We start from the raw sequence: 70849 nt of genomic DNA, 5'->3' as shown, positions 1-70849 counted from the left end.
AAACCCTCAATAATAAGCTGCCTGGGTGCTCTGGTGGCAGTGGGTTACCAATACTTCATTAGTGTTGCAAAAGTTGTCTAGAAGACCCCAGTGCTAAATTTAAATGGCTTTATGACAAATTTAGAAAAAAATAAAGCTTGAGCTTTTGACTTTGAACCAAGTTGTTAAACAAAAGGTCGAGTTGCTTAGTGTTTGCAAATGATGGACAGCTTCTCTATATATTTACATACGTGCTAGTTAATTTACCATATATGTTTGTACATCGGCAGTGTGGGGTTCCATTTGTTTCTTGGTGAGGGAGACAACTGTTTGGTTTTGGATTTTACACACACACACACACACACACACACACACACACACACACACACACACTGCACATACCACCACCACCAGCAGCAGCAGCACATCACACCATACTACACACAGACATACACGCGCACTCTGGTGTAACAATGGACTTGGCAGGCTCTTTACTGGCAAACACTATATACACATATCTCTCTCCAAACAATACACCTAGCAAGCTCAGAGCCCCCCGCAGCTCCCGCCTGCACCAGGCTACATGCATGGCCACCTCTGATTAGTAATAGAAATTGCCCTGATAACAGTCAGATTTAGACAGTATCTTTTCAAGCACGGTCTCAGCATATCCAGGTATGATAAATATGGCCTGAACTGGGGTGCATGTGCAGTAAGGCAAAGTTGAGTTCTCTTGGAAACCTTTAGGGGTGGTCCCTTAACCTAACCATCTGTATCTATGTACAATTAAATGTGGGCATCAATAAGAGAGGAATCATTACAGGAAGAGACATGTGTAGAGTGTATGACTTAGTCTGTGAATCAAAATAGAGAGCCATCCAACCCACCCCTCAGTAACTAGCCCCTCCTTCCTTTGAACCTGACAGAACGAAGCCCAGAACACTGAGTGGGGCCCACGAGCATCCTCACTCATGTGGTCTGCTGTTCTCTATCATCTGTGCCGTCACTTTGCTCAAATGATGCCACCTTGCTTCTTCTGTAAATTGGTGTGGACTCTTGTTTTCAATTCTTTGGACGAGAAGTCCAAGAACCTGAAAACCAGTGCTAACCCCTGGCCACTGGTAACATTGCCTTCTCTCTGTGTTTCTTCACAAGTTGGGTCAATGTATGCTGTTTCCTTGTAAGTGTGTTACCTGGAGAACATAAAATGCTTGATACTGTTAGAAGAAAAGCACTATAGTTCTAGGGACTGTTTATATAATAAATGCATTTGCAAATTACATTTACTTCCTGGAACTGATACTTTTAAAACCTGCTGTTTTGTACTCAAGATCTTTTACCTGATAATTTTGAAACTGCTCTTGAACTCAACTGGAAGCAAATCTATATTCAGAGTTGTTTGTAACCAGGGATGTTCCCTGTAGGTACTGGGATCTGTCTTCTTGTGTTTGTCCTTCTGAACACCCAGGGGTTTGAGCCTCACTTGGAAGTGGGTGGTTATTTTGCAGAGTGCCAGACGCTTAAAGAAATTTGTAAAGGGGCTGGAGAGATGGCTCAGTGGTTACGAGCACTGACTGGCTCTTCCTGAAGTCCTGAGTTCAATTCCCAGCAATCACATGGTGGCTCACAACCATCTGTAATGGGATCTGACGCCCTCCTCTGGTGTGCCTGAAGACAGCTATAGTGTACTTATACACATTAAACAAATAAACATCAGTAAAGAGAGTCTGTGTTCTAGCCCTCTAATACAGTGGTTGAATATGTTGTTAGCTGGCTATGCCTTCTTCCTTTCCTCACCACTGCCCAGATAGAAAAGAGCATCACCTTCAACGGACATCTTTATTAAGCCACAGCCACCATTACTATCTTTCTCATTCTGGTCTTCTAGAATTTCACAAAGAAAAATCTTACTCTGACTTACATAACCCTCCTGCTCACTGTGCAACAAAGATGCTTTTGTTTGTTGTTAGAAAATTCTAGATACATACTTAACAGTTTCTTAGCTGGCACACTCCTTTATCTGACTTCAGAGCAAACTGGGAAATCCTTCCTCATTTTCCAATGTCTCCAGCTCACCTTTTCCCTCATCGGTGCTGCTCTCCTTTCTGCTGCTTAGACCTCCCTATGCCTTTCCATAGCTCACCACTGGGGAATGGTGGCCACTCACAGATGGAAAAAGAAGGAAGCTCACTATAAAAATAAACTAAATTTCTGTGAAAGTTCTGCAGAACTGGAATCTCTCAGAACATTGTTTAAGTAAAATGGGTTTTTTTTTTAGAAAATTGCTTACAGATATCTTCATTTTTCATTTGCATGGGTTTTTTTGTTTGTTTTTGCTCTTTTGAGACAGGAGCTTGTGTAGCCCAGGCTGGCCTAGAACTTGGAATTTGAGGATGATCTCGTTTCTCATCTTCCTCTCTCTATTCCCTCCCCCTCTCTCTCTGTAGGTTTCAGGGTACTGTGTTTCTTTATTTGTTCTTCAATCTGCCATAGTTTAATGAGTACACAATTCTTTGACTTGGTATTCACTTCTGAGTTGGTTTTGAAACAATTCCTTGATTATTATTATTATTTATTTACATACCTAATGAAAGCTATTTTCACACTTAGGTAGGCAAGAAGGAGCTACTGGCTAGGCTTCAAGAACCGGAAACCAATCAGATGAGTTCTTTAGGTAGGAGAGGGAAGGAGCTGGCTTAAAAGCAGTGGTTCCATAAAGAGGAAAACCCTGAATTTTAAGTTACAGCATCAGACAAAATTGTGAGCGAGGGCTCAAAAGTGAAAAAAATATCATCAAAATAACTGAAAACTGAGTGATGTTTCGCAAGATGGTCCTGTTCTGCACAATATTTGTCTATATGTCTACACTCTGGCACAGTTTGGTTTGTGGGGTAACTGGGGTTTGTTTTGTTAGAAGTAAAAATTCATGCCAGTCTCTCCTCTGAGAATGTAAAGTTTCTCTCAAAAAAAAAAAAAAAAAAGCTAGCTCTTGTCTGTGACTCCGCCATGGTTAGGCCAGTGTGTTATCCGTCTGTGATGGCTAACTTTGGTTCTAACTGGACACACACCTGGGAGATGGAGACATGCTTGAGGAATTGATTCCATCAGAATGGCCTGTGCGCATATGTCTGAGGCATTTTCCCTGATTGCTAATTGATGGTTAATTGATGTGGAAAGAGCATCCCATGCTGCAATGGGTCCCTTTGCAGATGGGCCAGAACTGGATAAGAAAGGAAGCCATGTGGCAGCCAGGGAACAGCCTGTAGGGATCAGTCCCTGTGGCTACTGCCTCAGCTTGTTTGAGTTCCCTCTCTGATTTCCCTTAGTCATGTGACCAGGAAGTTAGGATGAAATTAACCCTTTCCTTCTCAAGTTGCTTTTGGTTATGATGTTCATCCCAGCAACAGAAAGCAAACTCAAAAACCTTCCTACATACATTTTGAATTATTCCAACTGTGAAATGAAATACTTTCTTCATGGAAAGAAATTTCTTCCCATCTTTCTCTGTGCCCGTTTGTCTGCTACACACACACACACACACACACACACACACACACATTTACATACACACAGACATCCCTGTAGCATATGTATGGGGAGCCATGTATTTTGGAAGTCAGTTTTCCATCGTCCTTGTTTTTGAGGCAGTCTCTCCTGCTGTGCGTTCCCAGCTGGCTGGTCTACTACTTTCCAAGCAATTTTCCTATCTCTACACCCCCTATTTTATTGTGTTTGTTTGTTTATGGTCCTGGTGAATGAGCTAGAAACTTCCATGGCAGACTTACTGCCTTTCTTGATCCCTCCTTCTAAAGGCAGCCAGCCATTCTCAGGAACTTGGTGACTTTCCTTCCAATTCATAGTCTTTGTTGCTTTTTATACTTTTATTATTAGAAGTATTCATTAAATGGGCAGTATATGTGCATACAGGTGTTTATTTATATGTGTAATATTAAGTATTTATTACATGTATTTATTTGTGTGCGTTTACCTGTGAGCCCCTATGCAGTATAGTGAGGTTGGAGGTCAGAGAACAACTTGCAGAAGTCAATTGTGTCCTTCTGCAATGTGCATACCCCCACCCCCACCCCCACCCGTCTCCCTGGGATCAAACTCACATTTCCAGGCTTGGCAGGCAAGCACTTTTACCCAGTGTGCCATGCCACCAGCCTCCAGCCTCTATATTTGTAATTTTGTGTGCTTCAACAATAAATATGCTATTTTGTTCTGGGATTTTTGTTTATTTTTTGTTTCTTCTTGTTCTGATTTGGATTGTTGGTAGACTGGCACACAGAGCTTTAGTTAGCTTATATTACTGTATCATATGCCATTCTGTGAGGACCCTGCAGCTTATCTGTGTATGCCTCATTGACGTTCTAATGGTTGGCTTTAGTTCACTCAGTTCAGTTCTGTCTAATGTGTCCTTGAGAATGAACGCACATACACCCCTCCACCCCAGTGACTGCTGCCTACGTCCTAAGTGAACATTAAATGGATATCAGAATCACTATTATTTGGAAAGGAAGGATATGAAGTGCCACCTTGTGGGATATCTTTGATAACCCTGTTTTGTTTTGTTTTGTTTGCGGTAGCCGGTTCAATACACTTCCTGGCACAACAAAGAAGGGCAGATCAGAGTGACAGTCCAGAAGGGAAGCAGTACCTGCCTCACTTTGTTATCATCTAGCGCCAGGATCTCCAGGTTCTTGAGCGCGCAAATCTGCACGGGAAAGTGTTCTATGTGGTTCTGACTGAGGTCCAGGAAGCGCAGGTTGATCAGGCGCTTGAAGGAGTCCCGCAGCCCGTGCAGGCTGGTGTTGCGCAGGTACAGCAGATGCAGCGACACCCAGCTGCAGAGGAGGCGCGGCACCTTCTCCAGCCGGTTCCCGCTCAGCCCTACCTCCGTGAGCTCGGTGAGAAGCTCCAGGGAGGACGGCAGGGAGTGGATAGAGTTGTGGGTCAAATCCAGCACTGACAGCTTGCTGCACTGACTCAGAGACTCCGGTAAACTCATCAGGTGGTTAGACGCCACGTAGAACTTCTGCAGCCTCACCAGGTGCCCGATATCTCCGGGGATGCTCTTCAGCTTGTTTTCGTCCAGGTCGATCACCTCCAGGTTGTAGAGGACACAGAGGTCGCAAGGGAAAACCTCGAAGTGATTCTGCTTCAGGTAGATCTCCCTGAGCTTGGTTTGGTTCACGATTTCCTCGGGCAGCGATTCCAGGAAGTTCTCTGACAGACCGAACAGCTCCAGGTGATGCAGGGATTTGCAAATGCCGGTGGGAATCTCGGTCAGGCCAGTGCGGTAGAGCCGCAGCTCGCGAAGGGTGCGGAGGCGGCTGACGACGTGCAGCGAGGAGATGACCAGCGGGTTGCCGCTCAGGTCCAGCGACTCCAGGCTGCTCAGCGCCCCCAGCTCCGGGCACAGATCTTGCAGGCTGTTGTTATGCAGGTAGAGAACCTTGGTGTTCTGTAACTGCTGAATGCCCTGGGGAATTTCTGCAATCTGGTTATTCTCCAGATGCACTTCTTCTAATTCTTTTAATGCCAAAATCTCTGACGGGATGGTCTTCAACCCCTGGTTGGAACCATCAATGAAAAATGTTCTATCAGTGAGCTGGTGGGGTTCTTTTTTCTGAAGAACCTTGGGTAAATGTTCTTGTCTCAGTAGTTCCTTGGTCAGGGTTTTGAAGGTGTCAATTATGTCAAATCTGAAATACCGTGAAAGGGGGGATTGGGAGGTGGGGGGAGGGGAGCGCAAAGGTTAAATGACTGAAATTATTCTGCAACATAAAATTTAGATTTTTTTTTTTCTAAAAAAAATCATGTCAGGCTGAGAGTTAAAGGGTAAGCAACTCTTTCTAGGAAGTTTGTGCACATGTGTTAACACACAGATGGCCTCATTTCAGCTTCAAAAACTTGCTTGATTAGAGGCTTAAAAATGCCTTTAAAAATACTTTAAAAGCACTTATTGCTCTTGCATAGGAACCCAGTTGGGGACCCCAACACCCAAATCTGGAGGCTCACAACTGCCTGTAACTCTGGCTCCAGGAGGATCCCATGCCTTCACCTGTCCTCGGGAGCTCCTGGACTCCCAGCCAGCTCACCCCCAAAATTGCATAATTGTTTTTTCACAGATGAGCATACATAGTGTTGTACACCTTGTTCCCAACACTGGAGAGGCAAAGACAAGTAGGTCTTTGTGAGTTCGAGACCAACCTGGTCTACACAGTGAGTTCCAGGACAGCCTGAGATACACAGTGAGACCCCCGTCTTATAAACAATAGAAAAACAAAAACAAATAACTTTTTAAGATGCTTATTTTGATTTAGTTTCAGATGAGTTCTAGAAGGTTCCAAAAGGTCATAGCTCTTGCCATCACCCCCAGAAGACATTGAGAAAAATTATATCATACATAATATATATTATATATAAAGTTATCAGAGATGAAAATTAATGATCAGCAACCACTTTTCTCTATGTATATAAAAGACCGGTGGAAGGTCATGTCTGGTGAGGCTGGGTAGGCAGAGAAGCCAGCCTTCCATAGGCAAACAAAAAGCTAACTGAACAAACCAACCATGCCTGGGACAGGAGAACCCAACCAAAGAGAACAATTTTTAATAGTTCCGTGGTTGTCAAGAGGGGCAACTCCTCTAGTCTGGAGTACTCGCAAGTGCAGGGTGAGTTTTCCCACCAGCCAGGGTTCCATTAGATATTTGATCGATAAGAGCCCTTTGGGGATGGTGCAGGTAGGACTAAGAAGAATCCTGGTCTCAGTCAGTTGCTGTACTGCTTGCTCCAGAGGCAGAGCACACCCCACTCCACCCCTCCCCTGCCCCTTCCCCCTCCCCTTTCCCCCTCCCACCCCACTGGTACAGCATCTCCAACCTTTCCTTTCTTCTACCTTCTTAATTCAAAAGAATCTGAGACAGAAAGGGGCAGAGGCTAACTTAGGGACTTTCCTGGAAACTCAAGGGGTAAATGCACATATTTCTGCACTTTAGCATGCTACCTGTGGAGAAAGGACCTTGAAACTCAATTCCTGTACCCACCCAGAACTTCGGCCTTGCCCGGGCTTTCCTGGTAGTAGAGGCAGAGGGATGGAAATTGCCTATGTGGCAAGGACTTACATATTTAGTTATTCACTTTTAACTTATCACCTCTCCTAGATTTCTGTGACTATTTCAGACCCCACTTCCAGACTAGATTCATCATCGGTGGGTCTACAACCGAGCATCCAAGGGTCCCGAACATCCTGCCCCATTCCTTCACAGCCTTACTACAAAGAAGATGCGAAGACTCCACATGGATACGACCTTGCCTGCCTCCATACTCTTGAGTACTGACTGTACCTGTGCATCTGCAGCTTGGCACTGGGATAGGCCATCTCAGATTAGTCTGGAAGTCGCCTTCTCAAGGAAACTCTTCCAGGGGGCTCTACCCCTTCAAAAAAAAAATCCTTTAAACTACTACACACTTGGAGGTTCTACCATTAGATTCCGAGCTTAGCCCTTCGGAAAAGGTGAGACAGGCTGGGTCACCAGGGTTTGTAGTCCTAGTCCCTAGCCCAGCAGATGAGGCTCCTAAACCCTCGAAGCTCCACCATCAGAATGTGTAACCTAGAGCGGATAGGCTTAAAGTGATGATCACTGCCTCCCACTTCAGGCCTCGAGGTTATAGAGTACCCCGCCCTCTTAACGGTGGCCCCGCCTCTTCCCTCTTTCTCCAAAAGGAAGCTTCTGTGGTTGCCATGGGAGCGACTCTGGTTACTGGACTCGTAGTGGGCCGAGCCCTGTGAGGACTGAGCAGGGGCAGACTGTTGAAAAAGCTCAGCCACGGCGGCCTTCCTCTTTAGAGGTCGAGGTCCGCAAAGCGAGCTGGGTAAGGGGCACCGGGCTCTAGGCGAAGGAAAGGGCAGCGGATCCCGCCTGCAGAAGCCCCAGGTATGGAGGCGCCCTTGACCAACGCTGGTCCCCTGTCTTCGTGAGGAGAGTGGCTTTGCTCTGGCCTCCCTCCTGCTTTTTGAGGAGGGTCTGGGGGAGGTATGCCGCGGGGAGGGGAGGCTCTGCGCCCCTGAATTTGTGGAAGTTACGGGAAAATACCTCAGATAAGCAAGAAGCTCCTCAGAGTTTTTCTGAGTTCCCACTTCTAGACTACCCACAGTTTCTTTTAATCACTTTATCTTATTTTTTTTTAAATATCATATAGAAGAAGGGATTTCATTGTGACATTTCCATTCATATATATAATTCCATGTGCACTTTGAGTGCATCCATGAATTTAACGAATTAAACATAAGACTGGGGATATATTCAGGAGTTGTTGGGCAGTTGTGAGAAACCAGAGTTCCTGCCACTACTTTTAGACTATTGTTTTAAAGTGTGTGTTGTGGGGGCCGGAGAGACTGCCCAGAGAGACATTAATAAGGGAAATAAGATGATAAAGGAGGGAACACCGACACTGCTAGTTTGACCTGGAGCCTGATGGAAGAGGAGGACGGGGCTGCGGAAAGACTGTATGCTTTTGTCCTCCACCCATGGGTGTGACTGCTGCCTTCTCAGTCACGGGGCCTCTGAAGAAAACAGCGTGGAGAGACTCAAGTCCTGCCTTTGCTTTTGACCCCTAGAAGGGCAGACACCATTAGTGCTGGTGTTCCACCCCCAAGAAGTTAGTAGCCTGAGGCAGGAAGGGCGCCAGTAGAAAGGCGCCCAGCTCTGGCTTTTGTTTAGAAACCACAGGAGCATCTGTTTCCAGGATGCTAATACTGCACTTAGTTGATGTTCCTTCCCTAAGTGCCACAGACATCTCAGAATGGGGCATTCAGGTCCCATCCCCCCTTCCGAAGCTCAGCAGAACCTAAATATTATAAATATCCTAAGTCCTGGTGTATCTCTCTCACACACATACAAACACAAATAAACTTAAAATAACTATTTTAAAAATTATAAGAAAAGTTCATTTCCTTTCAGCTTAAATATAGCAGATCTTAGGTCTTGGTCTGCAGCTTTGAGTGGTAAACTCTTAGAGTGTAGATGGCCACTCAGCAGTGGATGCTTTTAAAATATAGAAATTTAGAGAAGCAGCTGGCATCTAAGAAGCCAGGCTACTTAAAGTGTGAGGTGGCAGAGTGTATTCTGAAATACATGTACACAGAAAGTAGAATAATCAAGCCAGTAGCATGAGTGTTTTACAAGAGTAAGAACATGGCTTCCATTATGGAGGACCCAGAGTTCACAAGAAATGTCTTTAAAGTAATATTGGAGCCAGGTGTGCTAGCACACACCTGTGATCCCCGATACCTGTGTAGCCGGGGAAGGATGACTGTGAGTTCAAGGCCATTCTGAAGAACACAGCGAGACCCTGTGTTTAGAAGAAGAAAAGAAAGGAAAGGTAACAGTTTAAAGTAGTGGAACTACTAGGAAAGCTGCTGCGTAACAGAGACCTCAGCTCCTATTTGTTTATTTTTATTAAAAGCAAAACATAGGTGGGGGTGGGGTGATGGCTGAACCGGGTGAAGCACAAGTATGGGGGTGTGAGTTTTGATCCCTAGCTCTCATATAACAGCCAGGCTTCAGGAGTGTATGTCTGAAGCCCTAGCGTTTGGGGTTGGAGATGGGTGGCTCTCAAGGGCTCTGGAGCCAGCCAATCTAAGCCTAAACAGTGTCTGTAATAGTGGTTCAGTGACATTTCAAACAATAGGGCAGAGAACAGAGGACAATGACACTTGATAGCAACCTCTGGCTTCCACATGCACAATCCCTGGATTTCCACCACACACAGGAAGTAAAGACTTAGAACGAGGAGATGGAAGAGGGCCTAGGTAGGGGAAATGCTTCTGAGAGCTAGACCTCAATCTGCTGTGAAGATGCTATCAAAGTGGTTTGGTGTCAAGGTATCCAATCCAAGTGGGCTAATTTCTCGGGTCCTTCTGGAGTTAGATTGTTGCCCCGTCTTTGGAACCCAATGGGGCACATGCAGGCTTTAGAGTCAGTTTGATTTTGCCCAGAGTAATTTCTCTGGATATCTTTTTCTCCACTACCAAGCCCAACACATGATAGAGGTTAGTTGTTCTCTTTCAGATAGGATGCTGGTTGGAGTCACAGTCTGCCCACTGTCTCTGGTTATATTTATAGCTGTCCAGCCCCACCCTTAGTTCTCTCTCCTTTCCTTCCTTCCTCTCCCTTGCTACACATACACACGCATGCACACTCGTTTCTTTGAAGGAAGCTTAGTTGTTGCTGAAGCTTTGGGGATCATTTGGTACCTGATGATGAATGATGCATTTATGTTTCCAAAGCTCCAGAGTCGATGGAGAAGCTCCAGGCCCAGTACTGTTACTTATGTTCAGAAAACATACGGAAAACTAATCCTTTCATACTGAATATACTCCAAAAACTGGATGAAGAAATTGAAAAGCGGTAAGGAAGCTAAGTATTCTATTGTATCAAAAGTTTCCACTGATTCTCATTCCTGTGAACCCTGGACCATTCAGCCATTTTATCCCCACTTGAAAATGGCTCGGGAGGCAGAGGCAGGCGGATTTCTGAGTTCGAGGCCAGCCTGGTCTACAAAGTGAGTTCCAGGACAGCCAAGGCTACACAGAGAAACCCTGTCTCGAAAAACCAAAAAAAAAAAAAAAAGCTCAGTAAAATGGACATAGTTAATGGGTAGATCTGTGACACTGTAAGATCTTTGGAGTGGTATCTGACATGGGGACAGCACTAGACCCAGAGCCCTCAAGCCAGGGCCCCTGTACTTACCTTAGTTCCCATGAGCTGGCTAAATATCCCCAAGTCCTTTGTCCTGGTTGTTGCTCTTGTATCTGTTTTGTTTTGTTAACTTGACACATTAGATTTACATGGGCAAAGAGGCCACCATTGAGAAAATACTCCCATCAGATTGCCCGTAGGCAAGTCAGTGGGGACATTTTCTTGATTAATGATGAATATGGAAGAGCCCAGATCACTGTGGGTTGGTGCCAACTCTGGGCATATGGTCCTGGGTATGAGAAAAGAGACAGGAAGCTAAGGGCAGCAAGCCAGGAAGCAGAACTCCTCCATGGCGTCTCCTTCAGTTCCTGCCTCCAGGTCCCTGCCTTGAGTTCCTACTTGATTTCCCTCAATAGTGGAATAACCCTTTCCTACCCAAGTTGATTTGGTCATGGTGTTTCATCACAAAGATAGAAACCTAAGGTGTCCTTGTGTCAAGAGTGGGTTTGATGATTAGCTTTGCCAACCTGATACAGCCTAGCTCCATTTGGGAACAACAAGGACTTTTCTATTTGATGAGGCTGTGTCAGTGTCTGTAGAGGAATTTCTTGAGTAAGTCAATTGGTGGGTAGACTCAGCCCACTGTGGGCAGCACCATTTCTTAGGCAGGGGTCCTGAACTGGAGAAATCACGCTGAATACATGCATCCAAATGAGCATGTATTCATTTCTTTCTGTCTACTCTTAACTGTGAGAATGATGGGAACTAGCTGCTTAAAGCTGCTCCCACTGTGACCTCCCCTCAAGGGACGATCTAACTTGGAATCAAACCTAAAACCAACATGTTCTCCCTTAAATTTCTTTTTCCTTTCTCCTCCTTCCCTTCCCTTCCTTCCCCTCCCCTCCTCTCCCTCTTCCCTTAACCCCCTCTCTCTTTTGTTTTTGTTTGTTTGTTTGAGCCAGGGTTTCTATGTATGACCCTGGCCATCCTGGATCTCACTTTGTAGATCAGGCTAGCCTCAAACTCAGAGAGATCCACTGACCCCTGCCTTTTGAATGCTGGGATTTAAGGTGTACGCCAACAGAGAGCCTAACCCTTAGATTTCTTTTTTTTTTTTCCATATGTTCTGTCACAACATTAAAAAAAAAAAAGGATAGTGGGGTTATGGGAGAGAAATGAAATGATGGGGAAATTAGCTATGTTAACCTGGATTGCAAAGACTCTGGTATTACTACAGATATTAGAAGGGTCTTAAACTTTGTGTCAACATCTTCCTCCTCCTCCTCTTCCTCCTCCTCCTCACTTTTTTCCTTTTTTTTTTTTTATTTTGACAGACCCAAAGAAAAATTTACCGTAAATATTGCTGGTAACAATCGCTTAGACTCCGGACAAAGAATAACAGGGGAAGACTTTTGGCTTCTTTCCAAAACTTTAAGGAACCAGCCATGTATCAGTGGTAAGTTTGCTTGCTGGTAAACACGGCCTGCTTTTCACTTTCCTGATTTCAAGTACTCTTTGTACGGAATATCACTTTCTTTTCACCTCTGTGTTTCAGGTGTGGATGTGAGGTATAACCTCATCGGCGATGTCGGTGCCTTCTATGCTGCGAAACTACTTCAGGTATTACGTTGCTGCCAGCAAGTGTTCGTATCCACCATTCTGCTGAGAGATGGGGCCATGTAGACAAATGGCACATAGCCAAGCACTAAGTATAGAAACCACAGAGGGTCCTAAATCTGCACTATGTGTCTAATGCTTGGAACACATGGGACTGACCCACTTGTATTTGGTCCTAGGAGAGCTGATACCTGGACCTCCTGAGTTGTCTTTTGCAACCCTGTATGCCATGATTAAATATGCAAAGGTGTTCACACATCCAATTGTTGGTAAAATGGAATTGAGTCTTTTCCTTTCAATGACATTACAATTGCAGTGTTTGGAAGAGAAAGGTGACTCTGACTCCCCTTAAACAGAGATTGCCTCTGTTAGAATTCTCTTAGCACGTTTACTTAAATAGTGTGCATAGGTTGCTTGATTCCAGTAAATACAGATGTAATAGCTTCCTTCTCTCCTTATTATAGAAACAACCAAGTATCACTTATTTAAACCTTATGTTTAATGATATTGGACCTGAAGGTGGAGAATTGATTGCTAAAGCACTACATGTAAGTATTTACATATCTCAAAGTAGCATGTCACTGGTGAATTTAACTTCTAGTAGTTTGGAAACAGCATAATCAAAGTTCATATGAGCTTATGTTATTTCAGGTTTTTCCCATTTGTTTATTTATTTATTTATTTATTTACTTACGTTTCATCCCGATTGCAGCCCCTCCCCCATTATTTCAATTTTTTTTGTCTGCCTCCATGCACACACGTGTGTGTGTGTGTGTGTGTGTGTGTGTGTGTGTGTGTGTGTGTGTATGGGTGTTTTGCCTGCATATATGTCTGTAAAACCTGCCTATATGTCTGGTAGCTGCAGAAGCCAGAAGATGGAGTCAGATACTCTGGAGTTACTAAAGTTACACATGGTTGTGAGCTGCCATGTGGGTGCTGGAAGAGCAGTTCTCTTAATTGATGAGCCATCTCTCTAGCCTTGCATTTTTATTTCCTATGAGTGTTTTGCCTGCAGAGGTCAGATGAGGTCATTGTTATGTCCTGGAACTGGGTGACTTTTAACCACCATGGAATGCTGGGAAACAAACCAGGTCTTCTGCAACAGCAATTGCTCTTAACCACTGAGCCGTTTCTCCCCCCTTAAATATATAGTTTTAATGTGTTTCAGTTTATAAAAGCATAGCTACTACTTGAGAACTTTGGACTTGTTGAAAAAAATTACTAACCAGCTTTGCTGGGTTATAGTGGTGCATACGTGTAACCTCAGAACTTGGAAGGAAGAGGCAGGAGGGGAGTTCAAGTCAGGAGGGTAACTGAGCTCAAGTCAAGTCCAAGCAACATATGTGAGACCTTGTCTCGAAAGGATGCCACCATCTCTCTCTCTTTGATACTGTCTATGGTACACTCCAGCCAAGTCACCTTTCACCCCCTCCTGCCACCTGCCACACTATCTCTCTCACGACAGACTGTGTTTCCTGCTCTGTGAACCAAAGACAACCAGGTCCTCCTCTAAGTTGCTTCTTGGCAGGATATTTGGTCACAGCAAAAAGAGATGTAAACAATACAGAAGATGCTACTGAGAGTGTTACTGTAAGAAAAACAACAAAACAAAACAAAACAAAACAAAACAAAACAAAACCAAACCCCTATATAGTCTGTAAGCCTTCCTATGGAAGGAATATAAAAGCATTTGGAACCATGAGCAAGGGGATCCCTAGAATGGTCTGTAAGTGGGGTTTGATGAGCCATTGTGTTAGGAGTTTGGAAGCTCAGGGCGCTAATAGAAATGTGGACATTGAGATGGATCAGTGAGTAAAATACTTGCCATGCAAGCTTGGTGACCAGAGTTTATTCTCTGTACTTCAGGGTAGAAGGCGAGAACCAATTCCCCCAAAGTTGTCCTCTGCCTTCAGCATGTTTGCCATGGCAGGTACACACACCTACTTTCAGGCAAATATTACACACACACACACACACACACACACACGATGATGACAATGATAGAAAAATATGGGTCTGATCCTTCCGTGTTATCCTTGAATTTGTCTCTGTTGGAATGTACTTGGTACCGTTGTATATGGGAAGTGTGTAACTTTTTCTCTCATTTTATGGGGGCTCACAGTTAAAGGTCTCAGAGTCTCAGAGCAAGTTTTTGTAAGGCTGGGACTGCTAAGACTTAGGGGGATCATGAAAATGAGCTCAGCAGTGTTGCTCATGAGAGGACCAACCACGTCACTCTCTTGCTGTGCTAAACTCTATCTCCTGAACTGTGAGCTTGAACATTTTCTTCCTTAAAAACATGAGCAAGATTGATTGCAATATAATTTGCATATGCAAAATATATTCTCCCAAAGTTTTCAGTTCAAAGAAAAATTTTAAAGTGTATTTTAAGAGGCTGGGAGTGGTGGTGTATGCCTTTAATCCCAGTACTTGGGAGGCAGAGGCAGGCAGATCTCTGTGAGTTTGAGGCTGGTATGGTTTACAGAGTTCCAGGCCAGCCAGGGTTACATAGTGAGACCTTGTCTATCAATAAATGTATTTTATTTACAGAATTGTGTGATCATCACTACCACCATTATTTTTAGAATGTTTGTTTGTTTGTTTGTTTGTTTTTGAGACAGGGTTTCTCTGTGTAGCCCTGGCTGTCCTGGAACTCACTCTGTAGACCAGGCTGGCCTCGAACTCAGAAATCCGCCTGCCTCTGCCTCCCTGCTGAGATTAAAGGCGTGCGCCACCACGCCCAGCTAGAATATTTTTATTTGTGTGTTTAGGTATGTATGTGTTGGGGGAGTTACATGTACCCTCAACATCATCGCTGTAAGACAGGGTCTCTTAGTAAGCTGTAGGCCTGCCATTTAGATTAGGCTGGCTAGCCAGTGAACATTCAGGATCTACCCGTCTCTCTGTACTGTTGCTGGAGGAGCTACAGGCATGGGCAGCCATGCTTGGCTTCTTACTGGGTGCTTGGGATTTGAATTCAAATGCTCACGTGTGCAGACCAGTGCTTTTATCTCCCAAGCTATCTCCCACCCCTATTTACAGGACATTCTTATAACCTCCAAAGAAAATCCTTGTACTGGTTAGTGAGGCCTCCTTTCTACTCCTCAGCCTTTGCAGCCACTGATAATATAAGCAGGATCATATGAGGTATGGCTTAATATTTTCAAGGCTCATCAATGTTGTAACATACTTTGAAATTTTATGTGTAGGAGCGTTTTATCTGCATGCATGTCTGTGTACCATATGCTTGCTGGGTACACCAGGAGTGCAGAAGAGGGTGTCAGATTCCCCTCTTGGTATTAGAATTATGGATAGTTGTGAACGACTACTTGGGTAATCAAACTTAGGTCAGTGTCTTCACTGCTGAGTCATCTCTCCAGCCCCATAACAGATTTTCTATTGCTCAATAATATTCCATTCTGTGGATATATCATATCACATTGTGCTCATCCATCAGCTGACAGACACTTGGGATGTTACTTTTAGCTATTATGAATATGCTACTGTGCACCTCCATGTTCCTAGGTGAACAAATATTTTTGATTGGTGGAAGGTATATATGTAGGAGTGGAATTGCTGGGCCTTGTGATAGCTCTGTGAAACAGTTTGAGGAACTACCAAACTGTTCTCCAAAATAGCTTCACCTTCTAGCAATTCTTTCAGTCATGTGAATATTGTAGGTCCTGTCATCCTCTGTAGAACTGTCCCTGCCATCTCGGTCCTTACCATCTGAGCATGTGTGAGGAGGCATCCCTAATCAATAATGGACTTAGCATTGATCCAGGGTTCTTGTTTGTTCTTCCTTTGGAGGAACCTTTGTTCAAATCATCTGCCCCTTTAGAGCCTGGGTTTCATCTGCTTTGAGATGATCTCACTATCCTACTCAGGTTAGCCTTGAACCTCTGAGCTCAAGAGATCCATTGGCTTGAGTTTTCTGAGCATGTGGGGCTATACAGTACACTATGTGCCTGGATGACTGTGTATCAGAGTTTTGAGCATTCTTCATATATTCCAGATACAAGACCCTATCAGACTTAGGAGTTCAAAATATTTTCTCTCACTTTCTTGATGTTCTTTGAAACAAAACTTTTGGATTTTGGCAAAGCTCACATTTAGTTGGTAATTATTCTAAGAGTTTTCCTTTATTCACTCATTATGACATAATTTTTGTATATAGTGAGAAGTATTTTTTTATATGTGGATATCCAGTTATCTCAAGGGTACACACATTCACAAAGGAACTCACACAATATGTACTCACTGATAAGTGGATATTAGCCCAAAACCTAGGATACCCAAGATATAAGATACAATTTCCTAAACACATGAAACTCAAGAAAAATGAAGACTGAAGTGTGGACACTATGCCCCTCCTTAGAAGTGGGAACAAAACACCCATGGAAGGAGTTACAGAGACAAAGTTTGGAGCTGAGATGAAAGGATGGACCATGTAGAGACTGCCATATCCAGGGATCCACCCCATAATCAGCATCCAAACGCTGACACCATTGCATACACTAGCAAGATTTTATAGAAAGGACCCAGATGTAGCTGTCTCTTGTGAGACTTTGCCGGGGCCTAGCAAACACAGAAGTGGATGCTCACAGTCACCTAATGGATGGATCACAGGGCTCCCAATGGAGGAGCTAGAGAAAGTACCCAAGGAGCTAAAGGGATCTGCAACCCTATAGGTGGAACAACATTATGAACTAACCAGTACCCTGGAGCTCTTGTCTCTAGCTGCATATGTATCAAAAGATGGCCTAGTTGGCCATCACTGGAAAGAGAGGCCCATTGAACACACAAACTTTATATGCCCCAGTACAGGGGAATGCCAGGGCCAAAAAGGGGGAGTGGGTGGGTAGGGGAGTGGGGGTGGGTGGGTATGGGGGACTTTTGGTATAGCATTGGAAATGTAAATGAGCTAAATACCTAATAAAAAATGGAAAAAAAAAGAAAGAAACGAATCCTTCCCCCACTCAATTATCTTGGCACCTTTTTCACAGCATCAGTTGGGAAAGAGATCAAAGAGGGGGGTTTATGAGACAGTTCGGAGAGAGATGGCAAAACTCTCACTGTCCTAAACTGGCTCTGTAGATCCAACTGTCCTCAAATTCAGAGATCTATCTGCCTGCCTCTGCCTTCTGAGCGTGTGGTGGGATTAAAGGCGTGTGCCACTTGTGCCCTGCAGAATTACTCTTGTAACATTTCTTTGGGGTACTTCACTTCTAGAATATAAAGAATTGTTAGGTGAAGTTTGAACTCTTCTCCCTTGAACATCTCACTTTGAGCAGCTGTTTGGGGAGTTAACTTCTTGGACTTTCTGTACACAGTACAAGGTCAGGTCAGATGTAACAATTTTACAAAATTGTTTTTCTTTTCCTTTATAGCCTCTTGATTTATTTTTGTGGTTCACATGTGCCTAAGAACATATTAATTTCTTCCAGATTTTCTAATTTGTTGGGATGTTTTCAGAATCAGAATCTTGGATTTCATCTTCTGCTGTAATTAATAGACCTTTCCATCTCCACCTTTGATGAGTGTTCTCTTTCTCTTGGCTGGTTTGGCTAAGGGTTTGTTACTCATGTTCATCTTTTTAAAGAATCAATGTTTTGTTTAACTGAGTCCATGGATTATGTTTCGTGTCCATTTCATCATTTTGGATTTGGGGTGTGTGTATGTGTGTTGTATATGTATGTATGTATGGACATGGATATGAAGTCCAGAGGTTGATTCTGGTAGATGTATCACTTGCCACCTTATTTTTTGAGACAGGGTCTCTGAGCCTGGAGCCCATTTTAGCTAGACTAGCTAGCCAGTGAGTCCCTGGATTCCAGATACACTACTGAGCCTGTGTGACTAGGATTGGAGCTTCCTCCTGCCTGTACAGCAAGCACTTTACCCACTAAGGCATCTCCCAGCACTTTTGTCTAAAATCTCCTGGTACATAATTAGCTGAGTCCTCTGATTGATAAAAACATCAAAGGTTGGATTAGGGTATGTTTCTGTACACATGCATGTGCCAGTGGTGCACGTGGAGGTCTGAAGACAACTTGGAGAGTCTTGTTATACCACATAAGTCCTGGGGGATCTGTCTTAGTGTTCTGCTGTAATAAAACACATGACCAAAATCAGCTTGAGGAGGGAAGACATGAACTCATCTTACAGGGAAGGAACTCAAGGCAGGAGCTGATTCAGAGGCCACTGGCTTACTGGCTTGCTCTGTTTGCTTAAAAATAAATTTTAAAAAAATTGAGATTTGGGAATGTAGCTCAATGACAGGACATTTGCCTGGCACATGCAAGGCCCTGGTTTTGATCCCCACCTCAAGTACACACACACACACACACACACGCACAGGCACACGCACACGCACACGCACACACACACTGGATACAGGACTTTCGGGATGATGGGATGGATTTTGGAACTAGCTGAAGGAAGTAAATGCCATTGAACACTTTAGAATAGTCGCCTCTTGCCATGTGAACTTCACCTCAGTAATAAATTTTTCTTCCTACCGCCCTTCCCCCTTCCCTTCTCCCTCTTGCTCTGGGCCCCACTTACTCCAGCCCATAGGGTTGTTGTTGTTGTTGTTGTTGTTTGTTTCTCATTATGGATGGTTGTGAGCCACCATGTGGTTGCTGGGATTTGAACTCATGACCTCCAGAAAAGCAGTCAGTGCTCTTAACCACTGAGTCATCTCTCCAGCCCTTGACCGTTCTTTCTATTAAAAGATTTAGCTATTATGAGAAATTGGATGTTACATTTACAGAATATATCTTGCTCTCTCTCTATAAAACTGGGTGTGCAAATAGTAATACAACCTTCTGACTCATTTAATTGAGGGAGAATTTCATGGATTGAAGTTTAAGTAATGAAACTTTGCTTGTTTTGATTCTGTTTTCTTTTCCAGAAAAACAAAACTCTTAAGTATTTGAGAATGACGGGAAATAAGATTGAGAACACAGGAGGCATGCTTTTTGCTGCAATGCTGCAGATGAACTCAAGCCTGGAGAAACTGGATCTGGGCGACTGTGACCTGGTAAGGAAGTTGGTTAATAGGAAAGCCACCCGGGCCGCGCAGAGAGCTGCCCAAGATGGCGGGCAGATGATGATGAAGTTTGCTGTTTGCTTTGCAAAAAGCTTCTGGCATGTTGCCCAAGCTAGCTTGAACCTACAATTCTACCTCCATCTCCCAAGTGCTGGGATTGCACACATATGCTGCTACCCTGACAAGACAATTTATTAATGGTTATTCTGTCCCGGTGGGAAATGAGAATTTCTGTTCCCATAATAATATAGACTGTTAAAAAAAATCAAATGACAGGGCCTGTAGAGATGGCTCAGCAGTGAAAAGCATTTCCTGCTCTTACAGAGGACCTGGTTTGGTTACCAGCACCCATGTGGCCGCTCACCACCATCTCATCACTGTAACTCCAGTTCTAGGGCATGTGGCGCCCCCTTCTGGCCTGGTGGGCACTACATAAACATGGTGCACAGACACACATGAAGGCAGGACACTTACACACATAAAAGCAAAATGTTCTCATAGACAATATTAGATAACTAGCACAATAAAGACATTTCTAAACTCTACATGACTCATCTGAACTTGTGTGCGACTTTACAGAAGTTCATGCTTGTTCACATCACACAAACGCCGCCTCATCAGTGCTAACAGAGATACCTCCTGACAGAAAACATTGTCAGTGAGTAGGCTGCACCATGGAAGCTGTGACGATTCTAAAAGCAGCTAGGCGCCTCCATCCACCGGATGAGGAGATCTGCAGCTGTTTCACATGTCTTCAAATTCTAAATCTCACTTTCTTGATCACACTTTCAAGTCTTGAGACCTTTAGATCTGTCGTACAACCTCAGATGAATCAAATACGTAGGACACAAAGTCTGCAATGGCTCGGAAGGACTGGTTAAAAAGGAAGCTGCAGTGGGCCAGCGTGGATCACTTACTGACAGGTGGAGTAACAGTCACAGAAACATTCAGAGTCGAACTAACTGGAGACACCTTTTGGAGGCAGAAAGAGCTCAAACTTGATCAGCTGGATGAGGAGCAACAAGAGAAAGCCATTTACTAGCGTGACAGGCTGTGTGTGTATTCGTTGGTGTCCATCACAAACACGAGGGAGGAAAGGCCCTGCAATCAGATGTCGGGAGAGACCTGAAACAGCTGTGGAAAATATGTTTAATAACCTCAGTAGCATACACTGCTTTTCTCTGAAGGGAAACAGAGGGGTGAACCTGGGGTCGATGGGAGGTGGAGGGAGACTGCAAAGGGTGGAGAGGGGAGCCTGTGGTCAGGATGTATTATATGAGAGAGGAATACAACCAAATCTAAAGGACTGATTGTACAAGGATATAAGTATGTGAGACTTTGCTGGAATCCACGGGTCTGTCTCGTCATTTGGGAAAACCTAAAGGACTCAAGAGCAAGCCCAGAGTCACCCCTAGGAAACCCCCATTGAAATGTTAAGAAACCCCTATGCAGACTCATAGTTAACAGTTCACTTCTAAGAAGAGATGCTTTAACTTTTGTATAATTTTATCAGAACTCAGTTACCTAACTTGAAATTGCAATGTTAAGGTTAATACACTGTCAACTTGCTTAATGGATTTACCTGTTTGTAGGGACTGCAATGTGTGATCGCATTTTCTACGGTACTAACTCAAAACCAAGCAATCAAGGGAATAAACCTGAACCGGCCTATACTGTACGGAGAACAGGTCTGTATTCAATGCCCATGGCACGAAAACTTAGGCCCTATTGGAGTTTATGGTGCAGGGCTACACTGCATTCTTAGAATTATCCTAATTTTAGAAAACTGCAGCTCGTTAAGTGAAAAGTATTAAAGGAAAAGTATAACTATGTCACTTCTTGGTGACTCACATGCATTTAGCTGCTGTTCCTTTAAGCAGCAAGTTTATGAAGCTTGGGTTCTGGGTAAAACCTGTGGAAGACAGACAAAAGAAACTATGTATGCTTAAAGTTTCCTAAGCCATGGTATAAGCCCAATGTCAGCTGTTTTAATCATCTGTTATATTGGTATGGCTGAATCATTACATCTTTGCATGCATACAGTTTGGCAAGTTTGAACTTGATCCCTTCTATAGATTAAGGGTCTTGCTGGAGGCAGATGAAAATGTGGCTGCTTTCTTCACAGTCTTTTGTGGGGGATTCTTCTCTTTAAAAAATAAGAACTTAGAGGTAGGCAGATTTCTGAGTTCGAGGCCAGCCTGGTCTACAAAGTGAGTTCCAGGACAGCCAGGGCTATACAGAGAAACCCTGTCTCAAAAAAGAAACAAAAAAAAACGTAGGTTGGCAAATGGCTCAGTGTTAAGAAAGCTCCTGCTGCCAAGCTCCTGATGACATGAGTTAAATTTCTGGGTCCCCCTGGTGGAGGAATAAACCAATTCCTGAATGCTGTCCTCTGACCGCCATATATGGTGCATTGTGGCATGTGCACACACAAATATCCCTGATTCCCAGTTATATATATACATATATACATATACATATACATACATACATACAACATACATATGAACTCATTCTATTACAGGTCTAAATGAGAGGAGAAAAGGAAAAGGTCCAGGGTATCTAGTTTAAATAATGAACTTACAAGGTCACTGTTTAAATACATTTTGAGCTCTCTTAAAATTCAAAATACTGTCCATAATTTAAAATTATCTGCCCCAGTGGTTTTTCTTCATGTAACTGAGAAGTTACCATATTTTAAAGTGCTATTTTCCATATTTGGAAGTGCAATTTTTTTTGTCTGTATACAACACTTCTTTTAAACTCTACATGTAACCAAAACTTTTGGCATTTTTTGGTCATGTTATTTTATGTATATTAATCTAATACACCCAACAAATTACCCAAGATCCTTAAATAAACATATTTTAAAAACAACATTTAATGGGGCTGGAGAGATGGCTTTGTGGCTAAGATCACTGGCCTCTTGTCCAGAGGACCCAGGTTTAGTTACCCACACCCACCTGGTGGCTCACAGCCATCTGTAACTCCCTTCCCAGAGGATAATATGTATACACATAAGTATATTAAGTCTTTTTTTTAAGCAAGCAAACTATGGTGGTTTGTTCACTGAGAGCTCAAAATATATTTAAACAGTGACCTTGTAAGTTCATTGTTTAAACTAGATACCCTGGACCTTTTCCTTTTCTCCTTTTCTTTTGGCCCACTTATGCTTTGATTTTGATAAAAATGTAGGCCTACATGGATCACAAATTATCCCTGAGGGGAAAATATATGTGTGTGCGCATACCTCTTGCCTAAGGGCAACTGGACTGTGAAATTTAAGGTCAGGAAGCAAAACATAATTCAGGAACTTGAAGTCACTTTAAAAGGGAGGGAGTCTGATAAGGCAGAGCTGTAAGTCTCAGAGCAGACTGAAGAGTGAGAAATGTCTATGTCTTGTCTTAAGCCATCAGAATGATCACTGACAAAGGCACACTGAGGGAATGGAGAAGGTTTAGAGAAATGAGATATAACAAACAACTTCGCTGGTTTTCCTTTTAAAATAACTATTATTGTCATTGTAGACCAAATTATCCATCTTCTTTTCAGAAGTCACTTAGTTACTGAGTTTTACAAGTCCCTGCTGTTTCTAAGGCGTCCATATTTCCTTTGTACACGTCCTACACATGGTGGGTGGTACACTGGCTGAGGAAGGATGTTGAGTTCCAGCCAGCCCAGGCTACATGGGCCAGACTTTGTTACATACATATGCATGTGTGTGTGTGTGTGATATGATTTGAGGCAGTGATAATGGTTTTGTTATTTTTAAAAAAGTATGCAAAATGGTAGACTCTTTTCTGTTGTTTGTGTGTCTGTGCCTATGAGGGTGCATGCAGAGATCAGAGGAGACAGTCAAGGGTCTTAGTAACTCTCTGCCTTCAGACAGGGCCTCTCCCTGAACATAAAGTTCATTGTTTGTATTAAGCTAACTGGACATGAGCTCCCAAGAGCTGCCTGAAGAGCCAACAATGAAGTTCCAGGAATTTGTGGCTGTGCCTAGCTTCTAAATGGACAGTGGGGATTTGAACTCAGGTCCTCACTATCCAGTGAGCCATATTTCCTGCCCTAGACTAAAAGTTTTAACATTAATATTCCTAACAAGCTAATTTAAGGTCAGACGTGCCTCTAACACCTGCCCTCTGGAGTCTGGGGCAAATGAGTCAAGACTGAGGCCAGCCTGAGCTACATAATGAGACACTGTACCAACTTTAAGAAAATGTATGCTTTTAAAATGGACATGTAATACTTCAAAATAAAAAACAAGAATTCTATCTATATTTAGGAAGAGTCTACTGTCCACATTGGCCACATGTTGAAAGAAAATCATGTCCTTGTTGAGCTACATATGTGCAAACATGGCATGAAAAATTATGGTTTACAGCAGTTATGCAATGCACTGTATTTGAACAGTAGCCTACGCTACCTTGATGTCAGCTGGTAAGTGATAATTTACATAATCATGCAGAGATTGTCTTGAGGATAGTATACATAAATATTCACAGTATGTAAGACATGCTTGTTAGATATAATTTTCAGTTCTAACTGGAAATTATAACTGTTGTTGACGAGATTGTATTCTCAGCTGTAGGATTTAATAGGTTAGCTTATACTGTAATATGTCTGTAATAACTTGATTGGCAGCCAGATGGGAGCACTGTTTCATGGGGAATTTTCATCCTTGGAAGTTGAGCAAACTAAAATAGAAAGCTTACTAAATATTTTCAAATACCTTGTGAATGTAAGAATAATATTTTGTGTTTTTAAAATATTGCTAAATTTGCTTCCTCCCCAGCAATAAAATAACTCGTGATGGAATGGTGTTTTTGGCTGATGTCCTAAAAAGCAATACTACTCTGGAAGTACTAGATCTTTCTTTTAACAGAATAGAAACTGCAGGCGCAAAGTACCTCAGTGAAACTCTAACTTCCCACAACAGGAGTCTTAAAGCGTTAGTATAGTTTTTTTTTTTCTTTTTTCATACTCAATCAAAATAACTACAAAATTCTAAGTTGTATCTTTTAAAAATTGGGGTGAATCTAATAGGATATTTTTTTGTATTAGAGTTCATAAAAAAATCTTTATTTCTCTTTTTATTTATGCATATGTGTATTTATTTGCTTGCTTGTACATGTACTGAATTTGTGCACACAGAATCCAGAAGAGGAAATCAGATCTCCTCGAACTGGAGTTAAAGATGGTTGTTAGCTGCCTTAGTGTGTGCTGTGAACAGAACTTGGATCCTCTGTAAGAGCTGCAATTGCTCTTGACTGCTGAGTCATCTCTCCAACACCCAAAACTTATTTATCCCAAACTCTTAACAAGAAGTTCATAAGCGGGCTGGTGAGATGGCTCAGCAGGTAAGAGCACTGACAGCTCTTCTGAAGGTCCTGGATTTAAGTCCTAGAAACCACATGGTGGCTCACAACTACCCATAATGAGATCTGATGCACTCTTCTGGTGTGTCTAAAGATAGCTACAGTGTACTTATAATGTACTTATAATAAATAAATTTTTTAAAAGAAATTCCTAAGCACTTAACACAATACCTATATTTGTAATCTACTCAAACATTTACCAAATAGAAGTTGGAGAGATGGCTCAGTGGTTAAGAGCACTGACTGCTCTTCCAGTGGTCCTGAGTTCAGTTCCCAGCACCCACATGGTGGCTCACAACCATCTGTAATCCAATGCCCTCTTCTGGTGCGTCTCCATACATGCAGACAAAGCACTCAAATACATAACAAACCTTGGGTTTTGTCAGATTTTATTTTTGTTTGTTTAAGACAAGGGTTTCTCTGGGTAACCCCAACTGTCCTAGAAGACACTTTATAGACTAGGCTGTCCTTGCATTGCACTGGGATGAGAGAGAGAGAGAGAGAGAGAGAGAGAGAGAGAGAGAGAGAGAGAGAGAGAGAAGAGAGGAGAAAGGAGAGAGGAGAGAGAGAATGCACTTTTTCTAGGCACATGACACATTCAATAAGAAAACAGGTCCCTTGGATTACAGAATGTACAGAGCCAATGTTTGCATTATTACATTAAAATATGTTAGTAAAATGGATTTAATAAATGTTAATGCTGACTTAATCAGCACTTTGTGGGACTTCAGAACTTTACTACTGTTTTCCTACAGATTGTCTGTAGTCAGCAACAAGATAGAAGGAGAGGGGCTTGTTGCACTTTCCCAGTCAATGAAAACCAACCTCGTACTGTCCAATATCTACATTTGGGGAAACAAATTTGATGAGGATACCTGTGTGGTAAGTGATTTCAGTTCTGGCCTTTGTTGTGCTCCTCTCAGATACCTGTAGGTTAATTTGATAAATTATTTCAAATAATAGAATTACACTATACTCTGGGCAGTTATTAATTTAAACCTATAAGTAGCTACTAGGGAAGATCATTTGTCATACACTGATCACTGAGTCACACAAATGTCCAATTCCTCCAAATGAAAAAAAATACAATTGAGTTGATATAAAGCTCCTAATGCATCAAGTTGAGGAATCAGAGAGACACTGTACTCGCTGTGTAACACTTAAGTGTCTGTGTATGAAAATCCTGAGTCCTCCACACTACTTTATGTATGATGAAACATCCTTGTGACTCTGGGCTGAAGCTGCCTTCATCGTGGTACACGATCCTTTAGATTTGTTCCTGAATTTGGTTTTCGAGTATTTTATTGAGAATTTTTCATGTATGTTGATAAGGGAAAGTGACTTGTAATTCTCTTTGTTATTTAGGTTCTAGAGTAATTGTGTCTTCATAAAAAGAATTAGGTAATGGTCTTATTTTTATGGAATGGTTGGAATATTGGCATTAGTTCTTTGAAGTCTGGTAGAATTCTGTGCTAAGTCCATCTGGCCCTGGGCTTTTTTGGATTGGAAAACATATTTTTAAATTGATTTATTTATGTACTTTCTGTATATGGTTGTTTTGTCTGCATGTATACAGCAGAAGAGGGCATTGGATACTGTGAGACTATAGCTACAGTGTCTGTTGGTCCTCTTTTGTCTCTAATTTTATTAATTTGGATTTTCTCTCCCCACCTTTTAGTTAATTTGGATAAGGGTTTGTCCTCCTTGTCTTCTCGAAGAACCAGCTCTGTCTCGTTGTGCCTCTCTATTGGTTGCTGTCTTTATTTTATTGGTTTCAACCCTGAGTTTGATTGTTTCCTGCTATCTAGTCCTTCTGAATGGTTTTGGTTTTCGTTTGTTTTCTGATCTAGAACTTTAAGGTGTGCCATTAAGTTATAAATAGGAGGTCTCTTCAATTTTTGATGTAGGCATTTAGTGCTATGAACTTGCGTTTTAGAACAGTCTTCATTGTATCATAGAGCACGTTGTGTTTTCAATTTCATTCAGTTCCAAAAAGCTCTTAACTTCCATTTCAATGTCTTGACCTATGTTCTATTTGTAGTAAGTTGTTTAATTTCCAAGAGTTTGCAAACGTTCTGTTGTAACATCTAGCTTTAATCTGTGGTGCTCAGATAGGATGCAAAATGTTACTTCAAACTTTCTTTTATCTGTTGAGACCTGCTTTGTGCCTAAGTATGTGGCCAATTTTGGAGAAAGTTCCATGAGCTGCCAACAATCATACTATAGAGACAGAAAGAAAAGTGACAAAAAGCTTCCATTTGAAAAGAGAGAAGAAAAAAAAAAGGATTGACTAAAAATAAAATATGTACTTCCCTACAAAAGGACCCATAGCTTTCAGAGAAACACCCACACAACACAAGCTGTATACTATGGATTTAAGATATTGGAAAGCTACAACAGAAAATAAGCCAAAACTTGGAAGTCTTTCCACATTGAAATGTCTGCCTTTTTCCCCTCTACAATGGTAACTTTATTAACAAAGCAGCTCACAAGTGTAGAAGACGCCCTAGGCATACACACCAACAAGCCATAGGGATACACAAAGAAAATTCTACAAGTTTTTAAAAAATTGATAAGTCACTGTGGAATTATTTTTTTTAAAGTTTTATTGTATTATGATGAGAAAAGATACATAATTTCAATTTATCTGAACTTGTTAACATTTAAAAACATATTTTGAGTAAATAGACTTAAATCATATTCTCCTTTCCCTTTTGTACACCAACTCCTCCCCGAGAGCCGCTCCCTCAAAACCTGCAATACCTTTCATTTTTTATCATATTCTTTAAAATTTATAAAATGTTGTAACAATAAAAACAAGTATTATAAAAGTTGTTTGATATAAAACAATCAATTGAACAGTCTTATGTACATGTTTGTCTACAGCAATACTAAAAATACATACGTTTTTCTCAATATAAATTTCAGATAACTCCAAATATATTAACTATGATATTTTAAAATAATATATCACTATTAGTTTTTTAAATGAACATAAATAGATAAAGTCTTTTTGTTTGTTTTGGTTTTAGTAGAGCTTAAAAATCTTGGCTTTTACTGTGGTACAAACACAAAATAAGAACAATTTTTGGACATTGGGGTTCACCGTAATAACTTGAATGTCCCTCACATCACCAAAGGATTTTACCTCCATAGTAGATAAGCTAAGACTTGACAATTCAGCTGCACCAAGGAATGAATTGTAGGCATGATTTTTGGATACAGATTTCCAGTGATTGTCATCATTCTCAGCCCACAGGGAACAGGTTACATTCATTTAAGAAATGATGTGTGTATTAAGATGGCCTATCCATGAAGTTATTCATCAACTGTTTCAATGAACAATGGTTCTTCTTGGAGGGTGGCACAGATGTTAGGTGAGGATAAGATTTTGGTTCATTGGCTGTGATGATTTTGAAAAACATTCATCTTAGAATAAGAGTAACTTATAAAGTCCTTTTCTTCAAAATTGATACAATAATTATAAATATCAAGCAAAGCCTTAAGTCTGACTCTTTGCTGTTCTCTTACAAGCCACCTCCCAAATTAACTGTCTACATTTATTTTTGTTGTATAATTTTGAAATATGCAAGCTGTTCTGAAAATATACTATAGTGTAAAAACATCAAATAAACAACCCTACTAATAGAGGCTGAGATAGGAGAAACATGATTTCAAGACCATTATGTGGCACACAGCAAGACCCTGTCATGTACAAACAAGCAGAAAGTATATATGGATTGTACAATATTGGACCTATTTCTCCCATTACCAAATTAGAGAGACCATGGGATGACAGCTGAAAAATTTCTAATTCCTCATAATTTCGAATTTCAATTAGGATGTATTGGTAATATTAATTTTCATATTAAGAGATATTGAGGAAAAGTGACTACTTCCTGTTAATTTTCTTGTTAGAGGTGAAATTATGTTTGTGTGGGTTTGTTGAAAGATTACTTTCTTGCTTCTTCTAGGGTGTAGTTTCACTCCTTGTGTTGGTGTTTTCCATCTATTATCCTTAGTAAGGCTGGATTTGTGGAAAGTTATTGTGTATATTTGGTTTTACCATGGAGTATCTTGTTTTCTCTGTCTATGGTAATTGAGAGTTTTGCCGGGTATAGTAGCCTGGGCTGGCATTTGTGTTCTCTTAGGGTCTGTATGACATCTGCCCAGGATCTTCTGGCTTTCATAGTCTCTGGTGAGAAGTCTGGTGTAATTCTGATAGGTCTGCCTTTATATGTTACTTGACCCTTTTCCCTTACTGCTTTTAATATTCTATCTTTTTTTAGTGCATTTGTTGGTCTGATTATTATGTGTCGGGAGGAATTTCTTTTCTGGTCCAGTCTATTTGGACTTCTGTAGGCTTCTTGTATGGGCATCTCTTTCTTTAGGTTGGAGAAGTTTTCTTCTATAATTTTGTTGAAGATATTTACTGGCCCTTTAAGTTGGGAATCTTTACTCTCTTCTATACCCATTATACTTAGGCTTCATCTTCTCATTGTGTCCTGGATTTCCTGGATGTTTTGGGTTAGGAGCTTTTTGCATTTTGCATTTTCTTTCACTGTTGTGTCAGTGTTTTCTATGGTATCTTCTGCCCCTGAGATTCTCTCTTCTATCTCCTGTATTCTTTTGGTGATGCTTGCATCTGTGACTCCTGATCTCTTTCCTAGGTTTTCTAACTCCAGGGTTGTCTCACTTTGTGATTTCTTTGTTACTAGTTCCATTTTTAGATCCTGGATAGGTTTGTTCCTTTCCTTCACCTATTTGTGTTTTCTTGTAACTCTTTAAGGGATTTTTGTGTTTCCTCTTTAAGGGTTTCTAGCTGTTTACCTGTGCTCTCCTGTATTTCTTTAAGAGAGTTATTTATGTCCTTCTTAATGGTCTTTATCATCATGAGAAGTGATTTTTATGAATCTTGTTTTTCTGGTGTGTTGGGGTGTCCAGGATTTGCTATGGTGGGAGAATTGGGTTCTGATGATGCCAAGTAGCCTTGGTTTCTGTTGCTTACGTTCTTATGCTTGCCTTCTGCCATCTGGCTACCTCTAGTGCTACCTGCCCTGGCTATCTTTGACTGGAGCCTGTCCTTCCTGTGATCCTGGTTGTGTCAGAACTCTTCTGAGTCAAGCTGTCTCTGTGATCCTATGATTCTGGGATCCTGTGATCTTGAGATTCTGTGTGTGACCAAGCTCCTGGGATCCTGTGATCCTCTGATCCTGGGCGTGTTAGAGCGCCTGGGAGTGGAGCTGCCTCTGGGTGTTGTGGGGCTGGCTGTGGAGTTTGCGCCCAAGGTCTGCTCAGGGTGCTGGCCCAGCATAATTCTTTTTTAAAAGTAAATTTCCATATAGACTTCAAGGGATTCATCAACTAATTTCCATATGGAACTGTTGGTTTGTTTTGAGATGTGAGTCCATACTGACCATCAGAGTTGACAGAAGAGGACTACAGCTCAGCTGGTCTTGAGTTCAGTCGTCCTCTTGCCTCAGTTCTGCATGCTTAAAACACAGGCACGCGCCAACACATAAGGTCTCCACTCTTAATACAGGCACGCACCAACACATAAGGTCTCCACTCTTAAAATACAGGCACGCACCAACACATAAGGTCTCCACTCTGCCCAATACTTAAGAGAACTTGAAAAATCTGACCATCAGCCACACCAGGGTATTACTGAGGATTAACGCAGATTCACAAAGGGATTTACATATGAAAAACATACCTTATGTTAGAACTTAAAAATTGGTTTTATAATATTATACTTTCATTATGTATAAATAAATAAATAACAATTTACCTATAATATCTGGAATAATACTAAAACTCAGCAATGTTATTAAGAGTACTTTATTTTAACCTACAAAATAACAGTTAAATTGAATATTTATTTGAACAGTCACTATAAACTGAATAAATTATTCTTAATGACTGTTTTTTTTCTTTTTCTAAAAATCCTAGGCATATTCAGATTTGATAAAGAGTGGCCGACTAAAGCCAGATAATACAGATGTGGAACCGTATATGGTGGACGAACATATTTACCTTTCAGAAGTCTCCAACGGCCTTAAAAGGCATTATTACTGGGCACCGACTTATGGAGAAACTTACATGCCGTCATCTTCCGCAGGCTTTGCTCTTGTTCCTGTGGGCGAACATCTATAAGAAGCTTGAAAACAGTTTTCATACATTCATCTCAACACTTTTGGAGACTAATATTTTGTAGACTATTTTTTTCTTTTGTAAATCAGAACAAATTATTTTTATCAAAGTATAAAATTTTGTGTACTTGTTCTCGAGAAAAAGCTGATTCTTAACATAGAGACTAAAATATCAACCCTGAAACAAGCCACAGAACTATAGTAGTTCTTTTTGTAATGAAAAACGAACACAAAAACCAAAGAAAAGTAAAGTCACTACAGATATCTTAACCAAATGATATGGCAGATTTGCTTTGCAGCTGGCAAGTTTACAGTGGATTTTGAGAGAGATCAAAGTTCAGAAGTCAAAAAGTATTCCACATAGACGTTTAGACATTACAGACAGGTGCTAATAATTTCACAAAAGCAAGAAAATAAAGCTTCCTTGAACAGACAATGACTGTCTTGAGTTTAGATATCCTTTCTTCGTCTGGCTCTTCTTGATCCAATATTGATGGCGTCCCTCATGCTATTCGGTGTAGCTGTAGTCTGCTTCTCACTGCCTTGAGGCAGTGTTCCATCCTATGTTGGGTAAGAGTCTACAGGGTTCTGGAAGGAGATGGACTTTTAGGATTATACATTCAAGTCCCTCAGCAATGCAGTTTGCTTTCTCAGTCTACTCCTGTATGATATAGTAGGGCCCAAATGCTCCTATTTTCTTCCAAGAGGATGTGTAGAAGATGGCTGAAGGACCAGCAGTAAGCCTGTCTGAGCCTGCAGTGGCAGGCATGTGACCAGTCTGTGTGTGCACCTATCCTGGGCTCCTACCACCTGTGTCTCCATGGTAACACATGTCCACACTTAACTGAGGTGAGGCCAGCTTAGCAGACAACTACTGGTTCTGACAATGGTAGGGAAAGTTTGATGATACAATGTGACAGGCCATTATTTACTGCCTCAGAGGCCAGCAGAATGCTTAGATCCATTTATTCTGATGCCATTATATCATATAGTCACAGATCATATTATACTAATAATGCTTCAACTCTGAAAGCAAAATTCAGTGGCACACTTTTAAAACACTTGATGATAAAGATGAAACAGCCATGGCTGAGAAACACTTAACAAAATTCTAAACACCCTTAGTCATCGGGGAGATGCAAATGGAAATGGCTTTGGGGGTTGCATCTTACAGCAAGATCAATAAAACAAACGCAGCTCATCCTGATGAGGATGTGGGATAAGGGGAACAGCACTCCTGGCTGGTGGAAGGGCAACCTTTTCACAATTACTAGGAAATCAGTGTGATGGGACCTCAGGAGGCTGCAGATATAGCTCAAGTCCAAGTAGTAACATTTGGGCATATACCCAAAGGACTCTATATCCTACCATAGAGACATTTACTCCACCACAGACAATGAAAATACTGTATAGCTGTTAAAATTATAAAATTCCCATGAGGTAGGAAAAAAAAAAAAAACCCAAGGGATTTAACTTAGTTTCAAAAGACCAAAGGGGTGCATTTTACCTTACATGTCATGTCTGCTATTCTGGTCAACCTGACTACATCTGAAATTAACTAGAGCTCACACAGGTGGCCACACCCAGGAGGGGGTTTTCTTGACTGGCTCACTGAAGTCAGAAGACCCTCCTTAAATCTGGGCCACACCACCAAGTGGCAGCTCATATATAGGACAAGGAGGAAAGTGATTTTGCTTTGTGCCTGCTTGCCCTCATTCCTGCTGGCAACTTCATTCCTTTACTGGTATTAGAGCCTACTTTTGGGGGGATTTCAAGATAAAAATTATTGATCAAAGCTTATAAGCCACTCAAATAAATCCCCCCCCCTCTCTCTCTTCCTCTCTCTCTCTCTCCTCTCTTTCTCACACACACACACACACACACACACACACACACACACACACACAGAGTCATTCTATCACTTGTTTTTCTGGTGAACCCTGACTGATACTATGTGGATGTCAGCTTTAAAGCCTGTGATATATATGCTACAATCCACAGAACCAGAGGCTCAGTACCTAGTAGGGGACGAGTGGGGGAGGAGAGGATCTAAGGAAGGGGAAGAGAAAACACTATTTTTTTTTTTAAGATTTATTTATTTATTATATGTAAGTACACTGTAGCTGTCTTCAGACACTCCAGAAGAGGGCATCAGATTTCGTTATGGATGGTTGTGAGCCACCATGTGGTTGCTGGGATTTGAACTCGGGACCTTCAGAAGAGCAGTCGGCGCTCTTAACCACTGAGCCATCTCGCCAGCCCCGAGAAAACACTATTAAGAGAAGGAGGCAGAACATGACTGAAGTAGAGAGCTAAACAGGAAGGCGTGAGGAGAGGATCAAGAAGGTAGTATGGTGAGGGACAACCAACATTGGAGGCATTTGGAAACCCACTACTGTAGGAACTTCTAAAATATATTCCTATGTCAAAGAAATCTAAAAGCACTCCCTCAACGTGGGGCAGACAATGCTCCAGCTAGACATTTTCCACCACCAAGTGAAACCTCCAGTGCCAGGATTGGGTCACACCTAATTCAGTGTTGTCCAAAGGGCCCCATGGAGACCCTCAAACAATTCAAGCTATTGCCAAAGACTATTGATTGCTTTCCACAAACGGATGGCAAGACCTTATTGGTGAAGACAACACAGATCTCCTGGAACACAAGCCTAGCTGGTACCTGACTAGAGGTTTTAAGGTACTCTGCACAATACTTGAGGAGAAAGGTGACCAATACAGGCAAAACCTTTGATCTCCAGCAGTAGCCTGCCTGCACAGTATGGTAGTGCAATTGTGGCACAGAGTGAGGAGAAACCAATTACTCTGACTGAATTTAAGACAGTTCTCATCTTGTGAGCTGCAACTTCTTTGGGGTCAAATGACCCTTTCACAGGGGTTGCCTAAGACCATCAAAAACCACAGACTATAATTCATAACAGTAGCAAAATTGAATGAAGTAGCAACAAAATAATTGTATAATTGGGGGTCACTACAACGTGAGGAACTGTACTAAAGGATCATAGCATTGGTAAAGCTGTGAACCACTGAGTTAAGACCCACTTCATAAGATGGAATTCATTCCTGACACAACTTGAGACTAGACAGGCCACGGGCCCAAGGTAAACCCAAATTATATGTTTCTGTTAAAGAAACATAGCAATAAAATGCTTTCTAATAACATTCTACTACCACCCCATATATCAGTGCATCTTATATCACTCAGCCATAATCAGAGAAGCTGCTTCTTGAAGAAGCTGCAAACTAACACAGAGACCCACAACTGGACAATGGGATTTTGGACCACAGTCCTAAATGGGATGTCTTCATCAAGCCCACCTGTTAAGGCTCGGAGAGCCAAGTAGAAGAGGACAGAAAGATTGTAAGAGCCAGAGGGGATGGAGGACTCCAAGGGAATAGTATCCTCCAGACACAATAGGACTGAGGCACATAAGAATTCTAAGGCTGTGGTAGCACACCCAGAGCTTGCATAAGTTAAAGTCAGACAGGGTCCCGGTGGGGACAGAGGGAAAGAGATCTAGACTCCCACCCCTCACCAAGAAGCAATCTGCTATCCACATCTACTTGTGAAGGAAAAAATTAGTTTTTCCAGTGGAGTATAGCTCGATATATTCGCCACACTTCAGGATAGGCCTCGTGCCCTATGGCCAACACAGAAAGAACAGAATCGTTTGTTTGCCTGTTTGTTTTTTAAAGAGAGAAAGGGTCAGAGTTGGCTATGGGTGGGGAGGTGTAGAGGATCTGGGAGGAGCTGGGGGACCGGAAAATCTTGACCAGAATACAATGTATGCAAAGATAGATAAAGCCCTGACAAGGCTGACCTCCACAGGCTCATTTCCATACTATTGTATGAAACTGTGTCCCCTTGTCTTCAAATTTACTGGTCTAAGACGCAATCCTTTCTTAAAACACCAGCTTTCTCCAGTACTCTTGACTTTTCTCACTGACTTTCTGGCCAATTCCGCAGGACCTTTTCATTTACACCTTACTTAACACTGCAGCATTCCACAGCTCAAATTCTTGAGAATATGACCCAGCAGTCTAAGAACTGCTTTTCTGAAGTAAGTCACCTGAGGTCACCTGTATGGAATCACGTTACAAACCTGGGAGTCTAATTTCTGCCTTTCCGCCATCAACTACGGTAGGACGTGACCACACGGGCTATAAATGCGGCCCAGCGAATTCAGGCTGTGCATGCAAGTCAGCGTGGCTGCTGGGTTACACATTTCTGACTGTTACCTCATTCTTTCTCTTTAGATACTTTCTGCATTCTGCCTAGCTCCTCTTCAGTCAGCCACATGTAACTTCCCTCAGTCACTTTCTTTGTCTACCCAGGTGAACGATGAATGGCCCTTTCTCTCTCCACTACTCGACTGCTCACACTTCCTTTTTGAACTTCCTGTGAGCCACCACCCAGCATTTCTGCTTATTTTACAGCTACTGATCTCGGCTTTCTCGCCTTTCTTCAAGTGGACAGAATTATCTTTGTACATTTCCTGGCAGGCACTATGTTTATATGATAAATCCTTAAACACAGCAAATCTTTTGTCAATAAGCAGAGGCAGGGGTTGAAGAAGGCAAAAGAAGACTACATCATGTCTCGAGGGATTACTGTAGAGAGTGGTACACAGCTATAAGCCAGGACGCAGGAGTCTGAGGCAGCACGATTACTGTGAACTCCACACTTAGGCTATTTAATAAATCCAATCTGAACAGAGTGATACATAATAAAACCTGCCTCAAGTAGAAAAGAAACAAAGAAATCAATGTCCTAATATCTCCATCTCATTGTTAGTCAAAATAGTGAGTGAAAATGCAGAATTCATCTTTTTATTTGGTGGTATTTTTAATTCAATAACAGATTAAAAATCTCCAGGTAAATGATAATATATATATATATATTCCAGAACGTCATTTCAAGTGCTTCTCAAAGACAGAGCACCAAGCAGTGCTTGGGAGGCAGCTCTCAGTGTTTGGTCCATGCTGAAATCAGCTACGAGGCTTCTCTATCAAATATCTGCCCCAGCACATCTGATTCAGCACAGCAAACTGGAGTGGGCATGGGTACTCTTATTAAACTCCAATCTGACAGAAGTAAAGACAGTACAACAATTAGCCTAGGATATTTTTAAAATTAGTGTAGAGAGTTAATTACCTACTTTAACTGCTTTGACATGTGCCATTTCTGTAAGATTAAAATGTAGAGAAATGATAAACTACTTTTTCAAAGAACTGACAGACCTTCAATCTTGAAGAAGCTTTTAAAATTGTCCACTGAAATGATCCTATGGAATTTAACATGAATACTATTTAACAGCAAATTTTATTTAATATATAATTACAATTCCCTCTTTAAAAAAGCTCTAAAGTAAAATAATAATACAAAATTAGAAAATACTTTCTAAGATATTCAGCATTTTAAAGAAAGTTTGAACACCTGCTATAACACTTAAATAATTAAGAAGCTTTGCTAAAACACTGCATCATAACAGAGTAGGTAAAGAACTTACCGCAGGGATTCTCTGTGTTAGAATGACTCCCAGATTCTCATAAAGTGCACGCACGTTAGAGTGAGTAGTAACAGCATAGCATTAAAAGAATAACATTCAGTCTCTGAGCTTTCGTCACAAATAACTCTGCAAGAGCAAATGACTAAACCAGTATCAATCTAAAATAATTTTAGATACGCAAGTAATACAAATTAAAAAAAAAAACAATCTGACCTACTTCAGATTCCACTTATATGAAATAATGCTGAAAGTAACAATTTAGAAGCTTTCAGATGCTAGTTAGCAAGTTGGGGATTGAGTGGCTTGGTGCTGCTGTGTTGTTAGGGGCTGTGCTGCTCGCCTGGGGAATGCGGGAGGAGGATGTGGGGGACAGAGCCACTTTAGGTTACACAGGAGTCCTAGGCCAGTCTGGACTGTGAACTGATACACCAACAAGACTATCATTACACTCTAGGAGACTGCACACAGCACATCATGACATCATGACAGCAGCTTTTGGAATCCTGTTTAATCTTCTTGCCTTAACTTCCCAGAATACTGTGATTATAGGTATGTGCGTGCCCACCTAACTACAGCACTTTAAAAAACTGTTCATTATATGCTTGGATTAATGCAGCTGTGATTTAAACATAGCCCCTCCACTTTGGCAAACTTGTTAAAAAGGGTTGAGTCTTAATTTCTTTTTCAGTTTTGTTATATTCCAGTAAATTTTTATTGATTTTAACCAGAAAAAGATTAGCTGAACATTTTATACCTTACAAATTTTATTCAAACTCAGTATGTTCATTTAACATACACACAGATTTCTTAGCTAAATAATAAAATAAGTTTATTGTACAAAGGTGGTATTTCATACTCTCTCCAGTTAAGTTAGTCTCGCTGGTCATAATTTACCGTGAAAATGCTATAGCTTTAAGAAATGGGAAGACACCTGCAGTTTGCAAGAACTGAGGGTCCTAGTATGTCTTCTTAGTTCTGTGACTTGGAACCAAAGAGGGAGGATTATGATGGAAGAATAGTCCCAGTGAACACTGCGAGCCTGTTCTGGTGCAGTCCTGAACACGCGTGAGACCTAACTAAGTGATGGCAGAGATGAGAAACAGTCACCAGGACTTATCAGCAATGGAACTGACTGGGAAACTGAACTTAAAATGCAAAGTGAAATCAACTGATATGCAGACAGTGAGAGGGGAAGAGGGAGCAGGCTGGAGGACGGGCGATGCTGAACTCGCTACACCCAGGGGAACGGAAAGGACACTATAAAGCTATAGCCAACAACCAAACGTTGCAGTTTTAATTTATAAATTTGAAAAACACATGTCTATAGAAAACTCAAATATAAAATGGTAAACAAACTGATAACCCAAAAGTATAGCTTATAATTGAAGTTAGGATATTAAGGATATTTATTTGTGTGTATGTGTGTTGCCTTAGGCATGCAACTCAGGTTTCTTGATTTTTCTAAGTAATACATCAAATTTAGAAGCCAAGTGATTTCTAGTATGTATTTTATATCTAGAAAATTCCTTTTAGAACATTTATTTTAAAAAGTGCATAACTGATACAAGATAGGCTTATCAAAAATTTTCAAAACTTGTTATATATTCACTTCCAATAATCTACAAATCTAATAAAATATAAAATGAATCAAATTCCAAAACTGTCTTCTGACCACTTAAAAACACCAAATATCTATTTAAAAAAATATAGTTTCAACTCAAACAAAAATGGATCTGAGCACTGGTTTTCTCCAGAATACTGAATTCACTCTAAATGAACACAAATTTACACACGTTTTCTGGGTTTTAAGAGAAATACTTTGTTTGGCTTCATTAGAAAAGTTACCTCTAAAGGAATATATTAATAAATAGCACAATTCTTCCTCAGTATCTAAATTTTCATAGACATAAACATGAACTTGAATCCCTCCGACAGTTTCCATACTGGTCCACAGGGCTTACAAACAGAAACACTTCGAAGTTGATATTACTGTAGATTTTGTTTAAACAGCAAGGAGAGAACAACAAAAAACCCCAGGTCAGATTCGACCTAAGGAACAAACAAGTCTACAATGCAAAGTGAAGATGGAATTAAGGCAGCATTAACAGTGTCTAAAACCGACCCACCCACAACAGTGCGGTGCGGTGCGGGGGAAGCGCTCCTTCACAGGCTGGCTGTTTACAATAAAAGCCAAAAACCCAAGCCAGCACTGCCTGATGCAGGGTCAGGTGCTTTCACTTCCGTGAACAAAGACTAATGGGCTCACGGCTCAAATGAGTGGGGGTTAGTTAACACGACTCTGCACCTTACCAGACATAGTTATGTCTCTGCCGAGGACGGCCTAGCAAGTCCATGCCCTCAAAGTCAGTACAACTGTTGTAAAAAAATCAACTGCGGTTCCGAGTACCCATTCACCGTGGACCTCAGCAGCGTGTCTGATGCAGGAGACTGACTGTCCGTGACAGGCAGGAGCATCTGGTGGTCTTCAGTCCCAAGTGGAAGCGCTAAGGGTAGAGTCATATCAGAAGGCTTCACATCTAGTGTTTCTGACAAGGGACTTCTCTGTACGGAGTCTTGTTCGCTTACAGCATGGTCATCTACACTGCAATCTGGATTTTTATCAGTACCTGAAACAGAAGGGAAAGTATACTGGCTCTAACAATGCAAAACCAAACAACTGTCTGAGGTGCACTAATCCACATTCAGGTCCACAGCCACGTGGAGCCTGTTTCTCTCTCCCCCACGTGCCTGAAGTTTGCACTGATACTACACAGCACGTATCAAGAACAGGGCCGAGCACTAACGCAAGTACACACATGAGTGTAAACATTCCAAGCCCAGGTGAGCTCTCCTCCTCTCCTCATCACACAGATGCAAACCTCACCCGCTCTCCATGGCACCCGCTCTTCTCAGGCTTGCTTGACTACGCAGTCATGCCTCCACTCCTCAACTAGGCTGTAAATTCCTCCATGGTGAATGCTAAGTTAAACTTCCCTGATTTCTAAGTGCAGAAGGGCAACAAAGTAAATCAATCTTTGTACACTGATTATTTTCATGAGGAGTGCACACTAGCCAGTGGCTTCAGGTTTGCAGTACACAACTTATCAGTTAAATCCAGAAGTGAGAAAGGCTGCTCTCCTAGAGAAATTACCACACCAACTAGCGATGTACTTTGCCTTCACTGCACTACTGGCTGTAACATGTTGCTGCCACCCCAAAATGCTGACATGACTTCAGCAGCCTCGTTAGATAGCCAACAGTGCATGCTTTGCTTACACTAAGTTGCAATTCTCTGAACTCTGCAGTTTAACCAGTCAAGAAACAACCTGAGCGGTCTTGTCTTTGTGACTCATCAAAATGCCCTCTGTTTGCAATGACTCTGTCCTGCCCGTCTCCATCCCCTGAATTTCTCTCTTCGATTTCTATAAAAATAAGTCTTTTCTCTCCTGACAGCCCCCCCCCCTTAGATACTGTCATTATGGAGCCTTGCAACCAGTCTGCTTTCCATCAGCATCCTGAGTGCTGGGACTATAGGCATGTGCTACCATGTCCAAGAGAACCTAAGACATGCTAATGCTTCAGAAGAAATGTCTCCTTTAGCACCTCTGTATTTACAATGTTCTACAATTTCAATATAGTCAGATCTCTGACATTACATCCAGGTAGTAATTAAGCTCTTAAGAGAACCAGGACTATACCCTGTTCAACTTCATACACCCTGCAGCTATGTGTATCCCATAGGTATTAAATGGACTATGAAGAGACTCACTGCAGTTTTCAGATGTTTCTACCCTAATCCTTACAATTAAACTTACTACAGTATATATGTAAAACGAAGTCACACACACACACACACACACACACACACACACACGTAAACTGTTTGATACTGGACACTGTACCCAGAGCTGCACGCATGCTGCGTGAGCATTCTATCCCACTCGCTGATTCTCATTGTCACACCTAAGATACCTTTCATCTTGGCGGAATGTCATAAGTACAGTAAACCAAGCATCTAATGTCAGCAACGAGCCTAAAAGTTTGCAGTCTGGCTTCCTATCCTGCCAGGATGTTGAGCTACCAGGGCCCATTTCCTTCCACATTCTGATATTCACGAGAGCTCTTTTCTAACTACAGTAGTCATCCTCAATGCATTATGGACAATAATGACATTGCATGCTTATATTGTCTTTCACTTTTGAAACTACTCAAAAGTCATGCTTTTTGCTTTTTGTTTGTTGGTTGGTTGGTTTGTTTGAGAAAGGGACTACTTATGTAGCTCAACTTGAACAACAACTGTCTTTCTCGGCTCCTAAGTTACAGAACTATAGGTGTGTGATATGTACCACCATGCTTTGTGGCAAGACAGATTTTTTAAAGAAGGAGATAAAGTTGTTTATTATTATTATTATTATTATTATTATTATTATTATTATTTAATATGTGAGGGTGTGTTACTGCATGTGTGACTGGTGCCAGGGGCTGGTAGAGGATATTGGAACCCCTGGAACTAGAGCTACAGACAGCTGTGAGCTGCCATGTGGGTGCTGAGACTCTAACCCAGGTCCTCTGGAAGGGCAGCTAGTGCTCTTAAATGATGAGGCATCTTTCCAGCCCCCTTGTGATGGTTTGTATATCCTTGGACCAGGGAGTGGCACCATCTGAAGGTGTGACCTGGTTGTAATGGGTGTGTCACTGTGGGTGTGGGTATAAGATCCTCACCCTAGTTGCCTGGAAGTCAGTCTTCCACTAGCAGCCTTTGGATGAAGACATAGATAGAACTCTCAGCTCCTCCTGCGCCATGCCTGCCTGGATACTGCCATGCTCCCACCTTGATGATAATGGACTGAACCTCTGAACCTGTAAGCCAGCCCCAATTAAATGTTGCTTTTTATAAGACTTGCCTTGGTCATGTTGCCTGTTCACAGCAGTAAAACCCTAACTAAGACACCCCTGAACATTTTAAATTTATTTTATTTTTATTTCTTTTATGAAGTTCAGTATTTCAAAAACAGTGGAATTTAATTCTGTAAATTATAAAGCTACTTTCTTTATATGTATATACGTAAGTCTTTGTTACTGTTTTCTAAAATCACTTAATTCTATTCATTTGTTTGCTTGCTTGCTTGTTTGTTTATTTGTGTGTGTGTTTGTGTGTATATGTGTGTCAGAGAACAACTCTCAGGGAACTGTTCTCTTCTGGTACCTGTTAGATTTGGGAATAGAATTTAGGTTGTCAGGCCTGAGCACACAAGCTTCTAGCCCTGTTTTGTTGGGGACTATTTTGGTTTGTTTTTTGAGACAGGGCTTCACTATGTGGCTCAAGCTTGCCTGCAACTAGCTGTGTGGCCACCTTGACATTAAGAATTTGAGATCTTACTGGGACAGCTTCCTGAGTATTGAGATTATAAGCATGATCCACTCTAGCTCCCTACATCTACTTTTAAACACAGATCTAGTATCCAGTGTTGAAACGTGTAGCTCATCATGCTAAGGTCCAGCACAATAGAGAAGTGCATGTCTAAGCATGTGCTCTTACCAGAATGGACCTTTGTTTTATGCTTCTTTAAGTTTTTAATGTCTGTGTATGAGTTTCCACATAATTCACAGATAAATGGTCGTTCTCCTGAAAAACAAGGCAAGAACTTTAAAATCTTAGTATTTAAAAAATTGCTAGCTGACACACAACTATCAAATATTGATGAAAATAAAGCAAACATTCTTTTATTCACTTAGTTAGGACTGTGAGATGAGAAACCCTACACACTTAGGTACACTTTTACTTAAGAAGTATAACCCAATTTGGGGTGAAATTACGCATTTTCATTTTCTGAAGTTCTCAAAAATAATCTACTCTTACATGTCACAAATGAGGAACTCTTCTAAGAAATACTGACAATATTCTACAACACAACTATTTTCCAATGCATACTGTCCAGGCTGGGGAATCTACCTCAGCGGAAGACTGCATGCCTAGCTAGCATCAGTAAAGCTCTGAGTTTGCTCCCCAGCACAATGGGGGTCAGGGGATGACTGAAGAATCACTTAATATGTTACCCCCAAACCAAGAAACACGAGGATACAGGAGCTGGCAGTGAGTTTAACAAGCCCCATCTGGTATTCATAGCATGCTAGGTAAGAATTATGAAGATAAATTTTTTTTAAAAATGTAAACAGCTTTAAAAAGTAGCAGTTTTCCTTTAATTTTAATATTCAATGGTTTTTCATACTATTTACATATTACATGCTATAACAAACATGCTGATAACAAAATCCATTCCTAAAACTTATATATAAGAACCTACTTTATAATTCTGATAATTCCTTGTTTGATATATCTACTCTATTTAATGCAAATGTTTTCATTTGGAAATGATGGATATCTGCATATTCCTTAGAAAATCTACACAATTCTTAACCAAATTTAAATTATACTCTAAACAACTAAAAAATAATAATAAAAGAAAGAAATGAACAAATAAAAAGCTGATATTTATACATTAAAGACTAATTATCACTAAGTTATACTAGATACAAGATACTCCACAATGGTTTCAAAGCCAAGGTTTATGTACAAAGGAATTAAGAGAGAACAAAAAACGATGCGTTCTCCCTCAACACAGACCTGTATGGGATCGAAAGTGTTTGTTGAGCTCTCCTGAGGAAATAAAACTTTTCCCACAAATACCACATATGTATGGTTTTTCACCTAGATGGAAAATAAAAGATAGCGAAGTGGTGTACTATACCAATATAATATTTATCAATTACAAGAAATCTAAATTAAGCTTTTAAAATTATCATCTATATGAAAGCCTTCCTATGATGTATCTTAGAAGCATCCAAAGTAATGAACTATTAATTCTACCTATCTAGATCGGTACTTTTCATACACTAAAACATCATTTCTAAATTTCTTCTTTCCTACAAGAGATGACCTGGGTAAACAATTTGATTCATGTGATTAAGGACATGTCAAATTCAAGTGACATTTCAAATCTTGCTATTTACTTTTATTATTCAAGGAGAATAAAAATATTTAAGGAAGATTATGGCCAACAGCCCACCTTCCAAAAAAGACTCTGACCAGTACACTTTGTTTTCAAAACTTCTCATTTGCATCTGACATACCTGTCTGAGTTCCAGATCTTGGAATGTCTATGCAAAAGAGGCCCAAGTCACAAGACAGGTTTCTCGCCTAAGCCACCTCCTGCTTAACTCCCCATCCACATTCTTACTCACCAGAGACAGATTCTCAAAAAAGGCTAACTAGGTTTTCTCTAGTCGTAAAAACATGGTTCAATTTGATTTTCATATTTCCAGAATTCTCTTACTTTAACAAGCATAAGCTAACAATAAAATTTTCACCTACCTTGTATTATTCTACCAAATGTCAGATTCTTAATCTAATGGTTATGTGAAAATCATGAACATAGATAGCTTCAAAACTACCAATGTAGATATCTAAAAAGTCTACAGTCTACCTTTTGAAAAGGCCCAACTCCCACTTCTCTTAGCTACAAGCTTGTTACTAGCAGGCTCAGTAGTAAACTCTTACCTGTGTGTTTCCGAGAATGAGTGATAAGAGAGCTAGAGACAGCAAATGCCTTTCCGCAGGTGTCGCACACATAAGGCTTTTCTCCAGTGTGTCTGCGGACATGATAGGTCAGCGTGCTGGCCTGGGCAAATCTCTGCCCACATCTATCACAAACATATGGCTTTTCTCCACTGTGTTTCCTGTTAGTGAACATAAAGTAACAGCGGTAAGTAAAGCAATCCGGAGGTCACGTATACACCAAGTACTTCTTATATAAAATGCTGTATTTCATGCAACATTCATCTCAACAGGTGACGCCAAGGGCCAATGGCTTGGTCCCCAGCTAGAGAAAGCCTAGCAGATGGAAACTTTAGGAGGCTTGGCCTGACCTGCTTCTAACTAGGCCTCACCTCCTAAAGAAGCAGGTCACAGACTGTACCTTTGTCTCCACCCCTCTTCAACCTCTGCTTCTTGCCTGCCACAGGCTGAGCAGTGGATTCCACCACATCCTCTCTGGCATATTTCTTTGCCTCATCAAAGGCCCACAAGCTATGAGGCAGGAGAGCATGGCCTGAAGCCTCTAGAACTGCCTGCCAACACGGGCCCTCCTTCTTAGGCTAACTGCCTCAGAGTGACAGCTGGGGACATGGAAAGAAAGAAGAGTGCCAGGGAGGCGTCCTCTGTGACTGCCTCACAGTGTGGTTCGGACACTTTAGAACTTTATGAGGAATTAGAGAAAGTTTAGGGATGCAGGTTAGAGATGTTCTAGAAGACTCCAGCAGAGCTCCTTGGACCGTTCATAAAAACAAAGTCCTGACAGAGATGTGCACTGCAGCCAGGGATGATAGGAAATGTCAATGACTCCAACATTCATGGCGCCAATGCGTGAGCATTCAAAGTCTGAAGATAGCTATATGACGGAAGGGGAGGCGGTGTCAGGAAAGACATGCTTAGTACTAGAAGGAAATAATGCCACTGGGAACTGAACTTGAGAACAATTTTGAATTCTGGCAATTACCTTGTTTACATTTTATCCATGCCCCGAGGCTCTGAGCTTGGTCTAAAGATTTAAATTTTCCAGTGGAAGAAATTTCAAGGCTGCATAGTACACAGATGTTTCAAGCATTACTGGCTACTTTTAGCTAGATTTACAGTGAGCAAAAACAAAGTGGAAATTTTTGAAGAACTTAGAAGTTTGGCTTGAAAAGAAGTAAGTAAAGCTGGGACCAAGAAGACTTGGTTGAGGAATATTTAGCAAAGGAAAAGTAAGTCAATGGGCTGGGAGCACAGCTCAACAGTAGAGCAATTGTCTAGCATGTTGGAGGGCCTGTGTTCAGTTCCTAGCACCATAAAGCAGAACAAACAAAAATCCTCATCAGCGGTATATTCTTGTTATCCCAGCTCTCAAGAAGTGAGGTAGGATTTTGGGTCTGCAACCAGCCTGGGCTATACAGCAAGATCCTGGCTCAAACAAACAAAAAAAGTAGAAAACTAGCCAAATCCTAGTCATCAAAAGTGACAGGGTGTGAAAATGCGTATTCATTTGGTTTGAGAACCTACTAAGCTCCTTGCCTGCATACACTGTTTCCATGTGCTTTGTCCAAGGTCAGCCACATAGGCACTCAGAGTCTACTGTAGCCACTGTTCACACACAGGCCACGGCTACTACTTCCCCTGGGAGACTGTGGTAGAGCTATCTATCACAGCAGTCAGGAAGAAGAGGCCGAGGAGGAGCATGCAGGGAAGGCTGGGGCAAGAGGCAACAATGAGAATCTAGGGAAACAGTTCTTTAACCAGGTCTCAATACGTAAACTATCACCCCCTCTAATTCTCTGATTAAGTCAGAGCCACTACCCTCACAATCACCTTTGAAATGTTACACACTGTTACACTGGGGACTATGCCTTCCACAAATGGGCATTTGGGAGGTATCTCAGATCCAAACAATTTTCTATCTCCTGCTGGAGATGCTCAAGCACACCCCAGGTGAATGCACTCAGCCATCTCTAAGGTTCTCCAGGCTGCATAGCTTCAGGACCTCTCAAAAGTTCAGGTCTAAGCTGAGCCTTTAACCCCAGAACCCCAAAGGCAGAGGCAGGTGGGTCTCTCTGAGTTCAAGGCCAGACTGGTCTACAGAGCCACTTCTAGGACAGCTGGGGCTACACAGCTAAATTCTGTCTAGAAATAACAACAAGAACAAAAAAGTCCAGGTCTAAAGTCTCAGAGATGTGGGCAACTCTTATAAAAATCAAAACACAGTTTACACAAATTGCACAATACAATTTCCATTCCAAAGGAGAGGAATGAAAATGTAAGGAAGATGAGACCCAGATGGACACCTGGTGGACAAGCATCCAACTCTCTTGTTCCACAGTCAGCACACTGTCCTGTGAGGCTTACCCTGCGTGCTCTCTCTGTGTGCTCACAGAAAATGCACTGCTCATTAGATTGTAATCATTAACTAACATAAAGGTCAAACGACTCATTTCCTTTTACCTTGCATGAATCTTGAGGTTGCTAGAAGTTGCAAACTGTAAATTGCACACATCACATTTATAGGGTTTTTCCTCACCATGATGCATGCGACTATGGAAGACCAGCTGGCATTTCTGAGCAAATCCTTTATCACACAGTTCACATTTATATGGCCTTTCCCCTAAAAAAACAATAACATTTATATTAGGAAGATATTAAGAGCAATGATATCATATTAGGAAAAAAAAAATCCTGTTTTACTTGCTAAAATCATAAAGTTTGAAGGTTTTTAAGAGTACCAACAGTACTGGTTTTTGTTTGCAGAAGATGGTACAACTTCTAAGTAACAAAAACAAATGGGATGCCTTTCAAGACTACTGAAAACACTAGAAGCAAAGAAATCAATCGTAACAGTGAAAGGTGATCAGCAAGAAGAATATATAAAATACAAACCTAAGCAGAAAGTCATGCAAATCAGAGGTAAACAGAAAAGCTGAGAAAGAAGGATCTTCAAAAACCAATGAAATCTAGGAGCATGTAACGGGAGGTGGTGGTAATATGTAAAAATTGGCCTGAGTTTTAGTATTTAACTCTGTTAAATGTTTAAAACCTAGAACCAAGCAAGGCGTAACGGCACAGCTCTATAACCCTAACTACTCTGGAGGGGGGGCAGGGAGACTGCAGATTCAAGATGTCTGAGCAACATAGCAAGACACTGTCTCAGAATAAAAAGAGTCCTATTGGGGAGGGGGGAAGGGCTAGCTTAGTGGTAGAGCGCTTGTGCAGCATGTTCAAGGCCCTCCGTTCAATCCCCAGCAGGGGCTGGGGTTAGGACCAAGTTTATGCATATTATGAGAAAAGGGTGTAAGGACTAGAACTCAAACGTCAATTATAACAAAGAGCTACTAAATACTTGGTTACAATCACAAATAAAATTTTAGGATTCTAATGTTCTCAGGAGGCAGAGGCAGACAGATTTCTGAGTTCGAGGCCAGCCTGGTCTACAGAGTAAGTTCCAGGTCAGCCAGGGCTATACAGAGAAATCCTGTCTTGAAAAAAAACAAAAAAAAAAAAAAAAATTAAAAAATAAAAAAGGATTCTAATGTTAAAACCTTTTACGGTTAAAAGAATATGGCAGCCTTTGTTTGTAAGCAATGAATGTTGTATGCTAATGTCATCTGTATGGGCTGAAGATAAAACTTAGTAGGACAATGCGTGCTCACTTGAGGCCCTGGCTTCAATTCTCAGTGCCAAAACAAAACAGAAAACACAAACAGCACTAAGCCACCACAGCAGGAAAACAGAACAGTGGCTCTTCCCAGGAAGCAGGCTTACCTGTGTGAGTCCTCACATGCGTCTTTAGTTGGTTGCACTGGGTAAATGCCTTTCCACACAAGTGGCAGACGTAGGGCTTGACTCCTTTGTGTATTCTCATGTGCCTTCGCAGGCTGCTGGCTTCCGAAAACACCTTCCCGCAAGTGTTGCACATTGGCTTGGCCTTGGAAAACCTTGCATCCAGCTCTTCCCCGGCGTTCTCCAGCTCATATGGACTCTTTACACTGGCTATGTTAGACATGGAGTGTTCTTTCAGAGCACAATGTGACTGTGATTTCCGACGTTTCCGTTTGACTGTAACAGTTTGCACAATATCTTGGGTTGGAAAAGTATTTTCCACAACCGAGGTCAACTCAAGTTCTGAACTGTCATTTCCTTGAATGATTTGCTCTACTACAGGTGAGGACAACTTGCTCGTCTCTAGGAATAATTCCACAGACGCGCTCTCTAGAACGTCACTGGGGTACTGCACTGCTTTGCTCTGCCCTGGTTTCTGAGAACTGAAGGCCTTCTTCTTCTTTTTACTTTGAGACGATTTCTTTGTCAATGCCCGTGGTTTAGGGTTTGCCTGAACTGAGTCCGTGGAGACTTCTGATTTCTCCCGATTGTTATAATCTCGCAGGGTAAGAAGACAGGCCTGTTGATTCAATTCGATGTTTCCAGTAATACTAGATATTTCGGTAGAAGAGGGACTAGCAATGAAAGCGAAATCCTCCATCTTTATTTTACATTTAGTTACTACCTCTTCTACTTTGAGATAGTCAGCAGCCTGATGGATTTCTTTAACATTCCAACTGAAAAAAAAAAAAAACAGGACAATGACAATATTCTGATCAAAAAAAAAAAAAAAAATCAAAAACAAAACCAGAAACAGCTGTACTTACTCAAATGTCTCTTAAAGATCTAATAAAGCAGAATGCTGAACATTTTTAAACTAAGTAACTAATTTATAGAATGTAACTCAGAATGTTTGAGTAGGTATCTCCAATTCTGATACTGAAAAGATGAAAAGAATGTAGAGTAACAAAATATTTTTTGTTACAAAATATATTTTCTGGCTGCTTAGAAAACAATAACAAACAAACAAGCAAAAGACAGACACTTGAATTGAATTTAAAAATGACTGCTGGGTGGTCAGGAAGCTGGCTCAGCGGGGAAAGCCTAAGCCCCAAGGGGCCCGCCTGAGAAGGCACTGTGACCGTGCACATGTCCCATCATCCCAGCACTCTCCTGAAGATGGCAGGCAGAGTCAGGCCAGTTAACCAAGAGAGCCATACAGCAGCAGAAACAAGACCCCATCTCAACAGGATGAAGAGAGAAATGAGTCCCCCAAACTGGTGTCTGACCTCTACATGCGTGTGGTACACATGTGAGCATCCTGCACTGGAGAACACACATACATTTGTTTTACTTCTGTTGAGACGGTATCTCTTTGTAGCTTTGACTAACCTGAAACTTACCATGTAGGCTGGACTCAAACTCATAGGGGTCACCTGCCTCTCCCTCATGAGCCCTGGGATTAAAGGCATGCACACTGTGCCCTGCTATTTTTTTTTTTTTTTTTTTAATGTTGTTGGCAATACCCTGCTTCCTCCCATTCCCTCTGAGGCTTCCTCAGAAATCAATCAACTTTTCTGGATTGGCAACAGAAAGAGTTCAATGAAAACTGTCTCCTAATCTTCTCTTCTGCCTTCGGAGGTACTTTTAACTAGGTTTCTCAATCTTTGCTGTGAATATGAATCATGGAGAGGTCTTGTTAATAAAAATGGACATTTAGCCATCTATGAGAAAGTGCCAGAGAGCCCGGAACTGTTATGCACTCTCTACTAAGAAAGGTGTTCCAGGATGTTCCAATCAAGTTAAGATTTTTTTTTTTCACAAATAGTTAATGGAAAAAGAGACCAGATGGAAGGCAGGTGGCTTGTGTCTACAATAGAGCACTCTGGGGACTGTATTGAGGCCATCTTCAGCCACACAGTGAGTTTCTGTCAAACTCACACAGTGAGATCTTATCTCAAAAAAACCAAAAAAGAAAACATAAAAATTAAAAAACTCTCTCAAAATCCACTGATCTGCAGTTAGTATTAAATACTCTATATTCTTCAGCCCATTCAATTCATCAATTATTTACCAAATTTTAATTATTGTGGAAGATTAACTTATCTCTGCTCATTATCCCAATACAACAATTCTAAAACATGAATACTTCCTTTTCAGAAAAAAAAAAAAAACAAGAGGTGTTTTGATCCTAGCATGTATAAGAAGTGTACATTCTTATTATGGGATAAGCTGCAAGCTACAAGGAAAGGATCTTAACTGTGTACAGGCATACATCTGTAGAGATGGCCTGGAAAAGGATGTGTATGAAAAATATTAATAGTCCTAGTCAGTAGGTGGCACAATCTCATGGGCGTTTTTCCCTTCCAAGTTTCCTCTAAGAAATGTAGAACTGAAGAGGGCAGAGAATAAAGACGATAAAATATAAAGTAAACAAGTGTTTGTTGCCCAGTGGGGGCTTCAAGTAACCTTTCACTCAGTTTTTACAATAATACCAATATAGTTACTACTATCTCACTTTTATGAGGCGATTAAGGCTCACGGAGGCCTTTAGGTGACATATGATCAGCCAATCAGAAAGACACAATTCCAATGTCTATTTTTTTTTTTCCTTCAGTAAGTCTGGTTAGCCCAGAACTCAAAGAGACGCACCTGCCTCTGCATCCCAAGTTCTGGGTTAAATGCGTGCGCCACCCCGACTGGCCTATAAGTCCGTTCTACCAGCCACTCCCCTACTTGTGCGCATGCTTCTATTAGAAATGAAGGAAAGAAGGCAAGCATAATCTGTCCAGATCCTTTTTGCTTCTGCCCTTTCTACTTTTCTCCCACAACTAGGAATGTATGACTATCAGCCTAGCTTTTATACAGAGGAAACAATATATCTCTATTATAAGACTCTGAAGAGCCTACTTACTATAAAGGGGCAGCAATAAGCATCTTTTGGCATAGTCTGTGTGTGTTCCTGTGCACACATGCATGCAGATGTGTGTGTATTTGTGTATGGAAGCCGCAGACGATTCTGCGTGTCTTCCTCTGTTGCCCTTCACACCCTATTATATGAGACAGGATCTTTCCCTGAGCTAGAAGCTCCCAGATTCTGCTAGGCTGGCTGGCTGGCTGGCTGGCAGGAGGGCGGGCGGGCGGGCTAATGAGCTCCACCCCAGCAGCACTGGTATCACAAAACTGCTTTTATTTGGTGGCTAAGGACCCGAAATCAGGTCCTCATCCTTGCACGGCAGGCACTTGACCAATGCACCTCTGGAGCCCAACGGTTAAGACCCTTAAGAGAAACACAGTGATGCCTCTGGCTTGATTCAAGCTTTGGATAGGTTGACAACGGGAACAGACTTAATGCTACTTGCATTTCCACGAAGTTACTTTCCAGAACCACAATCAGAAAGTCCTGCACGTTGCCATTTAAATATGAGCACTAGAAGGCCATGAGGCCATGAGGCCTGAGGTGGTTCTTCAACAACTCTACTCCAAATACCCTAGAAGCAGCAACGGACAGAGACTGTGTGAGAGAGGGCCTGAGGGACATGAAGACCAAAGGAAAACCTACTTTAAATTCAGAATTTGCAAAATTGAAATAGAGCCTTTTTTTTTTTTTTTTGGTGAATAAGTCTGTCAGATGGAATTCTTGACTTTAATGTGTATTGTTTGTTTGTTTTTGTTTTTTCAAGACAGGGTTTCTTTGTGTAGCCCTGGCTGTCCTGGAACTTCCTCTGTTGCCCAGGCTGGCCTTGAATTTATTAGGTCCTGCCTGCCTCTGCCGCCCACCACCAGCTTTAATGTGTTTTTTGTGCTTACCAAACATCTTTTCATCCTCAACAGTTCTACTGAAGCTATAGTGTGTGTGTGTGTGTGTGTGTTGTGTAACAACACTGAGAATGAGCATGGAGAGCAAACTGGAAAAACAGGAATCTAGCTCTAAAGACTAGATTTTATAACTGAATAAAAACATGTACTTTACCTGTCGAGATTTAAAGTTCCTGTATATATAAACTCCAACAGTTTCTGAAATCCGTCAGCCTTCACCTGACTCTGATCAAGAAAAACATTGTTCTCAGAAGTGCTTCTGTAGATCGCCCCAAAATACTCACTAAAGGAGGCAAGCACATTCCTATGCGCCTTAAACTGGAATTCTCCAATCACTACGGTACAGTCGCAAAGAAATCCCGCTTCCCGTTGCTTATTCAGTCTCTCTAAAAGGTGCTCACAGTGGTGTGAATACTGCATTTTGCTAGCAGAATGGGATTTCACCCTTGATCTAAAAAAGACAAGAAGAGACGGTGAACTGATAGCCGTAAGCTTTCATCAAACATTCACCCATGCAGCGGTAAGGGAGTGTGGGACAAAAGACTAAACCCAAAGAACACAGCTCTTCCTTTGCCTCCCAACCCCCAAAAGCCTCATCGAACACTCGTGGTGATTAAATGCTTTTCTTTGTTTTACTGCACTAGAACACTAATGCAATAAAAGGCAGTGAAAAAAACAAAAACAAAAACAACAACAACAAAAAAAAACATGTCACAGTTGTAAACAGGGCCGTAAAATCCTAAGCTTCTAGAGTTGACCCCTCAAACTTTTAAGCTCCAACAGGCATCTTTACCTGAAGGTGCTTAAACAAATAGACTAAGAAAAGCCTCCTTGAAACAGGATAAGAACACGATACGAGTTGTTCCCATTGCTCTCTGATCACTGAACCCTGTAAGCAGAGATGGTGAGGTTCCAAGCTCCAGGCAAGTGCAAGGGGGCGGGAACGCCCCGACCCGCTGTGTCAAAGGTTCCATCACTCTCCGGAGGAGGACACACCCCTTGCCTGCCCGCTGCTTGCTTGGCAGCGGCGGAGGGCGACAGTCCTAGCCAGTCCCCGGCCACCGCTGCCTTGCACTCCCAGCTTGCACTCCCGCGAGTTCCCACGGCACCGGCCATGACTACATATACCGCGGACGCTGCCTCTGCCTAGACACCCTCCTCCGCCCCGAATCGCGCTCGATCTCCGAGGCGCCGGACCACATAAGACCCCGGGATCCCAGAACGCAGGGACGACAGGCCAGACAGAGGGCGGCACTCACCCGTAGCCGCCCAAGGGAAACAGTTTCTTCACTCTCTCACCGCCATCTTGGGAGGACGTCACTGCGACGCTCCGCCTCTCCCTTCCTCCTCTGCGATAGCGTCACGTCCGGGTGTGTGGTCCATTGGGGACACCGGAGATAGGACGCTAAAAGTCTACTAGGGCCGGCGAGCTGGGTCTCAGAGCCCTGACTTCCCGGCATGCCCAGGTCTCCGGATCACACCTCCTTGCTCACTCGCATCCGGTGCGAGCTGCTCACCTTGTCAGCCCGCAGCTGTCGGCCCAGATTCTGGATGGAGACCGGGCTTGAGTGCAGAGCCGGCCTCTCCGGGAACCGCGCTGCGCGCTGCATGCTGGGAGTTGTAGTTCTTTTCCTCGCCTGTCATCCTGTCTTCATTAGCGCCCCTCCAGTGGAGATGACTGTGTTGTGCACCCTGGTTCTTGACCGGGGCGAGTGGGAGGGATATGCTTAAGTCGAGACCAATCACTCCTTCCTCTTTTGCATATCCGAAAGCTCTTGGGACCCCCAGAATTCTGTTTGAACCGGCTCACCAAAGCTCATCTACCAGAATGCCCTTACCTGGCAACAGAGATGAGATGTTCGAAAGCAAAGCAAAGCAGCAGGGCACACTGGGCATGCGCAACGTGGGAGGAAGGTGGGCTTTCTACCGGAAAAGGTTTTCCTACGTCTGAACCAGAATAATTTTAGCACAGTTATTTACCTCGAAATCAGAGTTAGTGCAGTAAAGGGAGAAGAGCAAAGTTAAGTTTTGATGTGTTCTTCCCTAGAACCTGCGGACGTCATAAATCTTAAAAAGCACAACTGAAACGTTTGTTGGTATAAGTTACGTTTATGCTTTTTAAGGAATTTACCTGTGACTTTATTTAAAAGACAGTCTCAAAAACTCTGAGAGTTTTTTCCATACCGGAATCTTTTTGCTTATATCTCTGTGAAGAATTTGTGAATAAAACCACGAGTCGTTTTTATAAGAAAAATGTTGAGGCTACTTTTTTATATGTCTGAGTATAAATTTCTTTTTAATTTCATCTTTTTGTCAAACCCTTTCGATAATGTGTTAATTCTGAAATATTTAGTGAAGTTGACATATAAATTAAGAACAAAATTTAGCCTGACAGGAGGGGGGGGAAATGGAATCTCGAGGGGAGAAAACTGAATACAGACATGCTTCAGAGGCTAGAGATTGGGAGAATGCCTTCTAGAATCAGTAGCTACCTACTTCATCAGCCCTTTTTGTTGCTGCTCTCGTCTGTGTGTTGGGGCGTTTGTTATCAACATTAAAACAGCTGATTCAAGGTCGTTTCTTTAATGGGCGGGTTACCGTTTTAAAAGATATGTTTCCGCCCGGTTTCGAACCGGGGACCTTTCGCGTGTTAGGCGAACGTGATAACCACTACACTACGGAAACTTGGTTGCACTGGTGTGTTGAAATGTTCTTCTTATGTGATGTCGTCATATACGTTTCACACCTGTTTAAGGTTTATGCATTTTTCAATGAGGAGAGAGAAAAAATATTAACAAAGCACAGTTAACTTAACAGGCTGAGACTATTTAAAAGTTTGAACTTGTTTGCAATTTCTTTTTCTCCCTTCCTTCCTTTCATTCATTCTGTCTTTTTCTTGTTTTGCTAAGCCCGGCGGGTACACCACTAGAGACCAGCAGGCACACTTAGTTCCTGGCCGAATTTCATTTTTTTTCTCATTTTAGACAGGTTATGCTTTCCTCCAGCTGGGAAGCAGCGGCGCGCTGTAGCCAGGGCCTGTGATTTGGCGCAGTACAGTGCTTTGGCGGGTTTTGGTGGAAGCACGTGTAAATTACCCTTTTCCCCATCCTGCTTCGAAACCAAAGCTTCTATTTGTGTGCTGTTTTAAAGCCCCTAAAGGATGCGCGAAACCAGACACCAAGACGTTCATTTTTTGCTGCGCAGTGTACTTTCTTTTTCTGAACTGAACTTCATAATGATCTAAGGCATTTATATTCTTACCAAATGGCAGACATGTTCTTATTCCTAAAACATCAACCTCAGGAAATGAAAATTAGCTTCGGAGGACCTAGAGATATAATCCAGAAGATGAAGAAAAGGATGAAATAAGGGGGGAAGGAGGGGGGGGAAGAGGGAGGGAGGGAGGGAGGGAGGGAGGGAGAGAGAGAGAGAGAGAGAGAGAGAGAGAGAGAGAGAGAGAAATGAACGGAGAAAAGAAAAGGGGAAGGAGGGGAGCCGAGCATCCCAGAACTCAGAGCCTGAAGAGGGGAATTCCGCTGAGTTCGAGGGCAGCCTGTGCTAAAATGCACCATCTTACAAAACCCAAAAGGTTTTGCCTTTTTGTGTATATCTTTAGAAAGGACAGGAAAGATGTAACGTTGTTTACTTTACTATACAGAACATAAACTCGTTTCACACCCCAGCACTCCCTGAAATTGATCCTTACAGAAGCCAGGCAGAGCCTTCCTGTAGCGATATTTCCAAGGCCGGTGTTAAGGGTCTTCCTCCAGCTTCCCACTCGCCCTGGAACACTACTGTTAACCACAGTGCAAGGACTTAAGAGAATTTTTTTTTAATAGACATTCAGCGTGTTTGAGAAAGGTTCTTGCAAATTGTTAGATTTCTATGTTTTGCAAGGGTAGCCCGGTTTTCTGGTATTAATGCTGAGAGCTTCCAGGAGCAGCGGTGATGCTCAACCCATGGAAAGCGGTCGCAGGAGGCACCTCACTCATGTCATGCGGGCCAGCAGATGGCCGGGTCCTCTGTGACGCGACATTACCAACACCTGTCACCGCACAGCCTGGGAAGAGCGGTCTGGAGGCGCAGATGCAGCAGCACCAGCGGCATGAGCGGCTACCAGCCACCAGTGGTGATCGACAACGGCTCGGGAATGATCAAGGCGGGCCTGGCTGGGACCCGGGAGCCCCAGTTTGTCTACCCGAATATTCTGGGCCGGTCCAAGGGCCATACGGCGGACAGCAGGCAGGAGCTGTGTGTGGGTGATCAAGCGCAGGAGCGCAGGAGCTTCCTATCCATCAGGTACTGCGGGACTCTGCAGTCTTGGGGGCTTTGTGGAAGTGGGTGGAGAGCCCATAGCTAAAGCCACCCCGAAAGGACCAGGGAAGGAACCCCAAGGCCACTCCTTACAAAAAACAAAAACAAAAACCCAAAACAAACAAACAAACAAAAACTTCTGTTCTCTATACACAAATATATTCAAGCATACAGTGGCCGTTCATGCTAGATGTGCCTGCGTAAGAATGTGGCTTGACGTGTGACTTTTGTCATGCGGTGTGGTCTCTTGAACTATTTACAATTATACCAGAATGTGGGAAGTTTCCAACTTTTTGAAGTCACATTCTCCAAAGAAGAGAAAAAAATAGCCAAGCAAAATGACTGCAGAGAAAAGTAGCTGTGCTGTTTACTGGAAGTTACTTTGTCAATTACAGAAAACAATAATGATAAATAGTCCCCTTGGATGCAAAGGAACAGAAAGGTAGAATTAACAGTTTCTATTTAAGAATGGTAGCCTTCACCTTCAATCGGGTAAAGGCAGGGGAGTCTGTGCATTCCAAGCCATCTTGGTTTGCATACTGAGTTTGTTTTATTTGTCTGTCTGTCTGTCTGTCTGTCTGTCTGTCTGTCTGTTTATTTGATGTAGAGTTTCTCTGTGTAACCCTGGCTATCCTAAAACTAGTTCTATTGTTTGGACTGGCCTGAAATCGTAGATCTGCCTGTCTCTGCCTCCTGAGTGCTGGAGGCAAGTGTCATGGGTTCTAAGCTAGCCAGCACAACATAATGAGATTCTGTCTCAAAACAAGAACTATCAAATAATAATAATAATAGTAATAGTAATAATAATAATAATTTAAGCCAAATCTAAAACCACCATTAGCAACAACCATAAAAGCACAAGACTTATATATTTTATTGTCCTCCCTCCAGCTATCCAGTGGAACGGGGTCTCATTTCCTCCTGGGGGGACATGGAGATCATGTGGAAGCATATCTATGACTACAACCTGAACCTGAACGCCAGTGATGGCCCGGTCTTGGTTACAGAACCTGCGCTGAATCCACTGGCAGACCGGCAACACATCTCCGAAGTGTTTTTTGAGAATCTGGGAGTCCCTGCCTTCTACATGTCCGCCCAGGCGGTGTTGGCTCTCTTCGCTGCTGGCTTTACTACTGGCCTGGTGCTGAATTCAGGAGCTGGGATTACTCAGTGTGTGCCCATCTTTGAGGGTTACTGCCTATCTCATGGTGTAAAACAGCTAAATGTGGCAGGATCTGACCTCACCAGCTACCTCATGATGTTGTTGAAGGGTGATGGTATCATGCTGCTTAGAACCGGGGACAGGAAGGTTGTTACAGACATTAAAGAGAATGCTTGTTATGTGGCGATGAACTATGAAGATGAAATGACCAAGGACTCTAACCTAGAGAAAATATACACCCTGCCTGATGGAAAGACTGTCAAACTCCATAAGCAGTTATTTCATTGCCCAGAGGCCCTCTTTTCTCCATATCTTGTGAATGTTGATGCTCCGGGCATCGACAAGATGTGCTTCGGCAGCATAATGAAATGTGATACAGATCTCAGGAACTCCTTCTTCTCCAATATCATCCTTTCGGGAGGATCAACGTCTTTTCCTGGTTTAGATAAGCGACTCATTAAGGATGTGGCAAAGCTGGCACCTGCCAATACTGCCGTACAGGTTATAGCTCCCCCGGAAAGGAAAATATCAGTGTGGATGGGGGGTTCTATTCTTGCCTCCTTGTCTGCCTTCCAAGACATGTGGATCACGGCTGCAGAATTTGAAGAAGTTGGACCCAACATTGTACACCAGAGATGCTTTTGAAATGCAGACAGAATGAAAAATAAGAATGCTTTGAGTGTACATAACAAAATGCTTTGGGTGTTCTTATTTGGGGAGGGTGAAAAGCATTTCTGTTATTGGGATGGGCCACTTTCTTTGTAAAAATGTTTTTGGTAGTTCTGGGAATTGGACCTAGAGTCTCAGGACTGTTAAGTGCTCTACCACTGAACCATATTCCCTGCTGTCTTTTTTACTTGTGTTTTGAGATAGGATCTCCTGCTAAATTGCCTAGGCTGGATTTGAGAGCTTGTAACCCTTGTGCTTCAGTCTCCCAGGAAACTGGAATTACAGGTTGCAATTTTGGGCCTGGCTTTCTTGGATTCTTCTGAACAGGGCAGGAAACAATGTAACAATAACGGTGGGTGTTGTAGGAGATGAGCCACAGCTCAGAAATCGCCACAGCTCAGAAATCGCTGAACCGGTCCTTCTGCTGGGGAATGGTTTTTATTGTGAATGTGATAGGGAAAAGAATCCAGACGCATCTGGAAGAGTTCGAAGCAGAGAGAGAAGTAGACTGGGCATGGGCGAGGTAGTCTGCAAGACAGTGTGAGAGAGCGGGGATGGGGGGGTGGGGGTGGGGTGGGGAAATCTTGCAGATTCTGTCACGCCCAAAAGAACCTGGACAGATGGCCGTCTGTGGTGCCTAATCACATATCCCCATTGATAAGGTGGGACTGCTCAAGGTCATTGGGAAGTTCCGTTGGGATAAACGTGTTTAAAGGTACATTAAAATGCAACAAAGTATTGGGGTTTATTTTCAAAAATTAAAGAATTTCTGGAGGCAGGCAGTTACATGTTCAGAGAACATGCTGAGATTCTGAGCTGCTGCTAATAGATGCCATTCCATCAGGGTGAACACTTCTCTATTGGCCCTACTTTTCTGATTGTCTGTCTGTCCTTTCTCCATTCCCTTGCTGGCCCTAATCTGGACTCTAGCACCCCTTGAGAAAGGCAGTAGTATGTCATCTAGTTGAAATGACACATTCTCTACAGTGTCCAGATGACATCTTTGTGCTAGCCAGAGCATTATATGGGACAATGGGTGACCACTTGACTTATGAGGGGTTTCCTCATTTGCTCGTTATTAACACTTATTTGTTTGTTTGTTTGTTTACTTATTAGTAGAAATCTGCTCTTACCTTCTACCACTCGGGTTCTACATGGTTCCATGGTGTCCACCCAGACCCTGTTTTTGTCTTCTGGGATAGTTTTCACAAGTGTTGTCTAGACTCCACTTTGTCTTTGAATCCTACAGCTATGAGTCACTGGGTCAGTTTGTGCAGTAGTATCTTTCGGTTTGTCTTTCTCCGTTAGTAGTAGTGCTCTTGGAAGGGGCTGAGAGTTTTTGCTTTCCATCTCTTTCCCCTTCCATTTCTTCGGTGGTCCTCTGTTAGTGGATATGTAGACACCAAATTGATCAGAAGCCCTCCCACCCTGTAGAGAACTGCAGGGGAAAGGACCTGAGCTGTGAAAAGGACGGGCAGGTAGAGCAGGCACAGAATTCGGCCTGAAAACAAAACTGCAAAAACGAGGATTTTTAAAAAAGTTTGTGGTGACCTTGCACGGCTGACCTCCTGCCTCAGCCCCCTACAGGCTGGGATTATAGGCTTGTGTCAGCTACCCTTGAAATTCTTTTCTTTTTCTTTCTGGAACTCAATACATAGGCCAGGTTGGCCATGATGAACTCACAAGAGATCTGCCAGCCTTTTGTCTCTCAAGTTCTGGGATTAAAGATTTGTGCCACTTCCCCTGTGGGAGTGGACTGGGTCGAAGGTGGAATTTATGTAGTTTTTAAATGAAAAAGAAAAAGGGTTGGGGGAATTGAAAATATCCCTAGTTTCGACTGTAATGTATTCCAGAAGCCAAGTTTCAGAGGTGTGTGTGTGTGTGTGTGTGTCGCAGTGCTCATAGCAAGAAATAGATTAATTAATTAATTGACTTTTTTATTTATTTATGCAAGAGATGGTCTAGGAGGAGTGAGGAGAAGGGAGAAGGGAGGAATAGCAGCACTAGTGCGAATGCTGGACTCAGCCAATCAGCGCGCGCTGTGGGGTATTAAGGGCCACGGGCAGTGTGGCCTGTGTCTAACCCTGCTTTGCTTTAGCTGTGGATTCTGTTCTTTTGTCCTCCGCACGCTGTTTTTCTCGCTGACTTCCAGTGTCCCAGGAAAGTCCAGACCTGCAACGGGCCACCGCGCGGTCCGGTCCCGTGCCTCAAGAAACGTCAGCGCGCGCAGGCGCTCCAGGTTTGCCCGGAGCCCGCGGCGCCCGGGCGCCCCGCCCGGTGCCCGCCTGGGGTCTTAGGACTCCGCTGCCACCGGGAAGAGCTTGGCTCTGTCAGCCGCGGGGCGCCGGGGCCTGGGGCCAGGCCGGGCGGGCGAGTGCCGCGAGGACAGGAACAGAACTGGTCCCCGCATTCGGTGGCTCTCCTGAGCTGCGGGAAGTGCACCGGGACCCCGGCTCTCTCAACCCCGTGTCCCGCTGGGGAGATGCCCGGCTCCACGGCGGACCGCAAGAACCTGCGACCCTGAGGAATGGGGCTAAGCACGGTGCGTGTGCCCACGGTGCTCCCAAAAGAACGGGCGTCGAGTCAGGGTCGCCAGCCAAAGGGCGTTTTTTAGCCTTCACGCCCCGCCTCCATTTTTGTATTCTATTCATGTTTCTGCCCTGCGGGTTTTGTAGGAGTTGTTTGTAGTAGTAACCTGAACTAGCTATGCAGCAATAAGGTCCTTGGGGTTGGGGAGGTAGGGGTACAGGCGTGGACCTTCATACTGGGCTTGTGTAGTGCGGAGACCTGAACCTAGAGTTTCATAAGCTCTTTACCAACTGGTATTCCCATTCTATGGGAGATTTTTTTTTCTTTTGTGTATGAGGTCGTTGAATATTTTGTAAACAATTAGAAAATCTAGTAATTTTCTCAATGAAAACATTACTTTTCTATGTCTTTGGGTGCAAAATATTAAATGGAATCTGAGAAAGAAGTTTAGAGAGATACCTGTATGCCCACTTCCCCTGCCTACCTTCACTTGACACACTGAGTCTGGTGTCTCTTCAGAAAAGAAAATGAGATAGACACTCTGGAGGCAGAGGCAGGTGGATCTCTTGATTCCTAGGCCATCCTGGTCTACGGAGCGATTTCCAGGACATCCACGGTGACACCAGGAAACTATATATCAAAAACAAAAACAAACAAAACAAAACAAAACAAAAAAGAGAAAGAAGAAAGGATCTGTGCGGGGGAGGGGGCATGGGGGGGGGGTAAGGGGGTGGAGGGATGACTTTAATCCCAGTGTTTGGGAGGCAGGCAAGTGGATATCTGTAAAGGACAGCCAAGGGTATACTGTGTTGAAAACCAAAACCAAACAAACAAAAAATGAGGAAGAGGAGGAGGAGGAAGAAGAAAATGAGAATATGCCCATGGAAAGAAGAGTATCAGTCCTTGTTAGCCCACCAATTCCTCAGGAGTAGTTCCATGTTTGGGAATGTCTCGTGCCAATGCAGTGCCTTGCCTTCCTCAATGCTTCTCTGAGGTGCTAGCCAGCGCCTGTGTATAGAACACTGAAGAATGAAGAGGCATATGTCCAGTACTTTTGTGAGCTATATGCATATAGCAATTCAGTCACCTGAAACAGGCCCCTTGCAGCTAACATTTTTGTTTTAGTATTTAGTGTTACTGTTAAAAAGACTGGGGGAAATGAGTTGGGCTTTAGCTCAAGAGGTAGACAGTTTGCCCAGAATGCTAAAGGTGCTGAGTTTAGTACCCAGCCAAAAAAAAAAAAAAAAAAAAAAAAAAAAAGTGTATGTGTGTGTGTGTACAATCTGGGAATGGGGAGATGGTTCAGTGGGTAAAAAAAACTTGCTGTTTAAGTTTGAGGACCTGAGTTCTACTCCGCAGCACCCACATGAGGCTGGACATGGTAGTGTAAACCTATGAGCCCAGCACAGTGCTGCACATGCTCTTATGGAGGTGGCAAATGGAAGCCTTCAGATCAGGGAGTCTGGCATAAACAGCAAGGTTCCAGAGAGACTGCACTAAGGTAGACAGTGATTTTTTAAAATAGCGGCTTGTGTCTGAACACAGCACACTGGGCCAAACAGTTCCACGTGTGAGACGTTTATTGGGAGAGAGAGGGGGAGGAAGGGAGGGAGGGAGAGAGAGAGAGAGAGAGAGAGAGAGAGAGAGAGAGAGAGAGACACGGCAGAAAGAGAAGGGGAAGAGAGAGAGAGAGAGAGAGGGAGGGAGGGAGGGGCGTTCCCCTTACTTATATGGAAAATGATGCAAGGCAGGTAAAGGTGGGAGGTGAGCCAAGTGGACTCTGGGAATATGGTAGCTGTTGTCTTGGTAACAGGTCTGTAGGTCGAACTGTCCCCTATGTTAAGTCATAGGTTTGGGAGGTCCTGATGCCAACAGTAGGTGAGAACAGACATCTGCACTCACACACACCCATACACACCTGTGCATTACACACACAAACATGGAAATTACTTTTTAGGCTTTAAAATTCTGGCTCCGTGTAATGGATTGAGAATTTGCCAGCATTTGTGGAGAAGACCTGTGGATACGGGAGGAACGAAGCTCTAGTACCAGCTTGACCAGTCACTGGAACATGTTCTCCGAGTAACAACTCTTTGTGCTCCTCCTCTTTTTTTTTTTAAACTTTTTTCTCTGCCTCTGCCTCTCTCTCTCTCTCCCTCTCCCTCTCTCTCTCTCTCTCTCTCTCTCACTCTCTCCCTCCCTCCCTCCCTCCCTCTCTCCTTCCCTCCCTCTCTCTCCTAATAAACCTCTCACACGTGGAACTGTTTGGCCCAGTGTGCTGTGTTCAGACACAAGCTGCTGTTTTAACAAATCACTGTCTACCTTAGTGCAGTCTCTCTGAAAACCTTGCTGTTTATGCCAGACTCCCTGGTCTGAAGGCTACTCCCAGCCTGTAGCCAAGGCTTGTCTAGAACTCACTGTGTTTATAGCTCAAACAGGATTGCAATTGGCTGCACTTAGGCTGGCCCCTAAACCCTCTTCCCCCTTTGGAGAGCCTCATGTAGTCCAGACTGGCCTCAAACTTGCTGATCAGTGGGGAATGGCATTGAACTTTGATCTTTAGTCTCTGCTTCCTAAGTGCTGATATTAAAAGGTGCACAGTACATGCCCAGGTTCGTGATGTGCTGGGCTTAGTGCTTGCTAAGCAAACATTCCCAGTCCTGAGGCTAGCCTTGAGCTCCTCAGCCTCCTGCCTGTCTCCCATTAAGTCCTTTTAAGATTAGCCCCAAACAGCGGCCTAGTTCCTGGACTGCAAATAGAAATGTCTTTTGCTCTTGCTCCATCTAGTGGTAATTTAGAGTCTCCACACTTAGAAAATTCCTACCAGTTTTGGGCCTTGATAGTCATAAGCTATGAATGGCTTTTGTTGAAGGAAGAAAAACTTCAAACCTTTTAAGGTTTGTTTGAGATAGTTTTAGTATGTACCTAGGCTTATTTTGCCTTGTGATCTTGCTTCAGCCTTTCGAGGACAGGGTTATAGGGATGGGCCACCATGGACAAAAAATTAAATTTTAAGAGAAGCCCACTGTAGTCCACTTCCTAGGTTTAAAAACTTCACTTTAACTAATGTCTTACAAGCACTACAAAGAAAAATTACAAACATTTTGGCAAAATTACTACATAATATTGGAGTAAGAAAGGGCTATTGAATTCATCCAACAACATATATGAAAACTGTTTATAGATGATAATTATGACAAATGTTACCTGTATTAGTGAGGGTTCTCTAGAAAACTAGAATCAATCTGTCTCTGTCTCTGTCTCTGTCTCTTTCTGTCTGTCTGTCTGTCTCTCTCCATCCGGAAAGGGGTATATTAGAATGGCTTACAGGCTGTGGTCCAACATTGTTTGTCTACCAAGAGAAGGCCCAATAACTCAATAACCAGTAGTTGTTCAGTCCATGAGGCTGGGTGTCTCAGCTGGTCTTTGGTATAAGGTGGAATCGTGAAGAAGGCTCCAATGCCAATGAAGGAACTTGCCAGGGAGAGGACTTCCTTTAAAACGGCTGCCAAGAGAAGGTGTGGCCTAGGTTAAAGATGGATCTTCCCACCTCAAAAGACCTAGATTAAAAGTGGGTCATTCAAGTTCAACTTATTTAATTAAGGAAGAATCCCTTACAGATGTTTTCGTTAATTCCTTGTATGATCAGGTTGACAACTAAAAATATCCATCACATCACCTATTGCTCTATTGTAGATGATAATTATGCTCAAATGTTACTATTGCTCTAGAATGTAAAAGGCTGCTTGGAGGGATTTCAATGAACTGTTGTCCTCTTTCCCCCCCCACCCCCCACCCAGTGTGTAATTATTAAAAAACAATCCATGCTATCACTGGTTACTCTCCCACCAGCAGCAGTCTCCCAGCCCCCATGACTATCCCCACGTGGCAGTCCACTCAATTTCCTGGCAGTTAGCTGGGGGCACACACACGCCTTCCCAGACATCAGTTCCCTCTGGCTAGTCTGCCACAACATACTCTAAACCCTGAGCCCTGTATAAAGAAAATTCCAGAGGCTTGTAATTTACCAGTCAGATTCATATCAGTAAATTCTCAACCCCCCAAATGCCCACACAAAGAACTCAAAACTCAATTGATATAAGCACAAGCTGCACTCCTAGATGGGGCAAATTGCCCTATGCTACTCTATTGCTCTTCTATGATATCCATAGCTACCTGTGACTCTTTTAAGCCACATGAATCAGGCTCATCTTCCTCTCTTATAAGTTCTGTCTTTCCTTTCCATCATCCTCCTCCGTCCTCCTCCCCCCCCTCCCTCCCTCCCCCTCCCTCCCTCTCCCTCTCCCCTCCCCCTCCCTCCCTCTCCCTCTCCCCTCCCCCTCCCTCCCTCTCCCTCTCCCCTCCCCCTCCCTCCCTCTCCCTCTCCCCTCCCCCTCCCTCCCTCTCCCTCTCCCCTCCTCCCCCTCCCCTCCCCTCCCCCTCTCCCTCCCCCTCCCCACCCCTGTCTATCTCTGTTTCTGTCCTGTCTGTAAAACTCTCAGCCCACCTTCCTTTTCCACTGCCCAATCACAGGCTCTAGTCTTATCTTTCACCTGCCCTCACCTGCTTATAGATGGCAATCTACATTCTCCCCCTTTGTCCAATTAAAAGGATCTTTTCTCTCAGATATAAATTGAGCACAACTATTACCATCCTGTAACTTATAAAGTTTAAGATACACCTAACACTCAGTCTATCATTTTGTCAATTAAATAAAGCTCTCTGCCAACTATTCTAACTTAAAAAAGGCTTATAATTCTATACCGATTATGTCCTGATTTAGCTTGTATATTATCTGAAAGCCATCTTCTCAAATATATATTCTCTCAATGCTAAAATAGCCTGGGTTGGTTAAGAGTCTATGGTTAGTCTTCAATTCCACCAGAATCCCAAGAGTGACATAAAAGCTACCTGAAAATATAGGATGCCTAACACAGCTTCCAGAACTGAAACAAATTGTAGAGACAGCTGCCTACCTACACAGACCCCTATTTTCAACATGTTGGGGCACCACATTGTGGCTGTTTGGCCTGGGATCACCTGGCAGACCTTTGTGATGCAGAATATGAAGGATTGGCTACCTTGTCTTGGCAGAGATAATTAGTTGACTATTCTGCAAAGTGTGTCCTTTTTCTGGATAGTAATTTTCTGTAGGTGAATAGGCAATTTTTACTCAGTGCCTACCTTGCCACAATGTACAACCTCACCTGGTAAGGTGCTCAGTTTCTTCTTTGAATTCATGAATGGAGAGCTGTCAGGAGCAGGTATGTCTCAACAACAAATGATTAAATAACATTACATGTCACATTCTGTGGATTTATCATGTTTTTGGAAACGATCTATCTATGTATAGTAATCTGGACTGTTGTCCTGTAACTACTCTCAGCTATTTATAATCAAAACATCTTGATAACACCCTAACAATTAACTCAGAACCATGAATTTGCTATCTGGCCCTTAACTCCTATGTCTAATCATCTAAAATCAGTTTGTAAAGGCAGTTATTAAAGGACTGGGCCTAAGCTTTGTATTTCCCTCCTCCTCTGCCTCCTCCTCTTCCTTCTCTCCAGTAAACTTGCCTTTCAAATTCTAGACCAGCTCTCTGTCTATTATGTTGAGTTGTGGGCTGTATTATTTAGCCTGGAAAAGACAGCAAGCACTAATTTTACCATGATTTTCTGGTTCAGGGTAGCAACCTCCATGCTACCTTTGTATATCCTTGATTTATTTCCTGTGTCCATCTTTCTCCCCCCATTGTCTTCGACATGTTTTTCTTTTTTCTCTTTAATGATGGAAAGCATCCTTGGTTTATTTTCTGCATCTACCTCTGTAGGCTTAGATTTTTTTCCTAAACCTACTTTAATAAGGGTTCTCAAATGCTTCAACCCCCTTCTAGCCCACTGTCTAAAGGTAGGGGAGAAGATATGATAAATAGGACAGAGGGATGTGGATCTGTTTAGAGGTAGTTCTTTGGGGTGATTTCGATCTCCTTTGCCAGTTCAGTAGTGTCAGGATACCAACAATCCAGTTCAAAAGTTTCACCAAACACAAATTAACAATGGCAGCATGATCCAGCAGAAACCACTAGGCTTTACAGAGTCTGCGAGAGTCAGCGGTAATGCTAGAAGTTCTCTGCTGTGCCTCTCTCAATGAAGTAAAAGATCATCACAAACTGGAGACCAGCCAAGCACTGCAAAGATAGCTATGCAAGTGTCCCATCACTGTCTGTTGGATTCTATTTATACTCTCTCCACATCATGTGTCCTCACGTGGGTGTTGCCTTTGTAAGATACCACGGGAGTCTGCATCACACGACACAACCAGAGGCGTCCACTTCACACCTCACCATATTTTACATGGTTTTTTTTTTTTTTTTTTTGGTATGATTGTTTTGATGGTGGAAAGCCCAATATGTTTTTCACAAACAGTTGACTTTTGTTTGTAATTCTTGTGCAATACATTCTGTCAACAACGACATGGCAAACAATGAACCATTGTTCTGGAAGAAACACAGCACCAGGCTCCTGGTGGCCTCTGTCAGTATTTTCGTCAATGGGTGAATACCTGCCAAGTGTTTCTGTTTAAAACCCCATTCCCTCACATGGAGCATCAAGTCCAACAAGGCTAACTTGTGCCTGAAGAATACTCTTTTTTTGTGTGTGTGCTCAGGAATAAACATTAGATGACACTTGAGCTATGCGTAGGAGTCATTTTAAACAGAAAAGCAACTGACAAAAATGTAAAAATACCACTTAATAGGGCACAAAAAGGCAACATTACTTTATCCTTAGTTGGTAGTCTCTTTGGACTAACCAAAGTTTTCGTGGTAAGGTGTGGGGGAAGTGGGTGCTTCTGAGGGCCCATGCTGAGGCATCCCTTCCCTCTGAGGGACCAGCCACATGATGGTATAGTATAGAATAGAGTTTATTCAGAGCATGGGGAGGGGAGTTATGGAGGTATTAGAGAGAGAGAGAGAGAGAGAGAGAGAGAGAGAGAGAGAGGAAGGAGGAGGAGGAGGAGGAGGAGGAGGAGGAGGAGGAGGAGGAGGAGGAGAGAAGTAGAGGCTGGCCATGAGCATGTGGGGGGGGGGAGAGGGAAAGGGGTGAGAGGACAGAGTGGGAGCAAGAGAGAGCAGAGGGGGCAAGCAGCCCCTTTTGTAGTGAGTCAGGCACACCTGGCTGTTGCCCAGTAACTGTGGGGTAGAGCTTAGACAAAATGTTAACACCATGACCACAGAGAGGACTACAGGTTATTGGATTTTGAGGTTACAAAAAAGTTTTAGATGTATGGCCTAAAATGCCAGAACTTAGGATGCTGAGGCAAAAAATTAAGAGTCAAAACCGGTCTGAGCTATAGAATAGGACCTGCCTTAAACGTAGCTTTAATGGGTAGTTTAGCTTCTGTACAAACACTAAGAATTAGCTTTATGAGTCCTCAGGACTGAAACCAGAGTTTGTGTTTCCTCGGTAAGTATCCTAGGTAAGTTGTAAGAGACACCCCCAGCCTCTTTTCTTTTTTATCCAGTACAACCCATTGGGCTAGTGCTGCACAAATCCATAGTGGGTCTTCCACCTCATGAAGACTTCTCCAAAAAAAGACACACACATGTATACCCAAAGATGTGTCTCCTAGGTAATTCCAAATAGAGCCAAACAGATAATGAAGATAAATAAACAAAACCCACCAAATTCCACCATAGTAAATCATGAAGCCTAAAAATGTAATATCTTTGTTTTGATTTTTTTAAAAAACATTGAAAATAGATTCTTCTCTCATATAATATATCCTGACCACAAGTCCTCCCTCCTGGACTTCTCCTAGCTCCTGCCAACCTCCCCTCTACCACAGATCCGCTTCTCCTCCATTTCCCTTCAGAAAAGAACAGGCCTCCAAGAGACAACAAGCAAAGAGGACAGTATAAAATACGGTAGAACAAGACAGAAGCCCTCATACATAGGTTGGACAAGGTAAACCATGAGGGGAAAAAGAGTCCTAAGAATAGGCAAGGGAGTCAGAGACACACCTGCTCCCACTGTTAAAATCCTACAAGAACATCAAGCTACCAACCATAACTTGTATGCAGAGAACCTGGGGCAGACCCACATGCTTGCCACTTCAGTCTCTGTGAGCCCTTGTGAGCCCTGCTTAGTCCATTCTGTGGGCCATTCTTTTGGTGTCCTCCATCCCCTCTGACTCCTGTCACCTTACTTCTGCTCTTTGTGAGGTTCTTCAAACTCCAAGAGACCTGATGGAGATGTCCAATTTAGACATTCTTGGATTGATATCTGATTGTGAATCTTTGCATCCCCTTCCCTCTGTTGCTGGAGGAAGCTTCTCTTGATGATGACTGGGCAAGGCACTAATCTATAGGTATAGCAGAATATCATTAGAAACAATTTAATTAATTAATTAATCAATTAATTGGTCAGTCAGGTTTGATTCTATTCTACTTCTCAGGGCTATCCAGTCTCAGGTGCCTGGCCATCCAGGTAGTGTAGAGCATGAGTTCCCTCTTGTGGTGTCAGCCTCAAGTTAAACCAGATATTGGTTGGCCCACAAGGTCTATACCACCGTTGCTCCAGCAGATCTTTTTTTTTTTCCTTCCTTTTTTTAATTTAATATATCTTTATTAGATATTTTCTTCAGTTACATTTCAAATGCTATGCCCCTAACCTAGTTTCCTCTCTGAAAATCCCCAATACCCCCCCCCCCCCCCCCCGCTCATCCACCCACCCACTCCCACTTCCTGGTCCTGGAATTCCCCTGTACTGGGGCATAGAATCTTCACAAGAATAAGGGCCTCTCCTCCCATTGATGGCCAACTAGGCCATCCTCTGCTACATATGCAGCTAGAGACTTGAGTCCCACCATGTGTTTTCTTTGATTGGTGGTTTAGTCCCAGGGAGCTCTGGGGGTACTGGTTAATTCATATTGTTGCTCCTCCTATAGGGCTGCAGACCCTTTCAACTCCTTGGGTACTTTCTCTAGCTCCTTCATTGGGGACCCTGTGCTCCATCCAATAGATGACTGTAAGCATCTGCTCCAGCAGATCTTGCTGGCAGGATAGATGTTGGTCAAAGGTTTAGTGGCTGGATTAGTGTCCAAGTTTATCTTTCAGTATCCTGCAGAGAACCTTCTCTTGCCAAAGAGACCAAAACATAGGGGTGAACACTCCATGTAGGCACCAGCTCCACCACTGTACAGTCACTGCGCCATGTGAACATTGTCTTTGGCAATGGGGTCCCACTGTCAGTTTTCAGAGAGCAACTTTCTGTCCTAGCATCAGTCTGGGTTGTTTAGGAATCTCTGCCAGAGCCCCGAGGCCAACAACTTAAACAAAGGCAACCCAGTCCCACCATTGGAAGCCTTGCCTAGCTAGAAAAGATGGCTAGTTCAGACTCCATTATCCTCCGTTATTAGGAGCTCTCACAAGGGTTTCCTTCATAAATTCCAGGAAGTTTCCATTACACTAGGATACCACATGACTCTCTAAATTCACCCCAATTCCAGCTGACTCTCTAGTAGCCTCTCCTTCTATCCTCCACTTCTCACCTGATCCCTATAATTCCCATCCCCACCCACCCCAGTCTACCCTGGAATGTATTATATTTCTCCTTCCCCTAGAATGTATTATATTTCTCCTTCCCAGGGTGATCCACGTGTTTCCCCTAGAGCCCTCCTTGTTACTTAGCCTATCAGGGTCTCTGCCTTGTAGCTTGCTTACCATTTACCTAACAGCTAATACTCACTTAAAAGTGAATATATTCTATATTTTTCTGTGTTATCTAATATGATTTTTTCTAGTTGCATCCATTTGCAAATTTATAATGCCTTTTTAAAAAACCAGCTGAGTAACTATGTAAATTTCCTCGATTTCTTGATCCATTCTTCCATTGAGGAACATGATGTAGGGTTTGTTTTTTGTTTTTGTTTTTCCCAGTTTCTGGCTATTATGAATAAAGCTTCTACAAACATAGTCGAACAAGCGTCACTGTGGTAGGATGGAAAATCCTTTAGGTATATGGTAAAGAGGTAGGTTGAGTACAAATATTCTGAGGAACCACCATATTGATTTCCATAGTGACTATACAAGTTTGCCCTTTCACCAGCAATGGAAGAACATTTCCCCTTGCTCCACATCCTCTCCAGCATGAGCACATGTGACAACTTGTGCTATTGATCTTAGCCATTCTGACAGATGTAAGATAAAATTTCAAGCTAGTTTGACTTGCATTTCCCTGATGGCTAAGAATATTGAACATTTCTTTAAGTGTTTCTCAGCCATTTGAGATTCCTTTATTGAGAATTCTCTGCTTAGATCTGTACCTCATATTTTAATTGGATTATTTGTGTTCTTTTGATATCTAGCTTCTTGAATATATATATATACATATACATATACAATATGATATTAGACTTCTATCAGATATGAAGTTGGTAAAAACTTTTCCCATCTTTTAGACACCATTTTATCCAATTGATGATGTCTTTTTTCTTATAGAAGCTTTTCAGTTTCATGAGGTCCCATTTATTAATTG

At 42.5% G+C, this 70849-nt stretch overlaps 4 protein-coding genes and 1 non-coding gene across 11 annotated transcripts in view; 2 read left to right on the top strand and 3 right to left on the bottom strand.

Moving 5' to 3' along the window:
- Lrriq4 (leucine-rich repeats and IQ motif containing 4) overlaps positions 1-11105 on the bottom strand; it is a 27948-nt gene extending 16843 nt beyond the window's left edge. Inside the window, exons 1-4 of one of the 4 annotated variants that reach the window (NM_026668.3) lie at positions 10740-11105; positions 10244-10374; positions 9279-9339; positions 4640-5687 (exon numbers count right to left, since the gene is read on the bottom strand). In NM_026668.3, the coding sequence (NP_080944.2) occupies positions 4640-5687; positions 9279-9339; positions 10244-10262 (1128 nt within the window). In that variant the 5' untranslated portion in view covers positions 10263-10374; positions 10740-11105. Of the gene's footprint in view, positions 1-4639; positions 5688-7331; positions 7624-9278; positions 9340-10243; positions 10375-10739 lie in introns of those variants that run through there. The other 3 variants (XM_011249709.3, XM_011249710.3, NM_001290510.2) reach the window with 3 other exon arrangements.
- Lrrc34 (leucine rich repeat containing 34) lies at positions 7774-31325 on the top strand. The gene is made up of 11 exons (NM_027941.1): positions 7774-7922; positions 10277-10397; positions 12023-12144; positions 12244-12308; positions 12770-12853; positions 19222-19350; positions 20952-21047; positions 23645-23799; positions 24155-24310; positions 25493-25619; positions 30690-31325. The coding sequence occupies exons 2-11, from the start codon at positions 10288-10290 to the stop codon at positions 30891-30893; spliced, it is 1248 nt and encodes a 415-aa protein (NP_082217.1). The 5' UTR covers positions 7774-7922; positions 10277-10287; the 3' UTR covers positions 30894-31325.
- A 4393-nt stretch (positions 31326-35718) lies between these two features.
- Mynn (myoneurin) lies at positions 35719-53505 on the bottom strand. Of its 4 annotated transcripts, none has more exons than NM_030557.3 (8): positions 52897-53505; positions 51792-52088; positions 47762-48555; positions 46448-46607; positions 43973-44151; positions 43040-43123; positions 41954-42040; positions 35719-39041 (listed from the first exon to the last, which is right to left on the bottom strand). In NM_030557.3, the coding sequence occupies exons 2-8, from the start codon at positions 52055-52057 to the stop codon at positions 38779-38781; spliced, it is 1833 nt and encodes a 610-aa protein (NP_085034.2). In that variant the 5' UTR covers positions 52058-52088; positions 52897-53505; the 3' UTR covers positions 35719-38778. The 4 variants fall into 4 exon arrangements, with proteins under 4 accessions (NP_085034.2, NP_001276551.1, NP_001276550.1 ...); NM_001289622.1 differs by having other exon boundaries at positions 51922-52088; NM_001289621.1 differs by lacking the exon at positions 43040-43123.
- A 744-nt stretch (positions 53506-54249) lies between these two features.
- On the bottom strand, positions 54250-54322 carry n-TVaac8. Its single transcript has one exon. It is a non-coding gene; the product is annotated as a tRNA-Val (tRNA).
- A 1399-nt stretch (positions 54323-55721) lies between these two features.
- Positions 55722-58519, top strand: Actrt3 (actin related protein T3). Its single transcript, NM_029690.2, has 2 exons — positions 55722-55936; positions 56843-58519. Exons 1-2 carry the CDS (start codon positions 55743-55745, stop codon positions 57756-57758), a joined length of 1110 nt encoding a protein of 369 aa, NP_083966.1. The 5' UTR covers positions 55722-55742; the 3' UTR covers positions 57759-58519.
- Positions 58520-70849: the final 12330 nt, after the last annotated feature.

Source organism: Mus musculus, chromosome 3 (assembly GCF_000001635.26).
Source record: "Mus musculus strain C57BL/6J chromosome 3, GRCm38.p6 C57BL/6J".
NCBI lineage: Eukaryota > Metazoa > Chordata > Mammalia > Rodentia > Muridae > Mus > Mus musculus.
The sequence above is the reverse complement of the archived record's forward strand: the minus strand, read 5'-3'. Positions and strand labels throughout refer to the sequence as shown.

Coding starts and splice junctions, on each gene's coding strand:
- Lrrc34 (NM_027941.1), top strand. CDS start 10,288: ATGGAGAAGCTCCAGGCCCAGTACTGTTACTTATGTTCAGAAAACATA. Junction 12,145..12,243: donor GAACCAGCCATGTATCAGTG/GTAAGTTTGCTT, acceptor TCTGTGTTTCAG/GTGTGGATGTGAGGTATAAC. Junction 12,854..19,221: donor TGATTGCTAAAGCACTACAT/GTAAGTATTTAC, acceptor TTTCTTTTCCAG/AAAAACAAAACTCTTAAGTA.
- Mynn (NM_030557.3), bottom strand. CDS start 52,057: ATGCAGTATTCACACCACTGTGAGCACCTTTTAGAGAGACTGAATAAG. Junction 48,556..51,791: donor GGAACTTTAAATCTCGACAG/GTAAAGTACATG, acceptor TTTTTTTTTCAG/TTGGAATGTTAAAGAAATCC. Junction 43,124..43,972: donor TCATTCTCGGAAACACACAG/GTAAGAGTTTAC, acceptor TTTTCCATCTAG/GTGAAAAACCATACATATGT.
- Actrt3 (NM_029690.2), top strand. CDS start 55,743: ATGAGCGGCTACCAGCCACCAGTGGTGATCGACAACGGCTCGGGAATG. Junction 55,937..56,842: donor AGGAGCTTCCTATCCATCAG/GTACTGCGGGAC, acceptor TCCTCCCTCCAG/CTATCCAGTGGAACGGGGTC.